This window comes from Colossoma macropomum, unplaced genomic scaffold (assembly GCF_904425465.1).
Source record: "Colossoma macropomum unplaced genomic scaffold, Colossoma_macropomum, whole genome shotgun sequence".
Lineage (NCBI taxonomy): Eukaryota > Metazoa > Chordata > Actinopteri > Characiformes > Serrasalmidae > Colossoma > Colossoma macropomum.
In genome coordinates this window covers 42,199,748-42,271,836 of record NW_023494785.1, presented here as the reverse complement: position 1 = coordinate 42,271,836, position 72,089 = coordinate 42,199,748, and the positions used below count along the sequence as shown (strand labels likewise).

Genomic DNA, 72,089 nt, shown 5'->3' with positions numbered 1-72,089 from the left:
GCCTGAGAGAACGTTGTGATATCTTGCATAGTGCATCTGTCTGGGCACGATTAGTTCTGGTTCCAAGAACCTTCCACTGGTATATTATTAAACCGCTTGTACTGGCAGGGATTATGTCTACAGTCCAGGCTGGTGGAGGTGGTGTAATGGGGTGGGAAGTGTTTTCTTGGCACACTTTTGGCCCATGAATCATGTGTTCAATCATCACTTGAATGCCACAGCCTATCTGAGTATTCTTGCTGAGCATGTGGATCCTTTCATGGTCACAATTTACTCATCTTCTAATGGCTACTTCCAGCATGATAATGCACCATGTCACAAAAGTTGTCTCAAACAGGTTTCATGAACATGACAATGAGCTCAGTGTTGTTCAGAGGCCTTTCCCAGTCACCGGATCTGAATCCAGCAGCACACCTATGTGATGTGGTAGAATGGGCCAAAACTGAACCACAATGCTGCAAAAAGCAAATCACTTCTTTCCGTAGACTTCTTCAGGCTGCAACTGCAAACATCAGCTTTGGCAGAAAATAATAATGTTGTCAGTTTGGGGTGTCTGAATACTTTCTTTCCTATCAATGGACCTCATTCACCAATATCTTCCGAAGTGTTTTCTTAAAATTGCTCTTGAGAACAGTCCTAAGACAAAGTCCACGTCAGATTCTGTTCTTAAACGGAATTATTTACACCTTTGTGCTCCTGAGTGTGTGTAGATTCTGTTCTTACCTAAGAATAAATAAGAAAACATGGGTGAATGTTGACATTCTTCATAAAAATTGTGTTTTAAATGGGTTTTAAGAAGAAATTTCTTCTTAAGAACGGTAAATGAGGCCCATAAGCATATATTTGTTTATGCATTTAAGAAACACACTTTATTGTTCATATTTATAAGTAGAAAGTCAGAAAACATTGCATGTGTAGATTAGAAGTGGATATGTGCACTAAAATTACATTACATAACCAAATCCAAATGATTTGAAAACTCACTTCCTTACTGTATTCTCTCACGGTGTAAACTCATGGTAAATTGATTAGCGCTGGATAACAGGAAGGAGCGCCAAAAATTAATCATTGCTTGACCCCGTCCCGCTTCATTTCCTGCAGGGAATTTCTCGATGGCGAGAGTGGGAGTCGGAAGTGTTGCGTGCGTGTATGTTTGTACGAGTGTGTGTTAATATTTACTTCTTTATGACAGGACTGCTTGACCCTTCGTAGGCTCTCTGTGATACAGACAGGCGTTCAGGCAAGGCTGGTTGGCTTGACAACCCCTGGACACCCCCCCCCCTTCACCCCTCCTGATGCAGCCCCTTTACAGACGTCAGAGGAGTGAGTGTATGTGTGTGTATGTGGGGAAACGACTCTCTGGGAAAATCAGAAAAGGGGGAGAGAGAGAAAAAGAAAGAGTGACACACTGCAGGGGAGAGTCATTGGGCAATAAAGTGACGTCTCAAACTCTCCTTTTCTCGCAGCGGCAACGTCATGTATGTCAGCTAACTACCCAGTCATGCAGACAAGAGTTAGGGAAAGAGAGAAAGTGAGACCCCCCATATAGTACTGTGCAAAAGTCAGAGACCACCCTTCATTCATTTTTAAGATAACATCATTTGTCCAGTTTTCATTGTGTCCACGTTTCACCTTTATTCCAGCTTCCATTCTTTTCAGGAGACTCACTTTCAGTTCCTCAAAGAATCTGCAGACACACCTCCAAAGTTCAGTCTTAGAAGCTGGTTGATCATTTTCTGAAGTAATCAAACACATTCAGTGGTGCTGAGGTCTGGACTCTGGGGCGGTCAGTCCATTGTTCAGCTTCTTTGTTTGATGTGTCCGTCTCCTTTTCTCAGTGAGGTTCTTCTTGACAGCTACGCATCCTTTCAGACCCACAGCGCTAAGTCGTCTTCTCACAGTGGAAGGATGGCTGTGGATGTTTTCAGGTCTGAAATGAGAGTGGAGCTTGATTTTTCTCGTATCTCTTAAAACATGTATGAAGGAATATTTATATTTTGACTGCTAAAAGACCTTGTAACGCAGATGATCCGGTGACGTTTGGGAGAAAAAATGAACACGTTTGGAACATTTTTGTTTGCCACATGCTGTTCACCTTTCTCAGAGAAAAACTGCTCAGACCCAGAGTTCCTAATATGGCAGGACGCTGACTACAGAATGACGCACCACTTTAGAGGGCTACCGCTGCCAGGTTGGACAAGGTCACAGCTCACCACAATCCACAGTAAACTTAAGTTACTTGAAACTTACCTGAGACAAAATTTCGCTTGTGAGGCAGAATGTAAAGCTGCCTGCAATTCACTTGAGACTTGTCTCAATTTTGTAAAGTACTATATGATCCCATCCAGCGATATCATTTCAACTGACTGATTTCAAGCAGTACTCTGAGCTTTCGAATGGACCACAAACAGAGGACCGTCTCTTGAACAATGTTTTTATCTGGTAACAATTAGCTTAACAAGCTACCTATCCAGCTAACATTAACGTGACATTAAAATAATGACACAAATCATTTAAAAATGCAAATGTTGGATAAATATGACATTTTATTAAGTTTAATCTTGATAACTAGTGGAAACAATTGAATGGGTTGTCTGGGGTTTTGAATATTTTTAATTGCTTTGCATAATTGTCCATTTGCACAGAAATTATATTTCATAGAACTTGCAAATTGCAACTAGACTTATTATCCAGTATTTCCTATGAATTATTTAGTAGCTAGTAAAAATTCTTTAGTAACTACTGTGAGTTATTTGGTGCCTGTTGTGAATGATTTAATATCTACTGTGAATTATTCAGTAACTATGATTAATTATTCAGTAACTACTGTTCAATCTTCAGTAACTGCCACGAATTATTCAGTATCTACTATGAGTTATTTGGTAAGTACTGTGAGTTATTCAGTATCCACTGAGAATTATTCAGTAACTACTGTGAGTTATTCAGTATCCACTCTGAATTATTCTGTAGCTGCTGTGGTATTCAGTATCCACTATGAATTATTCAGTAATTACTGTGTTATTCAGTATCCACGATGAATTATTCAGTAATTACTGTGTTATTCAGTATCCACTATGAATTATTCAGTAATTACTGTGTTATTCAGTATCCACTATGAATTATTCAGTATCTATGGTGAGTTATGCATTATCTACTGTAAAATATTCAGTAACTACTGTGAGGTATTCAGTATTTACTATGAATCATTCAGTGTCTACTGTAAATTATTCACAAACTACTCTGAAAGTAATGTGTTCTTGTGTAAGTTAGTTTTGAGAGTGAGGAACTGAAGTGTGGACCCGCATACTTAGAGTTTTAGAGTTTAAAGAGGTTATGGGGGCTGTAACTGAGCCAAGTGTTTTAGTGCGTACATGCACGCGAAGACACACACACACACACACACACACACACACACACACACATACACACACACACACAAACATACACACTTACACACACACACAATGTTGGTCAGAAGCCGAACAGTGAACAGTATTATGGACTGATGCTTTCTCTGCCTTTCCTGTCGATGAGCCGTTTGCTCCTGATGGCTCATTATTGTTACACACAGTCACTCAATCTGGTTACGAAAATTCTCCTAAACGGTAATAAACGCGTATAAATCACCCATAGTAGCTGCCTTCCGGCCCCCACAGCTTGGCAGACAGCGTTCTCTGATATTGCCTTGACGCACATGCACACACACACACACACATTCATTCTTGCCCTCACTGATACAAGCCAAGTCCTGGATACACTTTCACTGGTACAGTAAGACAGAGTGAGTAAAGGACAGAGGCCAGACTAAGTGACCACAAACTGACCATAGATCCGGGCAGACAGAGAAAAACCTCGCTGCCTAGACGAGAAAGGTTAAAGTGACTGTTCAGCCAAAAATCAAATTTACACTGTGTTTCCCCCACCACTACCGATGTAGTCAATCTAAATCTGTATGGTGGTCTAAGGTTCGCTTTTTGTAGCTTTTTGCACTGGAGCTACGAAAGCTAATGTAGCTAACAAGTAATGGAAGCTTACACTCCACCAGTTAGCATCGTGCAAACTGCATGCATAAATCATTGGACACTTGCCTCACACTTGCGTGTGGAGTTGTTGAGTAATCTCTAATAGACTAGCCTTTGTGGTTTGTGACACTCTATGACACACTGTTATATAGAGCTGACTTTATATTGAATGTCCCAAAGAGGCTGAGAGACAGGTGTGTTATAACAGCATATCTGATAAGGAGACAGATGAGTCTGACTGGATATCTGTTTACTCAGATAACAGCAATGATACAGAGTTCAAGATCTAAATCTTTTAAAATCTTTGTGTAGCAAAGTGTTTTCATAGTCGGTTTAGCTGAACAGATAGCCATGTAAATGCTAAACTTAGTGGTCGAAGTTTAAGTCCATCATGAGTGATAGCTAAACATGAATCTCATTCAGTGTTGAGGACTTGGCGAGTTACTTCAGTGTTTAATTTGTGTGATTTATAGCTCTTCATAACTTAGGAATAGGAAGGAATCGGCTGAACTGTTTAGCTAGCCTGCTGTTTCCATCTCTCAACTCTACAACAGTTAAATGAGTGGACATTCAGCTTCTTTACCTCCAAGGAAATGAACACGTAGAGGGTGATTCAAAAAGATTCATCTGATTTCAAAGCGCCATATTTTTACAACCGTGAGGCGCCTAGGAACCAATCAAAATCCAACTGAAAGAGGGGGGTCATAGAGTTTCTGACTGTCAGTGGAAGATGGCTCCCTTCAGTCTGCAAGGAGATGAGACCCCTGAGCAGAAAGCGTTCTGCGTTCTCCACTTCAATAAGAGTGCATGATTTTCGTGGGCAGTGAAGCTCCAACAGCTCAGAGCGTTCGTCGTTGGTTCCACAACACTGGATGATCTCCGAAATCGCACTTAAAGAGCCGTGAGGGCAGCGACTCCCGACATGCTCAATCCAGTATGGGATGAATTTGACTATGGTGTTGATGTTGTCCGTACAGCTGGAGGAGGTTCATACTGAGACCTTGTAAGATTACATAATAAACTTTATGCTCAGTTAAACCATTTACAGTTTACTGCATTCTGTAATGATTTAGTGAAATAAATCGGATGAATCTTGTTGAAACACGCTGTATTTTGATATTCCTTTGTTTAAATGTTGTTTACAGTTTTAACCACCTTCGACTAACTTTCCTTGCATTAGTCTTTCAAAGACAAGGGGGGACTTGTGAAGTCTTAGTGGGGAGTGTAGCTGTGTTCAGCCTTCAGCTAATGTTATCTGGGTACAACATGGTTTTTATAGCTCAATATCATATCCATAGTTAAGTAATTGCCACTTTTCTGGTTTTATGGGGAAAAATGGTGATAAATAAGCCCCCAATCAGCAATCCACGAGTGTTCTAGACTTCTGACGGGGTCTAAAGGGTTAATAGAAGACGAAGCTTCCAAATACTTAATAAGGAAACGAATACCAATTTACTGAAGGAATCCTCAAGTAATTCGCCAGACCCACTGTTATCTCTAAACATGGACGAAGTGCAAACTAAATTCAGATTGCTGTGTGTCATACAGTATCAGAGATCACATAAGCAAGTCTATTTGAGATTACTTAACTACTCCACACAATTCGAGGTAAGCGTGTGATAGTCTGGTCACGCGGTTTGCAGCATGCTAATGGCTACAAGCTTCCACTGTTTGTGTTACGTGTTCGTGTGTGTGTTTTACTGATTAATATACTGGTATACGATAAACACATTGCCATGTCTAACACTGAGCTTTTTGAGTTGAGTTTAGTTGAGCAAAAGTGCTTTAGTCTGGAGAGAGGTCAGCGGGAGTGGTATTTACTCTAACACTTTCTCCGTCTCTGGACAGCGGGCAGTGCGGAAATGTCTGAATGTCCATAGTGGAGCAATAGGTGGAAGACAGAACGTCAGGGAGCGAGGGAGGAGGGGGGAGAGAAAGAGAGGGGAGGCAACCCACGCAAAAAGGAACTTTTTACAGGCCAGACAAGTCTTTTCCACCCCTCTCTCTCTCTCTCTCTCTCTCTCTCTCTCTCTCTCTCTCTTTCTCTCTCTCTCAGTCTCTGTTAGCTGTTTGTATGTGAGTGTTTGGAAGATGAGGAAAAATAAGGATACTGGGGTTGGCTGTGTTGGTTGAATATTAATTGGCTGTGTTGGTTGAATATTAATTGGCTGTGTTGGTTGAATATTAATATTGCAGATTGATTTAACACCTTAAAGTCATCATAAGGCATATTGTTCTGTGATGACCTCGAAAAACAATGCAGTCTGATGGAGTTATTCCTAAGGCAGGCATAGGGCTCTTTTTCACACGGAGAGTAAGTACTCCTGTGGCATTACAGACACGGCCGTGCTTCGACAGGTAGCACTTATAAAACATGCTCAGCAATGTTCACTCAACACGTTTAGCTAATAGTGCTTAGGGCCACAAAAGCGCTTAGTGGGATTATGCAATTATGTAGACTTCGCTGACTGGTTCTACCTTTACGTCCGTATTGTGCCACCACATTTTGCGTTATTTCAACCCTGAGAACAATCAAAGAAGTTCAGTTTGCTCACACAGTGGCCAAATAAATGAAAGCAGTGCACAATTTTCAGCCCACCATTCAATAAATGTCAAACCATCAATCTAACAACAATTGCTAAATGTTAAATGGTGCTGCTAACCAGGAGAAAGGATTTGGTTAGCATTAGCATAGCTAGCATGTTATCTGCTCTGTTCTCCTTCAGATCTCATTCTATCTCATTCAGCTCCACTGTAGCAAGGAACGGTACAGGAGGTCGTTCGTGCCAACAGCAATCGCAGTGTACAACTCGACACTGTGCCGGGACATTATTGAGCCACTCATATTGCACTGCCACTTTGTTTACTTTGTTTATTTGTCCACTCATATTGCCCTTTGCACTGTCTATCTATCTACCTATCTATCTATCTGTCTATCTATCTATCTATCTATCTATCTATCTGTCTGTCTGTCTGTCTGTCTGTCTGTCTGTCTATCTGTCTGTATGTCTGTCTGTCTATCCATCTATCTATCTGTCTGTCTGTCTGTCTATCTGTCTGTCTGTCTGTCTGTCTGTCTATCTATCTATCTATCTATCTACCTGTCTGTCTATCTATCTATCTATCTATCTATCTATCTATCTACCTGTCTGTCTATCTATCTATCTATCTATCTATCTATTTATCTATCTATCTACCTGTCTGTCTGTCTGTCTGTCTATCTATCTATCTATCTATCTACTTCTATTCACCACAAAAATTCAGACAAACAGAAAATTTAGATGATAATGACTCAAATTTGCAGAAGCAAAGTCGAGCAGCTGGTTGGAAAGCTGAAATTAAACCTGTTCCGTGTTTCCAACTAACTGCTATTCTGCCTTTATAAGTGTGACTTCTACGATAAAAACTCATGTCTGAGAGAGCAAAGCCGAATGACTGTTGTTGGAGTGACAAGAAGCTGAAACTGAACCTGTTCTATAGTGTTTTGAGCAGAAGCCTGCTGGGCTAGGCTAACGATAGCAGAGTTAGCAGGCTAAGAGTTCTACCCACAGCAGTACAGACTCGGTTCAGCCTAACTGATGCTCCAACACCCTTTACAGGATAAAGAATCCACAGCACAAAGTCGTGAGACTAGTGTAGGAGTGACAGTCTGTTAGCCATTGCTGAGCCACTCTTGTGTGTAGTTTTTCTTCAGTATTCCCTGGTTCTGATTTAACAGCACAGCAGATGGAAAAAAAAACGTAACTGGTCTCATGAATCCACACCAGTGAAAAATGGCACAGTGCGGCCCTGAGAACCATTCGGCTCTACAGTGGACGTGGTAAAAAAACCTGTATTTTCCTTACCAGTTTACATATACGTTACTTTTCACTGTATCTACCACATGGGAAACTGTGAAGTGTGAAGTCTCGGCTGTTTTGGCATGTTTCCCTTTTACATGTGATTCTACAGGCTGTTAGGATTTGTCCCGTCCCACTCAGACAAACACCCCCTCATCCAGCCTTCATACTTTCACCGTCACAGCTGCAATTTCACTTGCACAGCCGTCTCTTAAGGACAGGACATTGTGAAACAGCCATGTAATGTATCATCTCGCAAACATCAAACTTGTGGGTTTTTGTATCAGCTCAGCATTTTCATTCTTTGTTGCTGTTAACAGGCTTTCAGTGGTCTAACTGGACTGTATTCTAGATATAGCTAAGCTAACAGGCTCCAGTAGAATTCAGAGACAGGCTCTGAATGTAAATCTTTACTGAAGGTGTCAACATACAAAGTAAAGAGTATTTCATTTGAGTATTTGTTAGGAGCATGAGAGATGTGTTTAAGCTATAGAGCTGCTTTAAAAACTGTAAAATTAACTGTAAAATTGTGTAACAACTGTGTAATGACATGCTTGGCTGGCACATGCTAATGATTTAGTTAGCTTAAAAAGCAGAACAGCTATGATCTCACATATATTTCTCATACAGAAAAATCAGCACCCAGAAAATTACATTTTTTTTCATAAAGAAGACTGAATTAGGGTGTTATTTGTTTTATACTCGTCAAGTCAGGAATGGATGCTTGGACCTACTAGTAGGTCCTGGCATTTAAGGAGTTCAAGTGGTTTTGTGATTTGTGGGGAGGGGGATGAACTCTACTGTGTTGATGATGAAGCTTAGTTGGTTTGTACTTTGAATTTCTAAAGCACAAACCAAAAGAAACCACAAAAAAGCAACAAAAAACACAGTTTGGTATTTTATGTTTTTTCTGTTTTTTCTTTTTGTTTTTTTTTTTACTTTTTAAATTGTTTATGAGTGTAAACAAGAGGAATGTCTTTTCACCAGCTCATTTCTGAAAAAGGTTTAAAGTAGCATTAAATTGAATGTTTACGTCAATTTACCTCAAAATTGACTATTTCTGCCTTGTTGCTTCATGTCCCTGGTCATATTAAGCACGACTGGGGAAAAAAGGTGGGGGAAAAAAATGATATTAATCAATAATGTTTGACCTCCCCCTCCTACCACCCCCACCTATCATCAAAGGAAAATTCTCAGCTAACTCAAAGACCCTCCCTGATACGTGGAAATGCGTCACAGTACAGAAAGAGACTGCGTTATGATTTCCCATTCACACTGAGTGTGTTTATGTGCACTTAATAATCAAATAACTGCAGAAAATCAGATTTTGTCAGTAATTGCTTCAGCGCGTTTACATGCAGTTGGATAATCACATAATGGAAACTGCGGGTCTGCATGAGTCAGGCGGTAATCAGATTTCTGCTTTGCAACCGGCCAATTAAATCACAGAATAGGACATGGTGTAGACATAACGTAAAACTAAAACGTCATTTAAAACATTGAGTCACGTTAGCGGAAAATATGAATATACATCGTCTAGAAGATGAAGAATATTCAAATCCTTGATTTCGTCAAGCGTGTAGTTGGTTTCAGTGTCGCTCCGAAAGTGTTTTGCAGCGTCTCACAGCTGCTGTGTTTCTAGCTTGCTATTTCTAGGACAGCATTCTGTTTGGACATGTTCACAGACTGAGAAAAACGAAAGAAATCAGAGTAAGAGTTTACATGAAAAACCCCATTACTGAGCTCAAATCCAGCTCTCTTTATCAGATTTCTTAATCAGATTTTTAAGCCTTAGTCCGATCTAAGAAATCAGAGTGTGCTGTTCACATGACCACTTGAATAATCTGTAACTGCACAAATCAGATCATGATCGAATTATTAAGTGCATGTAAAACACTACCATATATTTATTAGTTAACGTTAGCTAACTTGCTAATGCTGGTCAGATGCTGGTTTTGTTCTTCTAGCTAATGTTGGTAGCTAGTTAGCTTAGCTGTGGTATCAGTAATAGATAGACAGGCTTTCTATTATTTCTACCACTATTGTCAACTTGGCTATCGATCACGCAAGCCTAGTTAATGTATGGCTGTCTTTCATGGTTGGAAAATCCTCTGATCACATCACAATAACCCATAACTCTGAAGGACAGTGGAGAAGGGAGGTTGGTGGTGGTGCTCCCTGAAAAAGGGGGAAAAGTGAAGGATTTTAGTGGTTTTGTGTTACTTAAAGTGCGACGATCAGTGCTGTAGGAGTCTGACTACGTTGGCAAAGTCTAAAGATGAGTTAAATCTCTCTCTCTCAGTCTCTCGCCGTCGCAGTGTCCTGTTAACATTTTGCAGACTGTATTTCAGTCTCTGAACACGTCAACACTCTTTCTCAGACACACACAGACACTGTACACGAAAAAACGCGAACCGTCTTTCTCCTCTTCTCAGCCGGCCTAAACATTCTTTCCTTGTCTGTCACTGTGCGTGCCGTCTGACTCTCTTTCTCCATCTCTCTCTCTCTCTTTCTCTCTACATCAGTCTCTCTCTGTCTCTCTCTATCAATTTTACTGTTCAGTTCCTTTCAAGATAGCTGTAGTGGCATGATTGTATCAAGTACAACATTGCCAAAGCACTGAAAGAAGATGCTTTACAGTTGAACTGCTGGACATATTTAACGATATCATCTCTCTCTCTCCCTCTCCGGACACGCTCCCTCTCTCCCAGCCTCTATCAATCTCTCCTGCGATCTCTCCTTCCTTCCGTCTGGCGGAGGAAGTGTAGGTGTCGGACGCGGAGGGCTGAACATAAACAGAGGGGCTACTAAACAAAAACAAAAACAACCGGATACAAACAAGATAGAAGTATGTAAACAGGTCTGGTCACTGGGCCAGCAGTGCAGAGACGATGAAGCAGGAAGATTTGATTATTGTCTCTTTCCGATCTCTCTCTCTGTCTCTAAACTCAGTTCAGCTTTATTGGCCTGATCAGATTAAATTACATTGTTGACACAACATTTAAATCTGTTTATCAGACGCCAGTCTACGAACCCCTTAAACCCCCAGGATTTTAATTCAGCAATATCAGTTATTCAGTAGCAGGTACGGATTAGTCAACATCTACTACTGATTATACAGCTATTAAAATTATTTAGCAACTGCTAATTATTCAGTAACTACTATAAATTATTAAGTAGCTACTATAAAGTATTTAATGTCTATTATTAATTACTTGTTACCCACTATGAATTATTCAGTATCTACTATGAATTATTCATTAACCACTATGAATTGTTTGGTAACTACTATGCATTTTTTTGGTAGGTCCTCTGAATTATTTAGTTACCACTATAAATTATTCAGTATCTACTATGAATTATTCATTAACTACTATGAATTATTCAGTAACCACTCTGAATTGTTTGGTAACTACTATGCAGTTTTTCGGCAGGTCCTCTGAATTATTTAGCTCCCACTATGAATTACTCAGTAGCTAAAATTATTCAGTGTCTACTATGAATTATTCAGTGACTATTGTTAATTATTCAGTAACTACTGTGAATTACTCAGTTGCTTCTACGCATTATTCAGTATGTACTCTGAATCACCCAGTAACCACTATTCCTAAACCACTGTGAATTATGTAGCAGCTTCAGTGAATGATTCAGTATGTATTCTAAAATATGCTGTAACTACTATGAATTATTCAGTAACTACTTGGAATTATTTAGTATCTACTATGAATTGTTCAGTAACTACTATGAAACTAAGGGTTTGTAGTTTTGTGAGGAGGTGAAGTGTGGACCCACATACTGGCCATGCATTTAATCCTACATTGCCACTGTCGTACTTTGCTGTGTTGTGTATTTCTTTGCATCATTTGAAATCTCCAGATGCCGTTTAAATCGAGTAAACACTTCATGATGAACGGACCAACAGTACTATAACAGTAGAGTATATCAGTAAATTACCCCAAATTACTTGAAATGTTACAGTAAGGTACATTCGTTTTACTCTTCGCTCATAAAGTGTCAGAGATACAAGGTTCTCATAACAGCGACATATAAACAGCATCATTTTGTCTGTATGTTGAACTATATGTTTATTATTTATGTTGTTTCTCACTTTCTCTCTCTTTCCTCCTCTCACTCTCTGGTTCTCTCACTTTCTCTCTCACTCTCAATTTCTCTCTCTCTCTCTCGAGACTGTAGTCCAGGAACTGTGCTGGGGCCGGGGCCAAGGTTTAAAACAGTAAGAAAAGGAATGAAAAGAGAGAGAGGGAGAGACAGAGAGAGAGAAAGAGAGAGGGGGGGGGCGCACTATTTTTAGCACATTCTTTCTTGTAAAGCGAAGGCTCCCGAGAGACGCTCGTGCATTCCCGCCGATTTTGTCAGGCCTGGCTGCATATGTGTGTGCACGAGAGGTGCTGTGTAAGTGACCCCTCGGTTACCCTTTAGTTACCGGACCCCAAGATAATACACACACACACACACACACACACATACACATATACTGGGCAATGCCCTCCCCTTACTGGACACCTTCTTTCGTCTGCCTGCGTCACAGGCTGTTATTCTTCGGAAGAATCTCACGGCTGAAAAACAGACAAACAGGGAGAGGAGGGGCGACTGAGATAAAGAAAAGGAGGAGAAGGACAAGATAGGGGGGGGGAGAGAAAGGGAGAGTTAGACAGTCAGGGGGAAAACTAAACGAATGAGCGATACAGTCCGAGGGGGCCGGAAAGACAAAAGGCGCTGGAATGCTCGACGTCACAGACATGGCCCTCTGACTGGACTTGTCAGCGTGACCCCAGTGATCTGAGGGACGCTGCCCTTTAGAGCATGACACACTCACACTTTACATGCTGTCATCTAAACAAATGGCCACATTATGCACCAATTCCAAAAATGTACGGTTCCATCCCACAGTAAATCTGCTTTAAGCCCAATCACTGGCCATTTACAGGCTTGTAAAACAGGCCCTGAGAGCCAGTGGACATGAGCTCTTGCGTAACCTCCTGAGATGACGAAGCATGTTGCCACTTCAGCAGCCTCAGAACCCGAATCCCCGTCTTTTTAAGACCTTATGGCTAAAGACACCTTCAGCAGTGGTGGTTCTAGAAGATTTTACCAGGGGGCACGGAGTTTGGGCCAAGTGGCAGTATGAAAGTGCGAGTGCGGGGGTGGGTGCAAGTTTGAGCAGTTGTTCTGCAAGTCAGCGATTGGCAATTCACTCTGCCCTTAAAGGCAAAGTGGTGCAGAAGAGACGTACTCACTATAAGAAAGTGGAGGGGAAGGGGGTGTGCGGGGTCGGGGGGGGGGTGGTTGCAGGGAGAGTTGTTCCGGCTTTCCTCTTAAAGGTCACAAACACCTGCCCCATAGTGAGGTGGTGGGTTGGAAGCCAGTGATGTTGCAGAAATTTTGCATCGGCATCCGGGGTGGCCAGGCAAGATTTTGACCACCTACGCAAATGAACCGCAAAAGATCTTCAGTACAATTCGAAAATAATTTTTGCATTTTGCCATTTTTGTCTTTTTTTATGTTTTTGCATACATTGAAAACACCAGCATTGTGTAGAATTTAAAATGAATGGGCCTGTATAGCTGCTCAAAAATGACTTAGAAAAATGTTATTTCACTTCCATTCCACATCAAACTTCCATTCAAAGTTAAGTTTTTTGCTTCTCCTGTAAAGTTGCTGTTTTGGAGATACGAGATTTTGTCACGACAGCAATGATAAAGTTAGGAACAGTATTAACCCTACTCAGCCAGCGTTGTCTTGCTGGTGATCCATTCTGAGAATCTGAAAACTCATTTAAATCTGCTGCCAGAGGAGTTACAGCATGGGCATGTACAGCATGTGTACAGCCAGAGGGAAACAGAATCAGAGCCGTCTGTGTGCAACTATGTTTCCTATCACTGTGTAAAAGATGCACAAGGTGATTTGCATACAGTGATTTAGCATGCAAGCTCATTCAGAACACAGTTTGAATTGGGTAAGGGTTTATTATATGTATGTTTCTTTGGAGCAAGGATAAAACGCTACTGCTGTGAGGCTTATATTCCTATTCCTGTGTCAGTTTGTTCAAAATGGTTCAGAAAACCCTTCAAATAAATGCAACAGCAGCACTGAGAAATCAATTTATTAACTCAGACGAGCAGATTAAACAGCAGAAATGGAGACATTTTTGCGTCAGCCTTAAATTAAATCAGGGCAACCCAAACTGAGGACATTTGAACCCTCCTCCTAATCCAAAAGAACATATTTTTGTGGTACGTTAAATTTGTTTTAGGATTATTAATTCTAAAATAATTAGTAAGAAAATAAAGTGTAATACTGTATTTTTAAAAACTCAATTTGAAACCTACCTACTTTTAATTTTCTGTAGAAACACTGCACTTTGGACCCCCAAGACAAAGGTTTTGACACTCCCGATTGAAACATTTAGACTTCAATTTTAGTAAAAAAATTTTATGGCTTGGTGTACTGCACAATTCAACAATATTGTTTTATTTCAACATGGAGTGAGATTAAGAGAAAAAACTGCACAGTCAATGTGGGCACTTTTGTATCTCTGTGGCAATGATACGGTCAATAAGGTGACATACTAACTTTACTTACAGTATTACCATTTGGACCTTAGACCTAACCTAGTGAGGTAACGGATATGCTAACGTTGGTACTAGGCTAAAGTTGGCTTCCTATTTGCCAGCTTCTTGTTTGAATTTTCCCGTTCCATCTTAAATGGTGCAGTTACAAAGTTACAGTCTGGCGAATGTGAAGCTGAAGTCAGCTTCCTATTCAAATTTTCCCATTCCACCTTAAATGGTGCAGAGTTCACATTCTGGCGATCATGAACTGAAGTCCTTTCCTGCAACTGGGTGTGGTTCTAGCACCTTCAGGGGACACGCCCCCAGTGCTTCAGAGCAGAGAATACTGCTTATTCTATATTTTGAAACCTAGTTGAATATACTTGGCAATTTTATAACATATTTTTCTGTGTTGTGACAAACTCAGAACACATATTTGCTGGTTTTTTTTACCCACGTCAGTGTCACTGCTAGGTGACGAGCACCTCTGTTGTCAAACTAACCACTGGTGAAGGGCTACTGGATGGCAAACTGTGCCTGAACAGACGCACAGCAACAAGAGAGGGGTTTCTAATGAAGTGGCTGGTGATCAAAATGGTGCGAATGTTAAAAGTAGTTTGAGAGAAATGGCTGAAGCAGTTAGCAACAGCTGAACTCTTGCCTCACCCTGCTCTGGTAAATGTCCCCCCTGCTCCTTGCACATTCATTTTGTCCGTATCACTCAATGGAATGTGTTATATGACCCTCATATGGACAGATGTATTTTTAGCAATCTGTTTACATACCCAATTACCTTCCCACACTAGCAGGGTCAATGTCCATGTACATCGCTGTTCTCAACTCATACACAAACGCCCATGTCTGTCTCTTATTAACATCGCCCACTCAGTCTCTCTCTCTCTCTCTCTCTCTCTCTCTCTCGCTCTCCCTTCCATCCTCTCCTAGGTATGACAGGAATGCAAGGAATGGCACAGTCACGGATAGAGGGAAATTCCCCAAAGGAAAGACGAGAGGAAACCAAGAAACAGACAGACAGTTGGGAATGAAGGTGGAAGGAGGGATGAGGGCACGAGAAAAAGGGCAGACGGAGGGGTCGGCCGGATGGGCGGTAGAGGACGAGAGCGAGGGAGAGAAAGAAAACAGGCCGTCTTTGAAGGAGCTGGATCAATCGGCTTGGCGGCCAGCGAGGCGCCAAGAATGACTCACCGCAAACTGACCGCAGGTCAGCCACCACACCTCTCACTGCACCTTCTGCCCAACGTCTCTCAGAGAACACCCGCTGACCCTAGGCCTGGGCTCAACAATCCCTAATGAGAACAGCTGTGTGGGTCAAAGGCAGGGGTCAGCACCTTCACCAGTGTTTGCTGGACTGTTGCTGCATCCAGTCAGGTTTCATAGGAAATTATTGGCCAGCCATGTTTTGGCTTTGAAATAGGTTGTCCAATTCATTGCTTGTAGTGTGGAGTACTTGAAATCAAGTTGCTATTGAGTTGAGTCCACTGTCTAGGTCCACCTAACCAAACGTTAAATGATACATGCATTGATCTTATCTTTAGCCCCATGTCCAAATGTGTGTGCACTGTAGACCAACTTGTGGCTTGGCGATAAGCTAGATAAGTCAGTTTCTGTAGCCTGGCTAGATACACTATCTTAATAAACTAACTTTAGTGAATGTAGAAATTTCCTCCATCTTCAAATTGCAATTTTGCCCTTGGTCAGAGCCAATAAAAGGACAGGGTGAGAGAGTCAGAAAAAGAGATTCAAGCTGTGGATGGACTACACAACTTTTAAAATTATAGTAGACTGTAGAAAAACTGGGTATTTCACAGTTTCTGACTGATCACTGTAGATTAGGGGAGGAAAAACTGGGCATTACACACCACGGGTGCAGCCACAGGTAGTCCTGGGTCTACCTAGATTAATCACAGGCCTATCCAGTCAAATGGGGGGGTTATTATGCTGCATTTTTAAGATAATAAAATCTGATTTGTTTTCTCTGCAAAGCTCCACCTTATTTTCTCAGCCCTCCAGTCACTGCTTAGGAACCAATGCTATCCGCCATGGCCTCAAGCCTTGAGTTTGGTATCAGCGCCCATCATGTAAGTAACTAGCGATAGAACACAGAGGTCCTTGGTGATTTCTGAAGGTTTTTTTTGAGATGCAATTGTGGAAGCAGTAATGAGGCAACAAAACACGAGGTAACTATGATATAAATGTGAGAGTTTATGAGCGTATTTAACAGATTATGCCTGTAAAATCAAACTGTAAACCCCATAATTCGTTTTTTATTTGGACCACCATGGCAATGGGCCTCATTCACCAATATCTTCATACGTTTTTCCTTAAATGTGTTCTTAAGAAAGGTCCTAAGAAAAGACTAAAGCTTGCTGTTGGTTAGTCACATGAAAGGTTGTTTGGGTTCATGTGAATTCAGCATTCTGGCTGATGTCAGTTGACAGTCTTGCTATTGTTTTGTATCAGGGTGGAATAGTTGGAAAAGGTATAATGATGACTGAACTGCTGTGAGTAATATGCAATACCCTGATGTTTTGACATTTCGGTACATAGCGCGCTTGGAAATTGTATCTACCAAGTTGGCGTACCCAATTTTCCAACCCAAAAATTTATTTCCGCCTACGCCGCTGTCACACATTAAAAGATTAGGGTTCACTACTCAACTTCTAACTTGCTGCTGAACAGAACTGAACACACCAAACTCAAATGAAAAACACACTCACCCATTATGGAAGGTGTCGGGAACAAAAGAAACACTGATGTACAACAGCTTTTTCTTCCTGTGCTCAATTATCACTGGTTTTACAAAAGACCCGTTCAGATGATGTCGATGATCATAAACCACCACATCATACACATCCTGTGGTAAAAAGTAATTTAATATACTTCTTAGAGGCTGTCTCTTTTATACACTTCTCCATTTTCTGTGCAAGCCATCATCTGCATCTCTCAAAATTTGCAGGATAGAAATTTTTGAACCCAAACCCAACTGTAGCCTGACAAAATTCTGTCTGAACTCAACTGTAGCCCAACAAAATGTTGTACTGAACTAAACTATAGCCCAACAAATTTCTGTCTGAACTAGACTGTAGCCGACAAAATTCTGTCTAAATTTGACTGTAGCCAACAAAATTCTGCCTGAACTTGACTAACCTGACAAAACTGTCTGAACCTGACTGTAGCCCAACAAAATTCTGTCTGAACTCAACTGTAGCCTGAAAAAACTGTCTGAACTCAACTGTAGCTGACAAAATTCTGTCTGAACCCGACTGTAGCCCAACAGGTTTTTGTCTGAACTCGACTATAGCCTGACAAAATTCTGTCTGAACTCGACTGTAGCCCACCCAGCAAAACTGTTTGAACCCGACTGTAGCCCACCCAAAAATATTCTGTCTGAACTTGACCGTAGCCTGACAAAATTCTGTCTGAACCCGACTGTAGCCCAACGAAATTCTGTCTGAACTTGACTGTAGCCCACCCAACAAAACTCTTTGAACCCGACTGCAGCCCACCCAACAAAATTCTGTCTGAATTTCACTGTAGCCTGACAAAATTCTGTCTGTATCCGACTGTAGCCCACTCAGTATAATTGTTCGAACCCGACTGTAGCCCATCCAACAAAATTGAACCCAACTGCAGCCCACCCAACAAAATTGTTTGAACCCAACTGTAGCCCATCCAACAAAATTGAACCCAACTGCAGCCCACCCAACAAAATTGTTTGAACCCAACTACAGCCCACCCAACAAATTTGAACCCGACCGTAGCCTGACGAAATTCTGTCTGAACTCGACTGTAACCCACACAAAAAATTGAACCCGACTGCAGCCCACCAAACAAAATCAGACAGACAAAATGCAAATTACAAACTAAAACGTTTAGTTAGCTGAACTACATGTGAATGGGAATCATGACTATAATTGGGGTAGAACCCCTGCTTAGGAGCAACACTGACATATTCAGAGGGGGTTGGAAACAGGAGCAAAGCAGAAATCAGGAGATGGGATTATGAGACTGCCAGAGTAGTTTCTCCCTGTTTCCCCGTGTTACATCACCGTTTACACTGCAACAGGCCGTGAGCATGTCGTCTTTCTCCCACCCTGACAAGGAACACACACGCACAGCCCTGACCTCACACACACAAGGCCCTGATCCCACATTAAGCCCTCATATTTGGGCCTAATGCGACGAGTAGAGAAAAAAAGCTGGAGAAATGAATCTTGGGAGGAGGTGCAGACAGGTCTGACAGTGAAGAACGATCCGGAACGACTCTTACAGCATGAGAGACCCACAGAGAAAGAGATGCAGTCGGCAGCCCGGCAGAAGTGAGGAGTGGGGGCTTCTGGGTAATGACATTGGCCAACAGATAGGAAGGAAAAAACAGCTGTGTCATCTTCCCATCAGGATAAAAGGAAGAATGAAAGGATTGCTTAATGTTTTCTTTCTCCAGCAGTCACTGATGTGGAGAGGGAGCCAACTTCTGGCCCCATATCAAACCCCACCCACCCGATGATTTAGAAACGACACGCTGTAATTTGCTCAAATGAGAACGCGAATGGGTGAATGATGTCAGAGGGTTTTCCGTGCTGTCGCAGAGCTGTTAGCCTTCACACACGTGCACGCACAGACACACACGTACACAAAGAAACCTTTTTTCAATAGTCCTCTATTAGAAGAGATAAAACAGCACCATTAAGTTCACCTGCAGAAGCAGGATTCTAGTTGAGGCAGACTTTGCACTACACAAAAAAACAGGCCACTGCCTGCTCCCAGAAGCCGAGAGCCCATGAAAATACAAATTACATATATGCACTGGGGTTGTCAGACGAATAAAATAATTAATATACTGCATTCTTTTGTATAGTTATCGCAATTAATTGCATTTATTTTATTAGCTTGCATTTGATCCTAAAGAGTGATTTTCTTTTCTATTTAAAAGCACTGCATTTTGTTAAAGTGGACAATCGGAATGTTTTTACTACCTTCAATAATTCAACAACAGAGTTCACATATCTTTCTAATTTTCATCACCAACATCCAGTGAGAGCAACAGTGGCTGCATGTTCCAACTCTAAGTGTGTGCATCATATATATCATATACGTCATATATGCGGTCAGCTGTTCAACTCCTCCGCGACTGTAGCCTCACACTCTCATACCGCAAAGCTACGTCATGTTTTAAGGACTGGAGATTTCCACTCTACTGTGGCTTTTGTTAGTTTGGTGCTCATTAAGCAGCATTATGTGAGAACTGGCATTCTTTTTGGTCCCCTTACAGTTCTAAAGTGTAATTCACTTTTACACCATTGTCATGAATACAAATCATGCTGTGAGCCTCCCTCACGGCCACCGTACATGTGCATTTGTTGAAGAGCTGAAGGATACAGAACCAGCAAAGACAACATTAGAAGTGAGAGAGCCATGTCAACTGACAAGGTAGAGTAATATTACAGGATTTTACACATATATGACTCTGCATAGTCTTATTGTGCCAGAGATGAACTAACATAACAAAAAGAATAACAAAAAGAATTACAGAAAGTTGTAGTTTTGCTGAATAATGCTCGGCATCTGTCTTGCATTCCTTCATCTTTTTAGCTCTCGCCTACGAGTAAAAGCCAGTCTGAGTTTTACTCTTGTCTGGTCTCTTGCTCGATCACTCTCTCTTTTTCTCATCCTTGCTTGCTTCGACATCTTTGTTCTCTTTGCAGCCTCTGCCATGACGTCCATACTGGGAATACCGTGTCAGCTAAGGCTAGCTGAAGAGCCATAGTTATTGGCGTGTGACGTGGTGCTGTAAAGTGTTATGAAGTTCTGGCGAGAGGTTTCGTGCCCACTCCTCCAAAGTTACATAGCGCTATAGCAGGAGTTCCGGGCCCAGAGTGTCATTGACAGAGACGCAATTCAACTCATTATAAGTCAGCGTACCATCAAAATGATTTTGAAGCTGCTATTTTACGGTAAAAATGTTTGTTGCTTTAATTTATCCAATTACTGCAAAATTACTGATACTGCAGGCAACAGTGGTGTGTTTTACTTATAAAAGATACAAGCCTTGATGTACTTCGGTGATAAACAAATTCACGCCATGGCAGTAGCTGAAACTTTTTTTTTTTATCAAGCGAGATATCAATGGAACGTCTTACCAAAAAGCTGCATTTCAATAAGAGGACTGCAGCTGCGAAGTCATGGCAACAGGGCCTGAACAGCTGGGCTTCAGGCTACACTATATATGGTTTGAAGGGTCAAACTAGGAAACTACATTAACAGCATTACAAGTTTACTGTCACTAATTTATCGTGTTAAAACATTATTCATGCATTGATTTAGACACCATTAATATGCACTGATGTTAAATGATCTTTGACCTATACTAATTTATAAAACATACTTTAGCAGTTATTTGCTATTACAAAACAGTTAGTTCCAACCAAATGATCTGATTGGTTGAAAGGTTTTCTAGCCATGTTGTTAATTCAGTTCTTTCACCAAAACTTGTATTCTACTCTCCACCACTTGCTAAGTAATAACAATGGTCTCTTTAGTCTAAGCTGTTGGAACTATTAAAAACGAACGGTGTCAAAGTTAAATATTAATGCATTTTCTTAGTTTGACCCTTTGAGCCCTGATGATGGCCTTTGATGGCTCTTTGGATGAACCAAAGTAAGAAAAACAGCAGTGATGTCAGCAATATCAGTAACAATAGGATAAAGCAGTGTAATGTTACAACAGCTAAGGACGCGAATAACGCAGGTAGCGCACTGCACTGATAAAACCGGATTCTGTGCTAATCCCGAGTGTCATTTAACCAAGATGCTAAAAAAACAGACAGCTTTTTAAACTAATCTTCTTAGTTCCATAACTTCACGACTTTGTGTGTTTACTTTCTGTCACATGATCATGAACATACGCCACCCACACATTTCATTTCATTACAGGGTTTGATAACGATGCATCCACATGGTAAACATTCAAAAGCAAGAACTGACCCAAACATGAACCAACTTAATTTACAATTCCAGTTCTAGTCCTTTTCCCACCTGCCTGAGAGACAGCTGCAATTGGCAAAATAACCAAAAAGGTCAGATGTTTTTTGTTTGTTTGTTTTTTTTGTCCGAGTAAAAAGCGTCTAGTGGGCTAATTATGTACCTTGCTTGCTAGTTAGCTTACTTTATTTTCTGATATGAAACGCTATACTGCACTGTTCTGCACACTCATCAGGTGGAAAATCAAGCAAAACTTTCATTTTTCTCTGCTGATGTAAAATATTAGCAAAAACACTTGTTCTGTTGAGCAGATTTCAGCAAATAAAACAAACGTGATTAGTCATGATTAAACACACAAAATAAGGTGATTAACTGTGATTACTATTTTTAAAATGTATGTATTTTTAAACCATTCATTTGAAAGAATGTTCGGGGCTTCTTTGCTTTACCTTTTCCTCCACTTTGCAAAGCTGTTGTACAAAAGCAATAGAACCTGAGAAGGAGTGTGTTATTGTGAATAACATCACGGCTGTGATTAGGTTGCAGCCCGTAGCCAAAGGCGAGTATTAAGTGATTATAAAGCGAGTATTAAGCGATTATTTTCAATACCGTCAATCCAGTCCTTTCTGGCTGGAGCACAGCTCAGCTGATTTCCCTGCTCTAACACACCTACTAAAGCCAGTAACTAACTGCTGAGTCAAATCAGGTGTATTTGAGCAAAGGTTCTCTCTGGGGCTGTACGTGTCTGACCTCAGAAATGTAACTGGAAGAACTACTTATGTATTAGTGCAATACAGACAATAAAAACAATACAACTAAGTTTTTTTTTATATATTTACATTACATTTTAAAAAGCTGGAGAATTTTATTTCAGCCAAATAAACGAGTGCATACTTTTTTTACAATGGAATTCCATGATTTGCCCGTGATTTTTCCATGACATAAAATATAATTTCAATACTAAATATACACCAATCAGGCATAACGTTATGACCACCTCCTTGTTTCTACGCTCGTTGTCCATTTTATCAGCTCCACTTACTATATAGGTGCACTTTGTAGTTCTACAGTTACAGACTGTAGTCCATCTGTTTCTCTGCATACTTTGTTAGCCCCCTTTTACCCTGTTCTTCTGTGGTCAGGACCCCCACGGACCCTCACAGAGCAGGTACTATTTGGGTGGTGGGTCATTCTCAGCGCTGCAGTAACACTGATGTGGTGGTGGTGTGTTAGTGTGTGTTGTGCTGGTCTGAGTGAATCAGACACAGCAGTGCTGCTGGAGTTTTTAAACACTGTGTCCACTCACTGTCCACTCTACTAGACACTCCTACCTTGTCAGTCCACCTTGTAGATGTAAAGTCAGAGACGATAGCTCATCTGCTGCTGCACAGTTTGTGTTGGTCATCCTCTAGTCCTTCATCAGTGGTCACAGGACGTTGCCCACAGGACACTGTTGGCTGGATATTTTTGGTTGGTGGACTATTCTCAGTCCAGCAGTGACACTGAGGTGTTTAAAAACTCCAGCAGCACTGCTGTGTCTGATCCACTCAGACCAGCACAACACACACTAACACACCACCACCACGTCAGTGTTACTGCAGTGCTGAGAATGACCCACCACCCAAATAGTACCTGCTCTGTGAGGGTCCATGGGGGTCCTGACCACTGAAGAACGGGGTAAAAGGGGGCTAACAAAGTATGCAGAGAAACAGATGGACTACAGTCTGTAACTGTAGAACTACAAAGTGCACCTTTATAGTAAGTGGAGCTGATAAAATGGACAATGAGCGTAGAAACAAGGAGGTGGTCATGATGCCTGATCAGTGTAGTGCTGGGTGATATATCATCTATGCCAGTATACCGTGATGCTGACATACCATTTTCTGTTTTAGTGATATTTTAGCGATATATTTGAAAAGGACCATTACATTTTTGCACTTTGCTCATGGTCGGCAATCCGTGATGGTTTACATTTAACTTGTTTGCTTAAAATCCATCCACAAAAAAGGAAACTTAGGATTCATGAGTTCATTAACTTTATTAATGTTAAACTTTAAATTCACCTGAGCATGATACTGTGATCCGTTTGAAAAAAATCATGATATTGAATTTTATCAGTAACCACCCAACACTAATTGACAGCTGTTCAGAGAGAAGAAACCCTACGTTATCTAAATATTACTTTAATATCACACGTCCTGAATGCTACACGACGAACTGCATGGGGGAAAAGTCCAGGAAATTCCATGATTTTTCCAGCACTTATTATTTTCCATGACTTTTCCGGGCCTGGAAAACCAAATTTTCTATATTCCATGACTTTTTCCAGGATTTTCATGAGTGTATAAACCCTGTTTCAGTTACAATCAATTCTAGGATTCCAAAATTGATGCATTTGAATCACCACATTCAGATGCATTTTTACACTCCTACAAATCATTAAACTGTGCTGGAAGAGTTCAGTTAGGGAATCTGAGAGAGGATTTACCGTTCATGGTATTGTAACAAATTCAAGTTTCAGAAAACAAAGAGAACTTTGTGAGTAACGCACTGAGACAGAAGTAAGCAAGGAGCGCAAGAGCGACAGTTCAGCGACTCCTCGAGCGTCCAGCAGGCTGAAGGGTTTAAGTGGCTATTAGTGGATTGTGGAGGCGTAATAAGGGTTGATGGAGTAGACGCAGAGCTGCAGCCACAGCCAGGACCAGAAATCCTCACCATACTAAAGGAGGAGAGAGAAACAGAGAGAGAGAGAGAGGAGAGAGAGAGAGAGAGAGGGCGCAAGCGCTCCCCTTTCTGACACTAATATGGAAAAAACCTTGTTTGGAGTGAATACGAGTGCAAATATTATTCTTCCTGGGTATTACCACTGCGAGCACCTCAGCACGGCCAGCCAAAGCGGCCCGGGACAAAAAGCCCAAAGACTTTCTCAGCACCTTCAAAAGGAGCCTACATAAAATAAACAGGGCCATCAGATTACAGGCGCTAACACGGCTCACTGTTGGGCCCGGCGAGTGTGGGGTCCGCTCAGTCAACACGATGACGCAGGACGGAACAAAAGTGCGACAGAAAAAGCAAAGCCTGTCGGAACACAGCCCCAGCCCACAGCACCACTGACCCTACTGACCAGACCTTGAGAGGAGAGACGAGGAGAGGACAGGAGAAGTGAAGAGTATATAGGAAGAAGAAACAAGAGAGAAGAGAGAGGAGAGAAGAAGAGTTCAGAGAAGGGAAAAGGAGAAGAGAAAAAACGAGGAGAAGACACCGCAACACCTTACCAGACATGAGTTCAAAGAATGGAAGAAACAAGAAGAGAAGAGGACAGGAAAGGAGAGGAGAGATGAAGAGAATAGACAAGAGTTTGACGAGGAGAAGAGGGAAGACCACAGCATGCAAGACAAGAGTTCAGACAGCATAAGAAACAAGAGAGAAGAGGAGAGGAATAGAGAAGAGAGAAGACAAAAAAGAGGAGAAAAGAAGAGAAGAGAGGAGACATAAAGCGGGTAGAGAGCAGAGGATGGGTGTTGTCAGAAAATAAACTTCGTACTGGAGGGGTCTGCATTAAAAAGAGGGAGGTACGGGGGGAAAGGTGGAGGGGGAAATAGAGAGTAAGGGTTAGGGTGGAGTGAGAGAGAGAAGATGAGAGATGGAGGGAGTGGAGGAAAAGGTAGAGGGAGAGAGCGGGAGGTAAAAGGATAGAGACAGGCCAGACAGAGAGACTGAGGCTGAGTGAGTGGAGAAAGTAATGATATTTGGAGGTTGAGCTCTGTGTATGTGTTGAGGTTTTGGAGGGTAACCCCAGTCACCTCTCTAACACTGGGCAGCCTCTCTCTGACAGTATGACATCACAGGGCCCTTTTATATGGCGGCCCGTTGATGACGTAATCGACCTGGCAGCGGGAGAAAGTGAATGTGTCTCTGGAGAGAGCCTGGGTGTTTCACTCGCCCTGAGTCTAACCCCAAACACACACACACACACGCACACACAGGTTTGTTTTTAAACCTTGTCAGGACGGAGGGCCATGCATATATGTCCCATACATACTACAGTCGCATGCAAAAGTGGCCAAATGACATATAAAATACACAAACACAGCATCTGCAGAGACGTTTCAGTGCACGGTCTCTACGTACATGTATCGGAAAAATATAAAACGTGCCATAACTTTTGCACAGGCCACATTTTATGTGTTTATTTTATATTATGTTTTATGGCTATTTTTCCCCCAATATGTTAAATTCAGCAAATAAACAGTAACTGTGCATTAAATCTGCAGAGGTGTGTTCTCTGTAGAGGATATATTTTCCTTTTTTTCATTTGACCAGAGGTGCCCACACTTTTGTGTATGACTGTATATATTTGTAATACATCTATATAATAATAGGTCTCATTTGTGTGTAGCCATACTTATATGTAATAATACACCCTATGTCCTAAATGGTAACACAGGAGATGGAAACAGCAGAAAAGTAGTTTATATATATATATATATATATATATATATATAATAAAATGTCCCATATAGATTTTATTTCTAATGTAAGTTCATGTAGGAAGTAATTTTTGACCCTTTCTACTGGTCCATTTATCATAATATTTTAACAACATATAAAGGGCAGCTGGATTTATTGAATTACATTAAAAAGTATAAACTGTAACTACAAGTCTTTGTTGCAACAGCCATATTGTTGTGAGTATCAAGAATAGCAACTTAGCTAATGTTCTTTACTTTTTTATGTACGTTAATGTAAAGAAATTTTATTTCAAGAAATTTGGGGAATTTATGTTGGTCCATTCATCATAAAATGTTCACACAAAGTGAAGGGAAGCGGCTGTGCTCAAAATATCAATAAAAAAGAAAAGAACACCTCACTACTGGACTAAGAATTGGCAATCATAAATATCTGGCCAACAGCGTCCTGTGGGCAGTGCCCTGTGACCCCTGATGAAGAAGAGGACAAAACAAGGTAGGAGTGTCTAATAGAGTGGACAGTGAGTGGACACAGTGTTTAAAAACTCCAGCAGCACTGTCTGATCCACTTGCACCAGCGCAACACACATTAACACACCACCACCATGTCAGTGTTACTGCAGTGGTGAGAATGACCCACCACCCAAATAGTACCTGCTCTGTGGAGGTCCATGGGGGTCTTGACCACTGAAGAACAAGGTAACAAAGTATGCAGAGAAACAGATGGACTACAGTCCGCATATATACTACAGTCTGTATATATACTACAGTCTGTATGTATACAACCCCATTTCCAAAAAAGTTGGGACACTGTGCAAAATGTAAATAAAAACAAAATGCATTGAAAATAGTACAAAGACAACAAGAAATTTTATTGCTTTTAGAAAAATATATGCCTATTTTGAATTTGATGCCAACAGCATGTTCCAAAAAAGTTGGGACGGGGGCAACAAAAGGTTGCTAAAGTTGTGTAATGCTAAAAAAAAACACCTGGTGGTTAATCGGCAACAGGTTAGTAAAATGACTGAGTATAAAAAGAGCATCTCAGAGAGGCGGAGTCTTTCAGAAGTAAAGATGAGGAGGGGTTCACCATTCTGTGAAAGACTGCACCATCAAATAGTGCAACAATTCAAGAAAAACGTTTCTCAACATAAAATCACAAAGAACTTGGGGACAAGGACAAAAAACAGTATGGCTGTGATCTTTGGGCCCTCAGGCGGCACTGCATTAAAAACAGACATTATTCTGTAGTGAAATCACTGCATGGACTCAGAAACACTTCTGAAAACCACTGTCTGTGAAGACAGTTCATCACTGCATCCGCAAATGCAAGTTAAAACTGAAAGAAGAAATCATGTTTAAACAGGATCCAGAAACACAGCTGCCTTCTCTGGGCCCGAGCTCATTTAAAATGGACTGAGGCAAAGTGGAAAAGTGTCCTGTAGTCTGACAAATTAAGATTTGAAATTCTTTTTGGAAAAAACAATTTCACAGTTTCAACATTTGATATGTTGTCCTTGTAATATTTTCCTTTCAAAATGTGGTTTACTTGATTTGCATATCATTGCATTCAATTTTTATTTCGCTTTTTGGAAATGTGTGTATGTGTGTGTGTATATATATATATATATATATATATATATATATATGTATATATATATATATATACACGCACACACACAAAATGCTTACACACAAAAATACTTTGACATATAAAGCATTTCAACAAGCGTAATCCTAAACCTAACCCTAATCTTAACCTCGGGAGGCAAAAAGAAATAGTTTTACTCTTACAGTTTAAAAAATGAAACATGGAGCTTTTGGTAAACGCACTTTACAGAGTCAGGACCTGTTGCTGAAGGTTAGCCCTGTTTTTCTCTGGTTAAGTACCAGGTCAAAACATTTTTGTCCTGAAATGTACGAAAACACACAAACACACACACACACTTTTGCGCACATGCCCAGAGCAGTGAAGGAAAGTATGGGCGGCTAGACTGAACTGACCGCAGTGGGCGCAGTCACAGCCAACGCTTGCGCGCACATATGCACACACACACACACTAGTAAAGATTTCCAATCAAAACATTTGTGATCTAGTGATATGTTTTGATGTACTGTGTTTTATGGAGACTTGATTCAGTTTACCAAGAATGTGCATTCATAGAAACTCTCCCCACTATAAAAATGATTAGTGCTAATGTATCCATGAGTGTCAGTTTACTGCACTGCGGCCTAATTGATGTAGCAATTAACACTGTAGCTAAAAACAACCCACACATCATCTTGTGATGAATTGTACTTAATATGACCAGGGCCATGAACTAATAAGGTAAAAAAAAGGTAATTTCAGGTTCATTTTAAAGTGGTACGGTACAATATTGTGATCTGTCTTGTGTATCTTGAAAAAATATTATATTCTTCTTGAATCGCTTACCGTTACTTAAACATCATCTATAAAATTGCACACAGGCATCATTACTGGCTATTTTCTGTGTTCTAGACAAACTGTGTGACAATCTAACCTAACTTTGCTGCCCACAGGAGAAATCTGCCATTATACTTGCAGAAAGCACACGGTCACTAACTATCTCTTACTTATCACTAAAAATCTCCCCATGTCCAACATGCATCTGAACTTCTGCACTGCAAACATGACATCAGTAAAACCAGCATAAATGTAGACAATATATCTGATATTTCTTACTACGAGGCTGCTGTAAGAACAGTATACGATTTTTTAACCTATTTCAAGGCCTTTTTATTTTAAGTCATTTTTGAAGTTACTGATGATGGTTGTTTTAAGAAAAAATGCTTAAGGGAAGTAAATTAACAACTGAACTACAAGTTACTTTCCTAGTAGATACTGAATAATCTAAGTGCCTTAGAATGGGGAGGGTAAGTAAAGCCAGCATGAGAAAAGAAACAGATAATACAGAAGATAAAAACAATGAAAAAATGAGGGCAAAAATGTAATAAAGAACCAAAAAATAAATAGTTCTAAAAATAGTAGTTTTACGTAATTCATAGAAGAATAATTTACATTAGTTTCTGAGTAATTCATAGTAGTTACTGAACAATTCACAGTAGTTAATGAATAATTCATAGTAGATACTGAATAATTCAGAGTAAATACTGAATAAATCAAAGCAGTTACTGAATAATTTATATTAGTTATTGAATACTTTGCTGTAGATACAGAATAATTCATAGTAGTTACTGAATAATTGATATTAGTTATTGAATACTTTGATCTACTTTGTTGTAGATACTGAATAATTTATAGTAGACACTGAATAATTCATAGCAGATGATGAATAATTCATAGTAGATACTGAATATTTTATTGTAGTTACTGAACAAGTTTAATAACTAGGTTCAAGGTGTTTAGATGCTTTCACTTGCCAAGGTATAATTTCTTACAGTATGACGCCATTAGCACAGTTTATAATAGCTTTATGTCACTGTTACATCACCCTCATGACACAGCAACTTTGCCTGAAGTGTGTCTTTGGTGCTAGCAATCTCTCGAGGGCTCTAGTTTTTAGGCTGGAAAGTCCCAGTAATGCTTAATCAGTGTTTCAGAACAGAGAGAGTTGAGCATTTCAGACGCCCTCGGAATGAAAGCAGATTACTGCAATTAACAGTGTAGCTTTTAAGCACAGACACATTGTGGGCACATGGAATAGGGGGATGTGGGCATACCCCCGCTGTGGCTCAATCTTTTTTTTTCATTTAACTTGAGCCAAAAAAACTTCACTAGCCTATCACTGTATAAATTCCATAACTGTTATGCACATTTGTTCTTGTATGAATTGATTATCCTTCCCAATCTGTTGCATGAAAACAGAGACACTTACAGGCCAACTGGGTCTGGCTCTATCACAGTAAACACAACGATTATAAACTCCTACTTTCAGGATTGTAAATTCAACTGCCAAAAAAGAAATAACAATGAAAAAATGTATAAAAGAACAACATAAAATATAATGTGTTATGCGTGGTCTTTTTGTTTTGTTTATGTTTTTACATATATTATATATTTATCACTATCGTTTGTGGTTGACACAATTAGGCACTGGTGAAGTTAACTTATATAGTTAACTTCACCTATAGTTTGCATGAATTGCATTTCATGATGCCACAAAAACACGCTGCTTTAGTTTTTAATGACAGAAGAGCACGATCCTCCCTGATCAGCTAGCTAAAGTTAGCCCTAAACAGCTATTCCTAATCAGAGGGACAAGAGGGATCTTTAAGATCAGCTAGCTAATATTAGCCCTAAAACGGCTATTCCTACTGAGAGAGAGAGAGAGAGAGAGAGAGAGAGAGAGAGAGAGAGAGCAGAGTGATCCTCCAGAACAGCTAGTTAACATTAGTCCTACAACAGATTCGCCCACCGACTGGATCCTCCACATTTCCTATCAAAAGTTTGCCCAACAACCGCTATTTCTACAAGACAGACAAGTGTTGCTCCAGATAAGCAAGCTAACCTTAGTGTTGCGACAGCTACTCCTAACGAGAGACAGATGCTGCGCCTGACTAGAGGTTGTAGCTCGGAACTGCCGACCACTGACTAGGAAAAAACAAAGAAAACGCCCCCTCAAATGGGAATTCCTTTTTGGAAAGTCAGCTAGGTGTTCTCTGACATGGCTGTTCACACTGTCAACAGTAATAAAGCACCACTGCTCTTATTTTAAATAAGACTTTAGTAGTATTTATATCCATCAATATACAGACACAGTCTTTGGTTACCTCCTTAAATTGCCAGGGTTCAACAGCAGGCCCAAAGTTTCATTACACACTTCTATAACCTAAGAGTAGCTCAGCCCGTTCGCACTGAAATCCCTGTGGTTACTGGATAATAAGCCTTGAGGGGTTATTAGGGGGTTAAGTCTACAACACTGACCATAAAGTTTGTTGATTTGAGAAAATAAACACATCACAAACATTAATGACTCATATCACTAACAATAGCTGGCTAAACTGTTGCTAACAATACTCGCTTCCATGGTGGTGACCATTTTTTTCCCCCCACTTTGTAGCTCAGCGTCAAAAATGATGCCGTCCCCCTTCCGAGTCAACACGAACGCAGCATGATGCTCCGGATGCAGGTCTCCACCAATCAAAAATATGTTCTGCTGCCCATATGTGTGCAGACAGTCGAATACAGCAACACCATAAAAAGACACATTTGCTCCAAAGTGCAAACAACAAGGCAAAGACTCCGAGCCCCACACACACCCCCCCCACACACACCCCCCATCTCCCCCTTTCTCAGTTTACTGACTCAGCTGTTTTGTAGGAAACCGATGGCCTTTGAAGAGGGGAAGGATCTATCATTACTGGAGAAATGCAGAAAAAGGGAAGGAGAGGGAGAATAAGTGCTCTATTGTCTACTCCCTCACCCCCCGCATACGAACAATAATTGTGTTGTCCTAATTACAGAGAGGTTCTTCAACAGGTGTGGGGAGCTGCACCTGGAGGCGCGTGTGTGTGTGTATGTGCATGTGTATTGCGTGCTCAATGGGTGCAGATAAGTACATACACGTATGCTTGCATTATTCTGTGTATGTGTGTATATGCTTATACATATACTTTGTTGGTAAACGGGTACTGATATGCACATATGTATGGCTTTACTGCACAACACGCATCATGCAGTAGATAGAGTACAAAGCGCTGCTATACTACATAAAATGTGTTGCAATGAGAGTCTCAAGTTCATTTTCAAGCTCTACTAGTGTAAATTTAATAAAAATAAAAATTCCACAACAGTGGCCTTGTGATGGCCTTTTGGGGACAAAGCCCCACCAACAAATCTTGATGTCTCACTAAACGCACTATATTATATATATATAGTTTATACATATAGTGGCTCAGTAAAAAAAAAAACAAAGTGAAAGTAAACTTGTGTACGCAGCTGCTGCTAGGTATAAAAGACCTCATCACTTAACACAGGAGGGTTTGCATGCATGACTTTGTATAGGCTGCATTTTAGGCAAGTGCTGAATAAACTCATTCATGTCCAAGAACTAAACTTAAACGCTACAGAACTTGTTCTGACTGATCTGAAGTAATGGAAATTTGTAGTTATACTTTGGAAGAACATCTAACAGTATTTATGTATATTAATGTATATGTAATTGTCATACTTTTATTTCCAATCAATTTTGGATATTCTGTCATTTTGTTGAAAATAGTAGCCTCATGACTGCAGAAGACTGAATTTAATATGATATATTAAGCGATTTAAACTAAGTTCTTAGCCATAAGGTGTGACTGACGGAATGCTAAAGCGTCCTGATGTGTCCCAATAAGCAACGAAGGGCCACCTAATCGGCTACATCATCACAGCAGAAATAAAAGCAACTTAATAGCTGATTTCTTAGTCTACTCTACCATTTGATTTGATTGCATTAGAAAATCCATGGGGACTAAAACTTTTTAAAAAGCTCATAAATTTCCAAAAACAAGGACTAGTGGCATTTCTTTTGTCTGACAGCAAATGCAGTGAGAGACTGACATAATAAATGTGTGAGATACCCTTTGTCCAGGCACAGAGCAGTCACTGGAGACACATTCGAGAGAAAAGCCAGCTCTATGTCTTGCTGTCACTCAAGATAGATCTAAATTTTAAAACCAAACGTGAACAAGGCCTTTGTGGAGACCAAAGGTACAAGACAATTTTGACATTGTGGGGACATTTTGCTGCTCCCTATGCAAACATCTGTTTTAATATTTTTGAAAATAAAAAAAAAAAAACAAAAAGAAAGGCAAAGGACTATCTTGTGCTTGCTAATGGTTTGCACTCTTTTACTAGATAGCAGAGATAGCAACAAATGGGGTGGCCACCAGCTTAGTGGTAGGAAAGCTGAGCCAGCAACCAGAAGGTTGCTGGTTAAAATCCCAGGACCAAATGGGTGTTCCTGGTTGTGTCTTCAGGAAAGACATGTAACCTTGCTGCTCCTAGACTGGACACAGTCAGGCAGCAAAATGACAAATTTCCCTCACAGGATCAATAAAGTACATAACATAGCATTTAGCTACAGCAGTGATCTGCATGTTTGTGCACCTACCACTTACCATGCCTGTGGAATCTGGTTATAATGACATTAATAAATTACATTTTTATAAAGATTAACACATATTCAGTTAATATTTTGCATCCAAAACTCAAAACTTGAAAATCCTCTATGTACAGTGTCTTTGAGAGTCTTGAGACTGAAGCTTTAGCTTTATGTAGAATCCAGATTCTGAGCCCAGTTAGTTATAGTAACCTGAACTGATAGTTGACAGTGCTAAATCCAAGCAAATGCCATCAGACCAGCCACAAGTGGTAAGTTTTACTTTGCAGTGTTTCGTTTTTCTCAGTATCAGAAAAAAAATTATCTGTTCAATTATCTCTGAAGACATAACTATGCTTACAAATGAGTGACATGAATTTCACGTTGTATGCACACTTCACATGTTAAAAAAGTTAAAAAATACGCTATCACATCTGAAAACTTTTTCACATGTGAAAAAATTTGTGATCACATGTTAAAACATGTTTACATATCAAAAAACATTGTCTCTGTAAGGGAATGATCATGTCTGAAATCATTATGTCTGAAAACGCCAGCCAGATACTCATGCCAAAGCACCACAGTCATTCAAAATGCAACTTTAGATAAAAGTAATCAATTGTAGTTAATGATCAGTTAATAAGGACAAAATCAGTTAATGATGAAAGCTGCAGTATGAATTCAGTCGATATAAAAAAACAGTGCAGTAATACAGGTCAGTGAAAATAACCCACAAAAACAGGAATACAAGCTGCCTGACTCATTACAGACAGACATTACACTGCTTTTGCACGGAAGGGTCAGACAGAGAGGTCGAGGAGGTCGACTATGAAGTTTTTCATCACACCGGGTGCACAGCATCGCTACTGTGTGGCAACCACCCTCAAATACATCCTCCTTTCTTTTCACAGGAGTCAGGAAGAGATCACCAGTCTTTTTCCACAGCGAGTGGACGAGAGGTTCAAAACAGCCGTGGGGGGATCTCTCACAGCGACCGCACGCCATTTGGAGTCAGAAACGGCACAGTCACTTTAATTGATTGAAGCTGGACCACAAAAGCTCATGATTCATGAGCTCAATCTGCAACCGAATTACGTCGGACACAGCCATCGGACTGAAATGATGTCATCGGGTCCCAGCGGCATCCTGCTTACCGGAAAGAGAGCAAAAGCTGAGGCATTGACAGGAAGTCACTGATCTGGCACAGAGCCAGGGAGAAAAACATTCTTATTAACTGCGGATTTGAAAAAATGTGTTTTTTTTAAAATGACGTTAGTGAAAGTACTGAGATTTCTTAAGCCCTTATAATGAAACCCCTTAGAAACTGCTGTCTCATATCCCCATAACTTGTATATGAGTTTCAGAGTTGTTACTGAATAATAAGCCTTAAGATTAGGACCCGAATAATAAACCTGCAGTTCAAGGGGTCACTTACAAAACACACAAGCATATGATGCTGACGTGGCCTAAACACGAGTGGATTCTCCACTGCTGAGTTTACTGAGACAAGGAAAGGGGTTTGTTTTTTGTTTAGACTGGATGAGAAGGCTTGTTTAATCTGCGAGGATAAATAGCGGTGAATTAATGTTAGAACTAACGTTAGAGTCAGCGTCAATGACGGCACGTTCCCTGCATGAGTGACAGCTTTTTCTCACGTTTCGACACTGATGTGCTTCTTGTTTATGCTTTGTGTAGGTCCCCTAAACATCTGAGTATTGGGGGTGAAAAATACATATACTGTACTTTTTCCTTTTAAAAAGGCCGTTTGACCACATTTTTTGTCACACATTAATCTGAAGTACGAGCTCAATTTTTGCTCAAAAATAAAATTCTTTCTCTTCTATTTGAAGAGCTTCAGTCGAAAATGTTGTATATTTGTAACAATTTAGGGTGTAAGAATTTTTTTAAAAGAATAACAAAGTAGCAAAATGTTTTTGTCTATATTCCACTACTGTGTAAACAGTGGCTTCAGTTACACTGTATTCATAAAAATAATTCAGAATCGTACCAAAATGATCAAATCATGGTAAAACTAAATTGTTTTGTCATCAATTTGAATTGTTGTGAATAGATGTCAATCTAGGCCCCACTGTGAGGCTTTAGGGCTGGAGTCCAGCATAGTTCGGTGATTCCCCTGCTGCAACACACCTACTAATTACCTGGTGAGGTTTGAGCAGGGAAATCACCAAATTTTGCTGGATCTCTGCCCTCTATCTTTCTGTCTATCTCCAAAACTCACGTTGTGCACCCCTAGCAACTAGCTAATATTTACAGGTCATATGAAACAGTTTACAGCAGTGTTTCCCAACTACCATCTTGAAGGCTCCACCTGCACTGCCCAGTTTCATGTTGTTCCCTGTACCTGAGTCACATCATTTGCTAATTATCAAGTCCTTCTTGAGCTGAATCAGTATGTTAAATCTGGAAAACATGATGAAAACAAGAAACCAGGCAGTGCAGGTGGAGCCTGCAGGACTAGTGTTGGGAAACATTGGTTTAAACTCCACTCATCTTCTATCTCTGTGAAAGCTAAATAAAGGAAAATGGATTGGCATTTAAACTTCCATTTGCACCTGATTGGTGGAGCACAACAATGAGTGAAACACAACAGTCTTACACTAGTGTGTTAAGCAATAAAACGTGAGCAGGAGTTTGTTATGGAGAATATCATCACAGCTTTGATTTGGTTACAGAAAATCATCACAACCGTTATGTTATTCACCATAACAAACCTCCCTGGATGTTTTATTTTGCTTTTATGCAAACTTTATGCTTCTATGCAAACAAACAAAAAAAAGAGTAAAGCTGAGAAGCTTTATGTTTAAAATGTTCTTTCAAATATATTATTTTAGTATCGTCGGTCAAAAAAGTAGCTTAGAGCTTAGAGTAAAACAACCGTTGTTGTTACCTAGCAACCAGAGGTCATCAGAATGATACATGTATGGCATTATCAGAAATAACAAGGTATAACTAATAGGGGTGTAACACTTCTCCACCTCAATTTTTGAGCCACACTTCGGTTCATACCTCGGTTATGTTTTTTTTTTTGTATTTCTTTTAGGTGGGGGGGTGAATAAGAAAAAACATTTTATTGATTGAATTGTATTAAATCACCAACAAACACTTTTTTTTTTTGCATGGTATACAGAGTGACCTAACTTAAACCCCTTCAAATCCCAGGCTTATTACTTATTAAGGCTTATTATTAATTAAATAGAATGTCATTTTTTTTGATTTACATGTGTATCAGTGTTCATCATGAAAGTAAAAATGGGTTTTGTTACAGGAGTAACATGAGAGCTCAACAGGCTGCACTAGAAGCGGTGGCAGTGGGTTGAGGTTGAGGGGTCTTGGGGTATCTCGGTTCCATCTGTGGATGTTTGTACTGCGGTTTCGGTCTCAGTTTCAGAATTGTTATACACCAAATAACTAATTAGACAGTGTGGTCAGAACTAGAGGTGGGCAAAATAATATTTATTAATATTTGCTATTTTTTTGCATCTGCCAAATGCATAAATGTAAAGCATAATGTTATATAACTACATAGTCATGTTTAACTGGATTGAGGGCAGTGCAGTGTGTGGAACAGAATAATTAATCATTGCTTTCATAGTTTTTAAAGTATTTTATAAATGTGGCGCTAAGACAGGGTAGAGACAAGGCATTCTGTCTATACTGACTTATCCAATCTCAAAAAAAACTAAACATCCTGATGCATACAATGTATCAAAAATATGTCTGAAAATAATGTGATATTACATATTACACAGTCAGAACTGACAGTTAGGCAGCACTGTCACTGTGCAACGAAAAGTGAATAAGGAAACTGAGCAAGAACCGAGGTAAATACTTAGGGTTGAGGAGGGCAATGTTCAAGTGTTTGCCTGGAGCCCCAAAATCCAGAATGGATGTAGGCCTAAGGGTGATCAGGGGGAGTCCAGCAGTGTTTAGTTGTTCCCCTGCTCTTACACAGTATTACACAGTACTGGTATTGTGGATTTGCTCATGGATTTGTTGCCTAAATAGATGTTTACACAAAGCACATTTGAAAATACCTACTGAGCAGCCAAATATGAAGCTTAATGTTCATGTTTCAACATGTGGTTGGGCTGTATTTTAACTGTATGTATAGACCAACATCTGAAGTGGTGCCTTGACAGTCAATGCTAATCGTTTTAACATTAATACTAACAGTAGCCTACTGAAAATAATCACCATGACAGTAATTAACAATCATTCTGGTATGTTTTCGATTTCAGCAGAGGTTATTTATTCAGTCCATAATCTCAAATTTTTATTTTCATGGAGCCTTAGGCTGTTGCCTACTTTTGTCTAGTATAAAGTCGGCCTACATCTGTATACATGTGATACAACAATAAAAAAGCAATGAGAAGCTCAGTGTCTAAAAGGAGATTATCACCTATGTTGTGGCGAGGAAATATGTTGACAATGACTTTTAGTTTCCTGCTATTTATATTCTCACATGAGCCCTTAGAATGCGCAGTTATCAACAGCAATCACAAAATGCTGTAATTTTATCATAATTATTTTGCACTCGAGCGCAGTGAATCAAACAGAGAAATTCTGTGGAAAGTCTGGCTTCTAAACTTTCAGTACATACCAGATCTGTTTGTAAGAACAAACAGAGATGTTTTATTATGATTTGAATTTGATGAAACAATGCAAAGTGTATAGTCTTGTTTTGGGAAAAAAAAACATTCATTTCATTCATTTCAGTGTCAAAAAAAAAATTTTGACACTGAAATGAATGAAAGTCAAAAAATGTAGTTTCTAACTTGTTGATACAGAGTGTAAATGAAAATCAGTATATAACTGGATACGGAATTTAATATATAATTGTGTAATTCCACAGCATAAAAAAACAACAATAACTCTAGACCTGTAAGGGTTAACCACATAACATAAGCCATTTCATGTACTTTTCTTTGAGAGAAAAGAGTAATCTTTGGTAAGACTTGGTGAGTGGCCTTCTGGGGTACCCCATTCATTTGGTGGTCTTTTTGTAATAATATGCTTATTAGGTCTCTGTGTATTGCTATCATGCCCCCCAGTGTTGATTAATAGAATGACAGGAGTAAAACTCAAATGACCACAGAATTTCCACAAGTACATTGGAAAAACAATAGACCAATACAAAATAAATTGGTCTTATACCGTTAATGTTTATTAGCAATATGTGAATATACAACAGGTCAGAAAATTTAATGCAGCTAGACAATGGTCTTCAATGTCATCATCCAAATATATCAATTTTTTACCGGTGAACAACATTTCATGTAGTTCAGTGTGGTAACTGTTGGAATATAATGAGGCAGTTTTCGCTCTAAATTGTTGGAATTTAAATGAAAAGAAATTTTGGTGTGTTTTTCAGAATAACTGTAATGTCTCAACTATGTTTTAATAAAGGTTTGTTAGAAGTTAACTTTTCAAGATGAGATTTAAAACATAATTCAACAAACTTTAAAGAAAGTGTTGTAAGCTTTTAGTGTTATATTCTGGTCATTAGTGTGCAGTAATATTTAGTTTGTACAGATCTGTGAATAAGTGATAAAAGTGATAATATGTCACCACCAAGAAGCGTTTATATTCATAAAACAAAGACAAAAATGGATACACATTCAATTTTTAAAAAACATAAAATAAGAGATCCTATCACTGAAATGTACTCATTGCAACCAGGCAATGACTCCCCTAAGTCAAATATTTATGTAACATTTTCCACATTGTATTTGTCTACACGATATTACGCAGGATAAGGTGCACAATTGTTCGACCTTTGGTTTAAACAATGTGAGGATGTTATCGAAAACCACCCTACACAGCATTTCATTTATGTTCTTTATATTTAAGGACTATAACCTACACCAGTAATACTGTAAGGCAAATTCTCTAAGCTTACTTAGAAAAAAAGTGATATGTATTCAAGCCTTATAGATGTGCTGTATAGGCCAAAGCTAAGGGTGTGTGCAAATGCATACTGCATTCAGGCCATAGTTTTACAGCACCTGGCATGTTCCCTGTTCTACAGCCTAGTTCTCTGATTGGCAGGTAGTTCATCCTGGTCCAGGCCCCACAGGAACGTCCGCAGGCGTGTCACTTCCTTTTGGAGCTCAGGGGTCGGGATTGGCTGAGCAAGGTCCAGACTTGGAGCCTCATTGGGCAGGATCAGAGGTGGATGGTCCAGAAAACTCTCAAAAATGTCTGAGTTAAGAAAAAAGAAAGCAAGAAATATTTATACCAATAGTGTAAATGTGTTTACTGAACCAATGTCTTAGCTAATCGACATTTTAAGTAGAATTATTGAAATATCACTTTAACCTCGTTTTTTTTAATTACACACTTCTATTACCTACAAATAGCTCAGCCAGTTTGCACTGAAGTACTTGTAGACACTGAATAATAAGCCTTAGTATGCAATAAGCCTGGGATTTTAAAGGATTAAGGTGTATGTGCTTCATATGGATAGAAAGTCTAAGTTGGAGTTCTTCAAATCTGGACCATGAATCCACTTTCCAGGCTTGGATTTTGCAGTCAGTGGTAGTTATGACTCTAGGTGACCAATCAGTTACATCAACAGTTCAGTTAACTACTAGTGAATATAAAATTCAGGCATGTAAACCGGATTTAAGGTCCTGATTTGAAGACAAATGGTCTAAGGGGAATGGATTTGATGTATGTGTGTTTGCCCACTGAGCTTAGTTTACTTACCACCTCCAAGTTCAGTGCCTGGGGGTGGAGCCCAGCAGGTCGGTGGAGCTCTGGCTGGTCCCAGCTTATAGTGAGTCAAAAGGTGGTGAAGCTGGGCAGGGCTTAGCAAGGCATGGTCCTCCTGTAGGCTGGCCCAAGATGACTGAAAGAGAGAAAGAATGAGGGCCTGGCTTTGAATATATCCCAAACTTCTGTACAGGCTTTTGACATGAATGGATTAAAAAGCAATGAATGGATAAAATCCGACCTAAAGAAATGCCGGGACCCATTTGGTTAGAAAATCAGTACTTGTACTTATAAGTACAATTAAAAAGGGAATATTTAGTGATATTCTCTTCAAAGTATAGCTAGCAAGCTACAAAGCTGGTAAGTTCCTCAAAGAAAAAATCTGCCAATTCCCCGATTACCAATGATGACATACGAGCCTAGAAAAATACAGAATATTAAAAATAAAGAATATTACATCTAAGAACAAAGACAAGAATGAACATCAGATTGTCTTTCCGATGCTGGAGAACGCTAAGGGGATTTGACCAGTATGAAAAATGAAAACTGTTACACACCAGATGATATGAAATTGCAAAACATGTAGAAATTATTTTTACCAGGCAATGTGTTTTTTTTTGGGAGAATTTCACAGTTGTGCTGCAAACAAAAACAAAATATGGGCAGAACGCCTTCAGATGACACAGACATCCTTTTCTCTTTACGAAAAAAACAAACAGCGAGATTAGGTGGGCTGATTTCCATATAGAAAAAGCGAAAGTCAAGAGCTGAAACATAATGAGCGCCACTACATAGCTCGAATGTCCATCGGGTTTAGTTGCTTTTGCTAGTACTGCACAGAGAATAAACTATGAAATAAAAAAGTGGATGTCAGATAAATTCTGTCAAAATGAATGATCGTACCTTTAAAACGGCTTATATAATTGTTTCAGGAAGAGTATGGGACATTACGGTTCCATTCTGCTTTCCATGTCATGTAATTAGTCACATGAAGTCATCCCAGGTGAGGAGGGAGTGGGTGAGTACCAATACCGTTGCAGAATGGCTCAAGTTCCCCTTGTTAGCTTTTAAGCACCTCTTAGTAATCAGTAACATATACTTTACATGTATATACGTGTACCTTATTTTGATTTTGACCTATTACCTGGATAAGGCGGGTCTTCGGGATGCACAGGAAGTTGACAGTGACTGACAGCTTCTTGAGGAACTCTGAGGCGATGTCTCCAAGGCCTGCCCCCTGTAGCCAGTCTAGGACCAGGTCCAGATTAGTGCGAATCTGTACCGCACGGGACCAGGAAAACAAACCATCTGACATACAAAAAAGAAAAACAAATCAGTCAAACACTTTCAGCAAAAGCATTTCCAAAACTGCACCAGCATCACACCTTTGTGTGCAGCCAAAAACCCCCAATGTAGTTGATCAGCTGTAACAACTTTGATTCTTTCTGGATTCATGAGGATAATGTAGCTAATAAGTAACAGAAGCTTACAGCCAAACATCTGCATTGCACGTCTTCACAGACTTGCCTCAAAACACATAGATTTGTTAGGTAATCTCAAACAGCTAAAAGCAGCAGTGGCAGCCATTTTGAAGTCTACATTTTATCCACACTTTCGTTTTCGTTTTTATAAATAACAGTATGTCACAGAATTTTAGAATTCATATAAGCAAGTCTATTTCAGATTACTTAATAACTCAATGTAGTTTGCACAAACTGCAAAATGCACAGTGCTAATTGGTGGGGTATAAATATCCATTTCAACATTTCTTGTTAGCTACATTAGCCTTGCAGCTTTAGCCCAAAACTAAAGAAGCAAATTTGGAATAAAATTTGAGTCTCTATGTGTCAAGCTGAGCAAAAACACTCCAGCAATACTACCTCTCTCAAGCAGGGTGTTGAGGAGCGAGGTATTGGTGAAGAAAAAGAGGTAGCCAAAGGTTTGGGATGTGAGAGGGGGAGACAGGCAGGCTTCACGGGACAGCTGCAGGGAGCAGCGATAGACTTCTACCAGCCCAGCCACAGTGGGCGGCAAGGCAGAAACATCGCCCTCCTCGTGCCCCTCTTCTCCATCTGCGTTTGCTCCATCCCTCGCTCCGACCTTCTCTTTCTCTTTCTCCTCGCTCGAGAAAGGGTTGGTGTCCAGCAGGGTAGGGAGGAGAGAGTACAAAGTCTGAAAAAGGGACAGAGGGAGGGAATGAAATGGGCTTTTACTTCAATGGGTCCATATTCTACATTTTTCTTGCATTTTATTTTTTTCACCTGAAGTCCACTTACAACATTTGTGTGGTTTATGTACCAAAAACGGTCATAGGTGTTTATTACATGACAATTTTCCAAGTTATCTTATATCCCTTAGAATGAACCAGGTTTTATTTGTTACTGTGACTTTAAGAATGATATACAGTCCAGGTTCAAATGTGGAACAAGCTGTTAAATTCTAAATGAAATCCTCAGGGATGTAGGGGAAAAAATGAACTAAAGCCACTCCTTTTGGATATGTGAATTCTTCGGAAGGCCGCACAAATCCACTTGCTTTTCCGCTTAATAGCTTTTCCACTCCAATAACTCTGCACCAAACTGTCTGCAACCTTACCATGAATGGGTGGGGCTAAACTGTTGTAGGCTGAATGGGGGGTCATATGTAAATGTGACCTTTTTTGCAACTGGACCGTACAGACTGTTACATAATATTGTAATAACATTTGCATAGTACGACAAACATTTATTTAAAAAGCAACCCTTCAATTCCATTCACTAAAATTTCAGGCATATTTTATGTGTTATCGTTTAACTTGCTCTCACCTTCGTCAGGTGATACACGCACTGCTGGAAGGTGTGCATGATGACATCATCAAGTTGTGCCAGTGCCTCAGAACAGGTGTCCATATCAGCGGACAAAACTGGGTCACCAGGGGCTGAAAAAGATCAAATGACGAGGAAATGAAGGCAAAATGACATTGAAATGAGGGCAAAAACACTTCTGCAAGACGCGTACTATATTTTAAAATCACTGATATTCTTGAATGCCCTGCGATGGACTGGCGACCCATCCAGGGTGTATCCTGCCTTCTGCCCAATGACAGCTGGGATAGGCTCCAGCTACCCACCGTGACCCAGAAGGATAAGCGGTTTAGATGATGTATTTATGTATGATATTCTTGAAAGCATGAAACCTGCATGGGCAGCCATATGTGAATGTGTTCAAGGTTGCGATGAATTCAATACAGGCTGATTTTTCAGCCTAACATACATGGATTTTATGGACTGTACTAAACAGTACATTTTGACATTTTAATAATGTACAAACTGTTAATTGTTAACATGTTTATACAGCATCTAAAAAAGGAGACAGTTCACAAAAGGCCATGCTGTGTAGTTTCGTACCTTAGTAAATAGAAAAGTGGGTGATACTTCAGCACACTAAATCTCCAATCTGACCCATACACTAGAAGTTTAAACACAGCTATGCTTTCAAACAGCTGAAAATAATTAGGTGGAAGATAATACAAAGTGCATGCCTGCTTTGACTACCGTGTCGAACAAAAAGGACAGAATGGGAAAATGACATGCGGAGACAATGATTCAGGCACGGAAAGACAAAACAGTTTTATCTCAGCAGATACACAGTAGCGTGTTGCGTAAAGTCACATTGTATTTTTATTTTGAGAAATTACACTTTTTAGACTAACTATGTAGTCTACTGAAAATAGCAACCACTCTATTGTCTATTTTTGATCCTCACCCTCAAATTCCCATTCTTTCTCCATGGCCTCAACTTTAACCTGGAAAAAGTTAAGGAGTTCGGTGGCATTGGACATCCAAAACATGAGAGGTCGGAGGTCAGAGGAGAGTTTCTGCACGCTAGGAGGAGGAAGGTCAGCCTCAGCGTCTGAAGAACTGCACACACACACACACACACACACACACACACACACACACAGACACACACACACACACACACAGACACACACGTATCCAACATTAAAACTCAATAACCTATTCGTAAAACAGTTATGGTTTCTACACTGTGAGTTAATATTCTATCAACATTTTATGATCCACGTATCACTGATGACTGTTTTCTTTATCTATTTATGTGGTAAGAGGAATACTCCAGCACCCTTCAAACTAATCTCTATCTGATACATCTGTAGCATATGGTCAGTATAGTTTCCCTGTAATTAGAGACTAACAGAAAACTTGATAACTCCACTGAATCGAGCGTTTTGTAATCCATTCTGAGAATTTGGGGTTCCCTTCAAACTGTACTGTGCTTTTTTCCACGTAAGCAAGCACACTCAGAGTGCAGTTTGGGCCAGTAACAGTAAGTGTCTACTTGCGCTTCTCGCCGCAACCCGCTGCACCAGATCTCTCTGCTCGCCACACTGGTGAGTGTTTCGTTATGGAAATGAAGGAACAATCTGAAACGCTGTTTGCTGTTGCTTACAACGCGTATACATGCACACAATAATCCGATCATAATCGGATTTCTGTAGTTATCCGATTATTCAAATGGTCATGTAAACAGCATCCTCTGATCTAGAAATCCAATTAAGAAATCCGATAGAGAGCTGGATTTTAGCTCTGTAATCAGATTTCTCAGTGTATGTTAACTCGTACTCCGATTTCTATCGGATTTCTCACTCTGTGCATGTGCGAGAACAGACAGTGGATGTCACGAGACGCAGCAAAACACTTTTGGAGAGGCGCTGAAACCAAACAGTAAATAAAGGATTCAAATATTCAAATAAAAAAAAGTGGCATGAAGTTCGAGTTTTACGTTACGTTTATGCCATGTCTTCTTCTGTGAGTTTATTGGCTGGTTGCAAAGTAGAAATCTGATTACTGCCCGACTCATGTAGAGTTGGAGTTTCCCCACCTGATTACACAACAGCATGTAAACGTGTTGACTGGATTACTGACAAGATCTGATTTTCTGCAGTTATCAAATTATTACGTGCACGTAAACGCACTCAATGAGACTCAAATGTAGACGTATGCTTTTTATGGTTTTATTATTTTTTAGAATGCATCAGTCGTCCACACAAGCTAGAAAGCTCTCTCAATCTCACCAGCAAACTAGCTACCTTAGCAAGTAACCTACGAGCTCTGTATGGTTTAAATGTTGCCTTCCCATTCGAACCATGTAAACTTTATTCTTCCCTCCAGATCCTCACTGTCAACAGTTCTGTATAAAACTAGATGATTTCCTTATTATGAAAAATTGTCATGGATTGAGTGAAAAGAAAGAGAACCACTGTTTCTCTACTCTCAGAGAAAGTTATGTTTATCGTTTGTGATGAAGGCCTGTCTACCATTGCCCGAAACTTTTGCCGCATGGCAAACCATTGTGCACTGCGCGATACGGCAGAGCTCCCGGCGAAAATGAATAGGATGCAGTGAGTAGAAGTTGCAAGTGGACATGCACATAAAAACTTGATGTTAATTTGTTTAATCAGAGCAATGATAAAACACTATTGATGTTACATATCTCTGTTCACGTTTTCTTGTTCAAAAAGGTTGTTTGTGAGACAAATTAAATCAAAATCTATGAATTTTCAGCTTACTTAGATCTTGCTCTTTACATGTCAAATAAATGCAACAACAGCACTGAGAAATAATGTGATTAACTCAGAAGGGGAGATTAAACAGCAGAAATAGCCATGTTTTGGCATCAGCCTCAAAGGGTTAACTCAGAAACATGCCATCAGACATTCGCTAAAATTCCGTTGGTAAACACTTACAGAAAACACACTTGTTTTGGTAATCCTTCAGTGAAAGATGTTTATAATGTTTTTGTTCAGAGATAGAACTAGTTTTCCAGAAAGAATGTGTGGTTATTCATGACCAGCACAGTGGTATCCTGCCTGATTATCATGGTTACCAGAAAACTTTAGAAAAGCAAAAGTAAACAGAACTGCGTTTTTTGTTTATTGTTTGAAAGCTGGATTAAACTTCATAAGTACAGCTCTGGTAAGACATTCTCTGAGTCCATCTCATTGAAACACCTGCACTGTTAACAAGCATAACAGTTGTAGTTATCGGCACAGATTTCAAACATTTATAAATGCAACGCATCTGCCCAATGACTTCTGTTATCAGTGAGTTTTAAGTCAGGGGGTTTTCTTTTCTTTTTTAAGTACAGGAAACCTCACTGAAATTACTGTCAATGGTAGTCAACTCTATCTTTACAGATGTAGCAGACAGAGATTAGGATGAAAAATATTTTGGTATTGCTGAGTGTCCTTGGGCCCCCTGTATCTTCTGATCAGCACACAGAGTATGTTTCTTATGTAAGCCTCCAGAATGAATATATGATAAACAAGGCAGTGCATGAAGCAGTTTATATATGTTATGTGTTAAATAATCATGTGTAGCACCGAAAAGCTTCAATGTCTTACGTTTGTGTGGGATGTTTGTCTCCAAACTCCTTAATGTTGTCCTGAAACATGAATAATGGAATAGGGGAAAGAGAGAGAGAGAGAGAGAGAGAGAGAGAGAGAGAGGAGAGAGAGAGAGAGAGAGAAGAGATTAGAGCAGCCTCGGATGAATGCTTGGGCGGGTGTGTTTGGCTGATGTGTCCGGACAATGACAGCACATTTTCCAAACGGGTGGAAATGACATCAGTCAACCTCTGTTTACAAACTTCGGCGAAATACCAGTGAAAGCCCATGTGTGTGCAGCTGTGGCTCCTCAAACCACAGCCTGCCCTGGCCCCAGCTCTTCACTAGCACTCAAACACGGCCGCCTCAGGACCCTTTTATGCAGAATATCTGTATCAGTCATATCATGAGTACTTCTATAACCACTCTAAGTGTGGCTATGACTGAACAGTTGTGCAACAGAGAAAGTGATGATCAGTGACCGTGGTATGGGGTGGGACGGTATGAAAACACATCTTGAAATTATCATTATTATTGGTATTATCGAAATACCTTTAAAATATCCTGATAATGTTTAAAAAGCAATAATACACCCTAAACTCATTTAATTAGATATTACACTGATAGACTTTTTATTGTGCCATATATGTTTCTGTATAACTCATAAAAATCTACAATTTGAAAGAAACATGATATTATCAGCAGCACTACTGCTGTTTACTGATTAGACTGTAACTGTTCACTTCCACCAGCACCTTTTAACAAGGACATGGTGTCACTGATGAGAAGCTCCAGTCTAACAAGCAGCAAAAGTAACTTGACTGCTACGAGTGCCCCTCAGGTTAAGTCTTCAGCTTGCTAAACATGAGTGAGTGTGTAAATGAGTGAGTTACAAGCTGGGTCCATGAGGTGCTTTGATTGGAAGTTTAAAATATGATTATAACAAAGTTTTACAGTTCAATGTATCATTAAAATCAATAACTATCATATTCCAAGTTTGAATGGCTATAATGTTATTACTATACATTTCTATTTTCCTAAAGAAAATTATAAAAATGTTTTCATGATTTCTTTAAAAGGACAGTAGATACGCACCCACACAATCGCCTTTATCTGATTGGCTGCCTTTAACAGCAGTTGAGGTGTCAGTGCTGGGTCCAGATGTTTGGAGGCGTAGTCAATCATGAGTGACAGCAGATAGGCTGGGGCTAATGGTCCTCCTCCTGAATCTGGAGTTGAATTCTTTGACATAATTTCCTAAAACAAAAATAGAAAGTTAATTACAGAGAAACTGGTCTTCGAGAGAAAAAAATCTTGCTGGGTTAATCTGTGACTGTTGCAGTAATGCATTTATAGATGTATTCACTGCAACAACGTATTTAGCCATACCACATATTTACCAATGTGAAGTCTATGTCTTCTTGTATCTATATTTATCTCTAGAAGGGACTGCATCTTTAACAGTTTATTGTGGTTTTATGTGTCGCCTTAGGAAAGACTCTAAGTAGGGCCAAAGAGAACTAAAAATGTATCCATGAATTTGTTCATTTTGCTAAATGCTATCTGATGGATATTAGCTCTCTATATCCCTAGCCACAATTTGGCCTTGTGTATGGTTGATCTCAAGTATGTGTGGCTGCTTTAATGTATCCAATTCTACCTATATTGCTTTACTCTGCAGGTTAAATGACTCTTTGCACATTTTACCACCAGTGTGAACGAATCCTCTTTAATGTAATTAGAATTTACTACTTTGATGTCATTCAGGTACATGGGCCTTCTGTGATAGTAATGAGGGGAAACTTTTTACCTGAATATCTCAAAACAATAGCTTGCTTAGCAATAGGCAGACACAAAGCAGCCTTTGAAAAAATGAAGCACCCCAAAAGAGACTGTAGTGTGTCTCACGATTTTTTCACTCAGCGTGAACTTCCTTAACAGTGACACTGCTGACCCTAACCCTGAAGGAATAACGGGTTGTACCTGTAGCAGGGCATCTGTCTGTTTGGCCTGGAATTTCAGCACTGCCTCAGTGGACCCTAGATACTGCCTCAGAGCTTCCTGTCTGTCCGTGATATTTCCAGACCCAAAAGAAGTAGTGCTGTCAGACTGCCAAGGCGGGGCCAACGCTATGGGTGGGGCAGGAGTCACTCGGGGGTCACGGTACAGGAAGAGGAAGTGATTGCCAAGCCCAATCAAGTCCCCAGGTTTAAGCACGGCTTCTCTGTACAGTACAGCTCCATTGTGAGTGACAGCTCCTCCCCTGAATGGACGCACCAGTGCTACAGAAACAACAGCAGTTTAATACAGACAAAATATTTCCATGAAATGTGATTAATGTGATTATAATTGTTAATGATAACTGAAATGATTAATTGAACATTCATGTAATTTATTATACTGTGTTGTTTGCTATTTTATAAAAGCAAAAATGCTTTTTGTTCCTTACTGCTTTAAAAGCTATGAGCCGAAAGTTAACAGCATTGTGCTTTGTTGGTTGGAGACAGTAAAAATATGTACATTTGTAACAGTACATTCGTGTTTCAAGGTGTCCTTCAATTTTATCCTACATGTTTGTGTTCGGGTGTTCCTAAGTTTCATAACCAGTTTATGTAGCATTATAAGGTCAGAACTTCAAAATAAAATCCCTAACTTTCACTGTGAGAAGATAATGAAAAAATTAACATTAAATTTGATGTGGCCAGAGTGCAGGATAAACACTCTGTGTCTTGTTTTTGTTTTACATTTCTTATATGAATAATATATCTTCACTGTTTATGTTTTGTACATCATTTGAGCACAGTAATTCTCCTATACAATGTGAGAAAATAAAATTAGTCTTCACGTTAACATACATTATAAGTAATGAATGTTTTTGCCTTGACCTGTAAACTATTTTGGTGCCCCATCCGCTGTACACATTGTTGAAATGAATCATTTTCAATCATTTATATACCTGCAACAACAGATTATTTTTGTAAACACTAAATCTATTGACTGTTAACAGGTTATCATTGAACCATTATGACTTCTGCCTTTTGCTCTCACTTTGCCCCAACAAGTGATATCGACTTTTACAATGTAGTGAATCAACAGATGACATATCACTTCCTATCCTTTGCAATTTGTTGGATTATATGAACGTTACAGAGTAGGGATAAAAATCTGTGGTCCTGAAGAGCCAGTATCCAGCACAGTTTGGTGATTTTCCTGCTCTCAACACAGCAATTAAACCTGTTTATTACTGAGTTGAACCAGGTGTGTTTGAGTAGGAAAATCACCAACCTATGCTGGACTATGTCCCTCTGTTATAGAGCATTAAAGAGTGTTTTTGTTGTTAAATAAACAACATGTCCCACTGTTTACTTGTACTGATTATAGGGTTTTTTTCAAATGAACAGGCAATACTTTACTGCATGGTTTGACAAATGTTATCTGATTGGACTGTTTTTCTTTTTTTTCTTTCTTTTTTATGTGTGTCTGTTTGTTTTGGCTGTTACTTTCATTACTCTGAAAAGACTTTTCCTATGCATTCCTACTGCCCTGAGGTCTGTCTGATCTCGTAAAATATCAGCAATAAAAATAAACAGTGACAAAAAAAATAATCACTGTCAACTAATCAACTTTGCTGACTAACTGTTGCAGTCCTAGTCACTTACATAGATTTTGAGCTAACACAATGTTTTACATGTCCCACATGAAGCCTGTGATACCTTGGCCACGGGGTTGGTCAGGAACAGCAGAGTCCCTCCGGACCAGAAGGTGTCGTGTAAGGAGGTCTGGAGCTGAGAGGAAAGTGTCCACTCTGAGAGGCCTCTTCCCCTTCCTTTCTCTCTCCCTGTCCTTCTCCCTCTCGCGGAATGTTGGCTTCCTCCCGAAAACATGCGTGTGGCTCGCCATGATGTACAAAACAAAGTCCTGGACAAATAACAAAGAAAATCAGAAAATCATAAATCCTTAGACCCTTGCACACTCTCCTCGGAGCAGAATTAGATTTCCCAGAGAGGTGCAGTAATTACTGTGATTAGCAATGAGATACGTGATTTTAATTCAGTATGATTTTGGAGTGTTTGTAGCCTTTACAGTCTAAAGGCCATTACACACTATACACCATGCGAAAAAAGACACTAAAATGCAAATGACTTTTCCGCATCCAAACTATACTCTACACACTTTTTCTGAAAGTTCACTGAATTGTGCGCGCCACAAAAAAAAACCAGGCAGAATATCTATGAGAAGGTTGCTTGCTTCTCATGATACAGGCATACTGTGACATTATGCAGGATGCTTTCCACTGTGGAAAAGTTCCTTCACTTCATTTTAGGAGCTAAAACTTCACGACCTCTTGGATCTCCGTGATTCTGTTTCAGCTGCTTTTTTAGATGCAGCTCCACATGAGATAAAAGTGCAAAACAAACAGGCAGAATGTCTTTAAGCGCAAAAAAGTTTTCTATTGTTCCTCACAGAAAGAGCAAGTGGTGACACTGGGCTACTGTACATTTTGGAAAAGTGAAAGTAGCATAAAGAGCTTAATCAAGCAGAAAAGTTAAGCACTTCCACATAGGATAAGATGTTTATAGCCCAGTTTGAGCCCCATTTGTTCTGCTTTTGGAAATTCTGATCATATTAGCCCTTGAGAAAAAGTCTTATTTGCTGGAATATAGCTGCTCCATCACCTTTGTTCTCGTCATGCCAATGCCAGAGATGACCATGCTTGGTCAGAGGGTTCATGTCGCCAGGGATTGATTACAAAAAATCAGACAGAAGACTAAACAGAATAAAATAATGTTGCATTTTCACCGACTGAAAAATCATGTTTGTTGTGCAAGATATCATCAGTTATACACATGCTCAAATTATTTTCTGTTGTCCATGTAAATCGCACAAATAAAATGCACTCGGTGTGTAAAGGCCTTAGACATCATTACTGTGGAGTGACTTCCAACTCTAACATTACAAAAATGACTGCTCATTAGCAGTCATATTCCATCAAATACTGTAAAACAAAGTGCACTGTGGGTATTCCACTAGAGTTCATCGTTCATAAACTATCTACTGTGGTGTGTTGTGGGATTGTATGTGTGCGCTGGATATTCTTTACTGTGCTGTTGGACACCGCTACAAAATTACATTACACCACCTTCACTGGGAAAACTAACACAGCTCCAATAGAGTTAGAGAGAGAGAGGTTGGAAAGAAAAAAGGTTGTTGTCATTTTCAGCTCAGTTGCTATGAAAATGTATAATCTGCCATCTTAAGTTGTTCAGAAATGCAGAGCTGATAAGGGATGAAGTGTGTTACAGTTTTCAACAATGTGCTCTTGTGTGAGGTCATTGTGTGGCAGGGCCAGATGTAGACATAGCGAGTGTGTGGATGCATTGTGCAGCCCGCGTGGCCATTGTATGTCCATGTATAGCTGTTTGTGCTGCATTCTGAATGCCATATCCACTCAAAGGTATGAAAGAGGAGATGGTATGTTGAGATTAGAGGGATGCAGGTATGATATCATGGGGCAGTCAGTGTGATAGGGTCGTGCTGCATGTCTAGCCTTGCTTTGGTCATAGCCCTGCAGCAACAGGAAGTATGGACGGTCCGTGGGCGGGAGGATCAGGCTCTGCGACATCACTTCCAGGTCACAGGTGTCCCTCTCTTCATTCACTGCTCGCGAGTGTCGATCCGCCTCACCTAGGACCCTCGAACCAGTGACCTTTGGAAAAGATCACAAGGTGATGATTATGAGAGTGCAAAACATCAGCCTTTTCAATTTTATTCACAATGAACAGACAAGTTTGCCAGTAGAAGAAACTCATCATTCATCAGTTTAATTCAAAATTATTTACGAAAATACACTGAATACATAAATATGACTGCAGAAAGTAACTACATAGTAGTGGAATATAGACAATAAAAAATTACCACGCTTTTTATGGGATTTTTCATAAATTTTTCCTTATTTTGGCCATAAAATGAATGCATACATTTTTTCAATATTATTACAATCAATTATAATTAATTCTAACATTCCAAAATGTATGCAGTTAAATTGCCACCTTCACACTGATCTATCAATGCATTTTTATGCCAACCTATATTTGCCAGTGATTCAGTGAACCTACTAGTTTCTATATTTCATAAACATCTGTAGTATATTGCTGATCAAACTTTGGAACCACTGTTTCCAATAATATAAAACCAATTTGTTGTTTGCAGATGAAGTATAAAATGATTCTAATATGCTAATTTGTCACAGGTTTAATTAGAAGAAAAAAAACAAGAAACTTATTACATGTCCAGAATGCTCAATGGAGCTGTACATGATTCTAAAATGTCGAAGAAAGCTATAAGCATGAAGTTCAAATTGACGTCCAGAATGACTGTAAATAGACATTTATAGTATATTTTCATTCCTTGTTCACAAAACACTGAAATACTAAAACCTTAAAAGTACATTTTGCTGTCTTGTTTATTATACTGAAATCTACATTTTATAAGTTATTATATGTAAAGTAACAAAAAATATTAATACAGGAAGTGATTCCAAACTTCTGAATGGCAGTGTACAAATACCAAGTATCTGCTTCTTTATCTGTTTGCTTCTTGTTTTCTTCATCCTTCTCTTTCTCTCGCTTCTGAATCTCACCTCTCCTGACTCTGTGGCTATCATGCTCACAATGTTCTTCCTGTCCGGTGGTCCACCGTTGGTTGGTGTGTTTCCCCCATGCCTGGCGTCGTTGGCAGCCTGGTTACCTTGGCGACGCCTCAGGCTCAGGTTCATATCACTGATGCTCCGCCGGAGCTCTGTGTTTCTCCCCCGGTGACCCCGCTCCTCTTCAGGACCACTGCCTGAGGCCATCCTGTTGCGTCTCCAGCGCACTGCAACAGCAAGCGCAAGCAAACACTCACATCTTTCTGTCATTCTCAATGATCTCTGTTCTTTTTTATTCAGACTTCTTGGCCTTTAAATATATTGGTTGAGTTTTTTGTCCTTTAAAACTATACAAGTATAGGGAACTATATGTAGTCCAATTGTGCACTAAAACTGATGCTTTAAGGTGCATACTCACAGTACTCAAAAGTCATATTATGTATCAATTTGTATCATTTTGTACTAAGAGGAGATGATGAAGTAATGTTGCTATGACAGTGTACAGTTGTGTGCGGCAAATTTAAACAAAAATGCTGTCAATAATTAATTAGTTTATTTTTGGTTTACGTTGTCATTTTTATCATAATACCTTTTTGTTACACATTCATGAAATGCTCCCTTAGGAATGCTACTTCATTTACTAACCTTAATGTTAGTCAGTTAAATTAATTCAAGCTATGCAACGTTAGGCTACTGACTATGTTTTTTTAATTCTCTGGCCATAAGCAACTCTTCCCTTTCTACTTCGCATTGTACTGTGACACAATACTGTCCACTATACTCAAAAAGGTGACTTTTGAACATTTGCCTCTAAACTTTCAACGAAAGAGATTTTGGAAGGCAGCGATGAGTCTGCAAAGTTTTTAAGACACAATCTGCAACCTGTTTAACTACACCAACAACCAATATTCAAGGAGAATGTAACAAAGAATCTTACAACAAGCCACACCATATTACATCATTAGAATGTCATTCATCAAAATGTATTACAATTATTTTAAGATGCCATCAGTCAATTTACATTACTATTAAATCAACATATCAAAACATCAGGATAATATATAGATAGCTAACAAAGATAGTTCTGCTGAAAATTATGTTGTATTTGAAACTGAAATATTGCGCAGTGTGCAATTCTGATAATGCCCTGTTGGTATAGAAACTGAAGAAACAAATGGAAACTGACAGTAAGACTTGCATTACCTTATTTCAACAAACAGTTGAGTGCAAAATAATGTGGAAAATATCCTATTAAATTCTACTGCTCTCTGCTTGAAAATGGAAGGAATGCAAAGGCCCATCAGCTGCCCCTGCTGGTGTACTAGACTTCAGTTGGATTAGCTAACCTACTACATCTATGTTTATTATAAAGCCAATTCAGTAAAGCAATTAATTAGTCACTTTAAATCCATTTCAGGTGAACAAAAATTTGGATGGTTGAATACGTTGACTTCTATAGACATCATCTAATTGCAATTATTGTGCAAAAAAACACTGTTTGACAAACGTAAAAGATGATACACAATCAGATGTGCTTTTGACCAAGAAACTACAGACAACAAGAGAATAAAGGGTAGGTGCTTGATTCCTAAACACTTTACTCTACCTTGGTAGTTTTCTCCATCCCTCTCTCTCTCCTTCTCTTTTTCTCTCTCCTCCCTCTCATATTCATCACGGCGCTGGATCTCAAAGCGCCGTTCAAAGCCATCCTTGGGCCTCCACATGTCCACCAACAGCAGGGGGCATTCCCAGGGAGCCACGCCCCTCCGGCACTCTGTCTGCCACTGGACACCTCCATCTGCCTGCTGAATGGGCTTTCCAATGACATCACACAACAGGAAGTCCTCCGGGGAATGTTTCTGGAGAGCTAAGCAGGTGCACAGGAAATTGGGACATTCAGAGGAGAGTGACATCACCAAGGTTACATAGCTTATGTCATTTTCAAATTTAGAAGACCAAATAAGACACCCTTGTAGCTGACTGCACAGTAAAATTATAGGGCCAAACGCTGGCAATGTTTTTGTACACAGGAACACATAAAACAATGCTGTACATCACCTAACCCAGAGGTCCTTTACCATCATGCCCTTTAGTACAACTGCCCGCCACAGTTAAGTATCCTTCCTCACTGTGACATGCCTAATTCAAGTGATCACTATTTTGGCAAGGCTTTCATACTTTGAACAACTGCACTACAGCACAAAAATCAAGATGGGATTTGAGAAACATACCCTGTGATCCAGTTCAGGCACTCTGTACATATTCTTACACAACATGCACTGTACTGTATTTAGTGTATGGATTTTTGTCATACAGTATCATAAACTGAAAACTAATGTTTTACACTAAAATGAAATTACATATTATGGTATGGTTTCCCCACAATGAATTATCTAGCCTCCCTACAACAAATCTCCAGTTTTAAAATTAAAATTATTCACCTAAATTTTTCATTCCTAACCTGTGTGAGCATTCTGGTGCAATGATTGGACAATTTCAAAATTTCAAACTGTAGTTTCCTCTGATGACATCATATCATACTTCATTTTTCAGCAATTCTAGTGTTCTAGGGTACACTACTCACTCTAAAAACAAGACAGCACCCTACAGAAGCAGTCGATATGAGGCACAGGTATCGATTATATTGGAGAAACATATACTTAGAACATCCATAAGTGTCTGCTCACCTATGTCATCACTCTCATTCTCCCTCTCCCTCTCAGTGTAACGGGTGATGACCTGTTGGATAAGTTGTCGGGCAGTAGAGTGGATGTTGGCCAGTAAGCTACGGTAGTTAGCTCCACTTGAGAGGGCATCGCCGTAGATTTTAACCAGCCCTGGGGCGGAGGATGACGCAGGGGGCAGGAAGTGATGTGATGAAGGGGCGGCCGAATGTGCCCACAATTCCCTTTCTCGCTCTCCAATCGCGCGGTCACGATCACTATTGGACCGCCCTCTCAAGAAAAGGTGAGATAGACGTTTGGCCCGAGACTGTTGCTGATTGGCTGGTCGGGGGCGAAGGAAGGTAGGAGCGGGAGAGGGGGAGGGCGGGGCTAGAGAGGGGTTGGAAAAAGAGAGAGAGGAGGGAGGGGCTGTGGGTGGGGCTTCATGCACAGAGGCTGCATCTGAGCTAGTGGTAGATCTAAGAAAGTGAATACAGAAAAAAATGAGTACTTCAGCATCTTTAGAGTACAGCTGATTATAACGGACAATAATTTCAATACATCTGCCTGTACATAGAAAAGAACAGAAAACCCACTGACTTAAAACACACAACAGAAGCCACTGGGCTGAATTCCAACAGTAAATTGTTACTGTAACAGTATAATTCAGCTAAATATTACCATTATAGTGGTATGGGGGGGGGTGAATGTAATCAGTACTGCGTTTTTACTGCATCACTCCATTGGTAGAAGGTTGGATAAAGTTTCATTAGAACAGCTCTGGTAAGACATTCTCTCAGTCTGGCTCATCCTAACAGCTGTACTGTCAGAGTGTGGTTTTGCATTTGCCTTATACAGTCAGTTATTTCAAACACAGCATTTAGCAACTGCCATTTTAAGTCAACAGGTTTGCTGTTCTTTACAAAGTACAGGTAAAACAGGTAAAATTTTTTAACTGTGGTAACTGACTCGACGTTACAAATGCAGCTGACAGAGATTATGTTGAAAAGGGCTGGCTTATTCCTCTAAGCCTCAGAAGTCAGGGTTATTCTTAATTTCAATCCATACAACATTTGCATCTGAAAGTAGGGGACACCTTATATTATGACACGAATTTAATGAAAAGTTGCTGTTTTTGAAACAAGACTTGTTGTGCAGAAATAAATAATCTTTATATTTTTAACATTTCTTAACTTTGAAACAAATGAAAAAAGAAGAGCAGACCCAGTTCAGAGCAGGAATGTAAATACAATTCTTTGTATAATATACTGCCCTGCGATGGACTGGCGACCTGTCCAGGGTGTATCCTGCCTTCCGCTCAATGACAGCTGGGATAGGCTCCAGCACCCCGCCACGACCCAGAAGGATAAGCGGTTTAGATGGTGTGTGTGTGTGTGTGTGTGTGTGTGTGTGTGTGTGTGTGTGTTGCATGATTGATGATTTGCAAGAAACAGGTCCACAATAACAGTCCTGTTACAAACAGTTAAGCATTTGATACAATCCCATATACAAAAACACAATCACATGCCAAGCTTGAGTTCTCCTGGTCAAATTATTTTTGAAAAAAATCATATTTTGTTTATTTACTAGGTGTCCAGGGTGTATTCTGCCTTCCACCCAATGACTGCTGGGATAGGCTCCAGCTCCCCTCCCGACCCAGAAGGAAGCTGCTTAGAAGATGTGTGTGTGTGTTTATTTACTGATGTTAATGAATTTACTTCAGTGAAAGTAAGTACATATCCTCCACTGAGAACACATTTTAATGCACAGACACCGTTTATTTGCTGAATTTAAGATATTGTGGAAAAAATAAAACATAAACGGTGGTCTGTGAAAAAGTTATGGCACATTTTATATTTTAGGCTCATTATTTTCCAATGTTAAACTACTTAAAACAAGCAAATGTATAGGAATTGTGCTCTACAACTTGCTGAAAAATGGCATATTTAAGCTTCTTCCCTTTAGACGATGTGTTATTTTCTTTTAGTGTATATATATATCTTATTTTCAGTTAGTGTATATATATATATATGTACACACAAACACACACACACACACACACACACACATACATATGAGAAACAGTCAACTGGAGACAAAGATAGAACCAGCTAGTTGTCTTACCCTTATGCTGCCTTCAAGTTGTGTTACAAATATCGTGCTTATGAGACGAGCGCACATAAACGCCACCACAATTAATAATCCAAAACGTTTTTGTAAGATCACTAAGTTTTCAAGTTGGGGGTAAGTCACAAGAAAAGCTCTTTACTTTACTGAAGTAATGCAACATAAACGGACTCCCTTTAATGACAGAAAACAAAAGTTTACTAAAAAGATTATTTCCAGAGCATCTGTCTTGTTTCCTACCAAAACCACTTAAACACACATCAAGTGGTCCTTATGAATTTGTTCCAAATTTAGAAGCAATCACTACAGTGGAAAACTTGAAATGCATCGCACCTATGACATTAATTTTCCATAGTGTCATGCAGAATACATGCCAAAATGAAAAACAAAACCTCTAGTACATTGTTTTCATGTCGCTTGACCTTTTTACTGAAAAACAATGCATGAGCATGAACTCTGAATCTATGTCAGAACTGTATACAATCCGCCTTCAAATGTAACAAAGGCACGGCTATTGCTTACCACCATGCAGTACTTCAAACAACATTGAATCAATGTAATGGATCACTTACTTTTCATTTTGGAACGTTTTCCGCATGTTGCTGTTTAAATGCTATCTTGTGTGTGCACTGCATTTCACTGTTTTGGTTGCATTTCAATAAAGAAAATACGTTTGAAGTACAAAAAAAGGTCAAGCAATATGAAAACATTGTTATAGTGGTTTTGCTTTCCATTTTGGCACATATTCTGCATGTCACCTGTGGAAAAGTACCGTCATGTGTGCACTGCATTTCACTGTTTTCACTTTTGACTGCATTTCAAAGAGTAAAATCCATTTAAAATACTGTATGGTGGAAGCAATATAGCTGTACACTAGCTATTGTGTTCAATTCTGACATTAATTCAGTATTTTATTTTTAAAACGCAAATCCTTCTGCATTGTTGTTCAGTAAAGGTCAAGGGACATAAAATCAATGCTTGTTTTATTTTCTGCATGCCACTACCCTGCTGAAAAAAACAGAGAGAAACCATTAATCGTTTCTGTTGATTCCCGATGGTTTTGTAATGTGTTTTGTCTTTTTTAATGGGTTGATATCACAATTTATACAACAGTTAGTTCCTGCCACGCAAGCTGATTGGTTGAGAAGCATTCTAACCGTGTTGTTATTTCGCCATAACATCACAGGTTTTTCACAATCACTGTATCACTCCGCTGAGACGCTGTTGCTAAGCAACGACTTTGACAGCTGTAGGAGACGCTCAAACCATTTGAACGTTTTTACTTCTTACTTTGCCACAAACAGAAAATGGACACTTTTAAGATCACATTTGACCGACAGCCGATTTGGTCAGACTCTGAAGATGAGACGACACTAAATTCCCAAACTGTCATCACCACTGAGCAGCTTTTCAGTCGGCAGCTGTGACAGAAGAACCTAAACAACCTGGAATCAGCCAGAAATGAACCCAACACCATTCGCCAAACGTGTAGTCTGATCTTCAGAGTCTGACCAATCGGACTGAGCCACAAAACTGCCGCAATAAAAAAACAAAAAAGCTTGGTCAATGGTGATGACAGTTTGGGAATTTAGTGTAAGGAGCTGGAGAACGAATTGCTGGCTGTGCAGCGAGTGGGCGGAGTTAAGCTGCTTGTTAAGGAACTATAATTTGGTGAAGGAACTGCGAACATTAAAACATATTAAATGCCGCGTTCACGGCCCACTTTATTAATTTATTACTTTATTAATTTAACTGTTGTATAAAAGCAATAGAACAGCGACCAAATCACAGCCGTGATGTTATCAACTATCACTCACTGCAGAACCACAAGTCCAAAGGGGTGGAGCCGGACCTGATCCAACGCCGCCCACGTCTTCTTTTCATTGATCTAAAATCATCATATTTCTACTGGTCTTTAAATTAGTATGTGTCGCTTACGTTTTCCGCCTACGACTCATTTCATTGGTCTACCCTGTCGCGTTTTTACCTGTGGGAAACCCGCAGGTGTTGCTGGTGTTTTTGTTTATTTTCTCGATGTTGCTCCATCCTGAATGCCACAACACATCCTTTATAACCGCTCATGATTCACCACGTTCACACTCATTTGTCAAAACTCGAAAAGCTTTTTTCACATCCGGTACAAAGTCCGTTCTGTAGGCCTACATCTCAAGTGTACTTATGGGTGACGAGTTCTAGCTGAAAACGCTGAACGTTTTTGAACACTAGAATGCACTTATGACAAGTCAAAATAACATAATAATAATAATAATAATAATAATAATAATAGTTTTATCAACTAAATCCTTGAATTTCATAAGAGAGAGAAAATGTGTGTTAGCTAACCTACGTAACCTACTTACTTTCACATTCGCACTTGATTACGTTTTACTTGAATCTGACGGGCAAGTATAGCGGGACGGGGTGGAGTCTGGTTTAGTTCAGACCAATTAAAACACGACGTAGGAGGAGTTGGATCAGATCCAGCCGAACCCCCTGGACTTTTGGTTCTGCAGCGACGACAATCTCGATGTTGTTTCGCGATAACACACTGTTCTATTGCTTAAGTAAAGACTTCTAATGGTTTAACTGGTGACCAAAGGCTGATTCTAAATGCATTTGATGGTTTTAATCCTAATGGTTTCCAGCTAATGATAATCTTTTGCAGCAGGGCACAGATTGCTTTTCAATCTAGTTATGAATTCCTCTCCACATTTTATGACAGAAAAATGATTTAAAACATTATTTCCAGCGCATCTGTCTTGTTTCCAACCAAAACCACTTGGACATATTGGTCGTGTTTAGGACCTCCGAAGTCGGAGCTAAGCAGAAACTCCCAAGTTTTAACTGGGGGCCTCAGTGTAGTAATTTGTGGCCCCATCATAGTAAATTGTGGCCTCAATATAATAACTTGTGGCCTCAATATAGTAAATTGTGGCCTCAAAATAGTACAATTGTGGCCTCATGGCCTCAATATAGTAAGTAGCCACGTTTACATGCAGCCTGATAATCCGTTAATAATCCGACTAATAGCTCGCTACTTGTAGTGAGCATGTAAACGAAGATTTTCCATCAGATTGTTGAATAGAGTGCATATAAACACCTCAGTCTAAATCTGTAATCGGATTGTATTCAATCGGATTGGCAAAAATCGTTGCATGTAAACATAGCCAGTGATGGCCTCAATATAGTAATTTGTAGCTTCAATTTATTAATTTGTGGCCTCAATATAGCAATTTGTGGCCTCAATATAGTACTTTGTGGCCTCGTGGCCTCAATATTGTCAAAATAGTAATTTGTGGCCTCAGTATAGTAAATTTTAGTCCTCAATATAGTAATTTGGGGTCTCAATATAGTAAATTATGGCCTCAATACAGTAATTTGTAGCTTCAGTTTATTCATTTGTGGCCTTAATGTAGTATTTTGTGGCCTCCCGGCCTCAATATTGTCAATATAGTCAATATAGTCCTCAATATAGTAATTTGGGGTCTCAATATAGTAAATGACGGCCTCAATATAGTAATTAGTAGCTTCAATTTATGTAAAATAGTACTTTGTGGCCTCATGGCCTCAATATAGTAAATGATGGCCTCAATATAAGGCTGACACTGGACAGACGATAACGCTAACACGCCTTAGTTTATGTTAACTAGCTGTTACTGAATTAAGGTGAATTAAACGCTAAATGTTACCTTACCGCTCGAATAATTACGATTATTTCATGCTATTTTCACCACTATGGCAAGTAACGAAATGAAACAAATAACAGCTTACCGTGTTTTCACCTAACTTAGCCACCTCAGTGTAAAACTCTGCCTCGCCTCGCTGACCACATCCATAACAAACTGAGGTTATCGGACGAAGTCACGACAAATTTTTCAGCCTTGTGTGATGTGATCTCATTACGTTATCAGTCTGTTAACATATTTCAGAACATTAATTGTGAGACTGACAACTAGAACAACTAACTTTACACGGGTTTCCCAGTGTAAATTGCCCGCTGGCTCAGGTTGTCCGTTTTTTCCGTTAAAATTTGAATTTGAACTGAGCGTGATAGCGCGCGCGGGCTGCAGCTTAGTGCAGGAGGTACTGACGAACTGCATTAAAGGGGAATTCCGCCAGTTTTTCAAAATGTCTGCATTTTCTAGTCGCTGCGATTTAAGCAGTGGTCATTTGGAGTGGTTTGATGTGAAATGGTTCATTGTAGAAAAATGTACCTACTCAGATTTCTTTACAGTGGTGATGATAGGAACCGGAGGGCTCCATTATTTACTATGCAAATCGACTAATGAGCCTGCATGGGACTTTTTCATGGGAGTTTTTAAGTTTTCTTTGGGGATTTTTTTGCCTCACAAGGCCCTGTATGTAGATGTGTGCTATGGAGCCCTTAAGGTGACATGGTTTTTTAATTTTTTAATTAGGCACGGCCACAAAGTACTATGTTGAGGCCTCAAATTAATAAACTGAAGCTACTAATTACTATATTGAGGCCATAATTTACTATATTGAGACCCCAAACTACTATATCGAGGACGAAAATTTACTATACTGAGGCCACGAATTACTATATTGACAATATTGAGGCCACAAGGCCACAAAGTACTACATTGAGGCCACAAATTAATAAACTGAAGCTACAAATTACTGTACTGAGGCCATAATTTACTATATTGAGACCCCAAATTACTATATTGAGGACTAAAATTTACTATACTGAGGCCACAAATTACTATATTGACAATATTGAGGCCACGAGGCCACAAAGTACTACATTGAGGCCACAGATTGCTATATTGAGGCCACAAATTAATAAACTGAAGTTACAAATTACTATATTGAGGCCATGAGGCCACAAAGTACTATTTTGAGGCCACAATTTACTATATTGAGGCCACAAGTTATTACATTGAGGCCACAATTTACTATGATGGGGCCACAAATTACTACATTGAGGCCCCCAGTTATGTGAAACTTAACTTGTGGCTCCAATTTAGTAATTTGTGGCCTCAATATGGTAATTAGTGGTCACACCTTATTAAAATATAGTCACCATGTCACCTTAGGGGCTCCGTACATTAATAACCACTTCATGCAATCACTTTCTGTGAGATTTCTGTGAGATTGAGAGTGCTTTAAGAACCATTTAAGGGGAATTCCACTGATTTTTTCAAAATCTCTGTATGGTTAAATCATTAAGATGTAAACAAAGTAATTCAGAGTGGTGTCAGTGGCGACGATAGGAACCAGATGTTCGAAAAATTAACGCCTCTAAAAGTTCCCTCACAGGAAGTTATTCTATAAGAGCTTGTTTTGCAAAAAATTTTGAGAAGGTTTTGGGCTAAAATGTATTTTTAAAACACATAGCGTAGAGGTCAGCTACATGCAGGAGGTGGTCAAGTAAAATAGTACCAAAAAAAAAAACATTTTCTCAGATTTACCATCATCAACATTATATATAAAAACTCAGAAGACTCGTGTAGGTTCACTGGTGGTTCTGTATAGTAAATAAAATATCTATATTTGTGTTGTAGACATAGTGACCCCTGGTTCCTATCACCACCACTGTAAAGAAATCTGAGACTGAGTGACATAAAAATACATTGAAAAATAACTTTGTTTACATTTCAATCTTTGAATTATGTAGAAAATTCTGTAGAATTCCCCTTAAAACATTTTGGACGTCTGGTTCCTACCACCACTGCGGTGAACAGTTATGACTTAATACGTTTCTCTACATCAGACCACTCTGACAGCCTTTGTTTACATCTGAACCATTTAACAATTCAGAGAATTTGAAAAAACTAGCACACTTAAAGGTGCAGTGTGTAAGATTTAGTGGCATCTAGTGGCCGTCGGATTTTCTGCTGTCGCCTGTCCCGATTTCGTTTTGCTTCTTCATGTTTTTACTCCTTCATGTTTTCGCTTCTTTGACAATAAGGAATCACCCTCCCTCGCTTTTTCTTGTGCTAAATAATAAGTATGATCCTCCTTTTGTCAGAATTTGGGTTCTCAAACTTCTCACAACACAAAATGGTTACCAGCACCGGCAGCGGCCTTGATTCCTCTTCTATGTCTTTCAACCAGTGCTTCAGTGCCCAAATTCGGACTGCCACTTCAACTTAAAAAACAAAAGGCACTGTCTAGAGTTCTGGGCTACTGTAGAAACATGTCAGCGCAACATGGTGGCCTCTGTTGGAAGAGGTCCTGCTCCCTATGTAGACATGAAGGGCTCATTCTAAGCAAATGAAAACTCAACGATTCATAGTTACAGGTGATTATACACTAATGAAAACATGGTTTTATATACTAGATTCAATTTCTGATAATAGATCCCCCTAAATCTTACACACTGCACCTTTAACCACATGAATCCACTATGGTAAAGCTCTACTAACTGAAGAACTACACTTTGAAGAAGTGGTGTGGACATGTCCCCGACAACCCCGGTGCAAATGACACCTCAAGTACATAATTATATTTGAACAGTATAACAAAACAACAGTTTTGAGGGCTAAAATAAACTACATCTGCACTTACTCAGTAGACTAAACCTGTTTTAGTTCATCCCTGTTTCTCCACTCCAGACCTTGATTGTTGGTTTGGCCTTTTCAGCTGTGTAACAGTTTTTTCCTAATTGCTTGAACCCTAAAATTAACTTGACACAAATAAGACTCAAACCTGAAGCTCAGCTTCTAAAACCCTTTTCAACTTTTAGCTTTCAACGCTATTACTTCATTAATTATTACTTACAGACATGCTTTTTATAGAACGTCTCCAATGATCCAGTAGAATTATCTGTTTATCTGTTCTGTGTATCATTTGGAATATAGTGCATGTTTTGGAAATACTGCCGGATTGTGACAGCAATTTGATGTGGGTGGACTGGTAAACATCTCTGAGGTTTGTGTTAAGTAATGTTAATGGTGTAATGGTGCCTAAACCCCCTGTTGAGTCTAAGAAGCAATGGTGCTAGTGTGAGGAAACAGATGCAGTCCAGTCTGGCACATGACGTTTAATCACACTACATAAAGAAATAGTCACACTGTAGGCCAAAAGCAAGACTGACTAATATATATATATATATATCAAATTACAATGGATAAAGGGTTTGACTAAACATCAGCTGTGGACAACAAACCGATTGTTACTTAATTCAGCTCCTGCTGATTCTCCAGCAAAGTTTTACTGAAGCTGTTATTAGACTCACCTGATTTAACCATTCAGAATCAGAACTCAATCAGGTTTGTGGAAAGTTTGTAAAGACTAAAAAAATGTTGAATGTAAAGAGTTTTCAACAAGTGTGAAGATTTTTCCATATAATCCTTTTTGCGCCATGCTGTGTTCAGGTGGTCACCAGAAGAAAAAAGATTGTTCTTCAAGGGTTTTTAGTAAAGGCAATGGCTCTATTTAGAACCAAAAATGTATATATCTGTATATATCTTTTTATGCTTAAGTGGGTCTTTGCAGGATGAAATCGTTCTTCAGATTGGTGGAGAATGTGTTGTATATGGTCCTATACATCACCAAAAAGGGTTCTTCTGTTCATATAAGCTTGACATTGTAACAGTAGAAGCACCTTTTTGATGCTACATAGAACCATTTACAACACATTCTCCGTAAATCTGAAGAACCATTTCACCATGCAAAAAAAAACATTTAAGTATGAAATAATCCTATATAGAACTCATGACTCTAAATAGAACCACGGACTTCAGTAAAGAACCCTTAAAGAGACATCTTTTTTTAAGTGTGAATATACCTGATTGTTAAAGCTGCACTATGTAATTTCCATGGATTTGGAGAATGTGTAATTGTGGGTTTTGAGGATGTGCGTGAATTATCTACTGTCATCAGTGTAATGTTGGCTTTTGCATTTGAGGCCTTAACATAATAATTATTCATTATTAATTTTTATTCTTGATTGATTTTGATTATTATTGATTGTGTAATTTTTAAATGTAGCACTACTAGTTCATTTTTCTCTGTCCCAACTGATCAGATGTCTGAAAATCTTTGCTATATTAAAAATTGCATAGATTACAATTACAGGTGAAATGTCGCATTATATGTCACATCTAGTAAGGTCTTGTATCCTCTGTAATCCTGAGTTTCTGAGTTGTAGATATGACTTTGTTGGCTGTTTAAGTGTAATTCAAGAGTGGGAAGATTTGTATTTCCCAGTTTCCGACACCAATTGAATGCAGAATAAGGCTGATACCAAGGGAATGAAATATTCTGGAATAACATCTTTGGTTGAAATAGATTTCAGTAAATATGTTGTATTGTGTTGGTAAATTGACATACATACATCATCTAAACCGCTTATCCTTCTGGGTCACGGTGGGGTGCTGGAGCCTATCCCAGCTGTCATTGGGCCGAAGGCAGGATACACCCCTGGACAGGTCACCAGCCCATCGCAGGGCAGACAGACAGACAGACATACACACTCACACCTAGGGGCAATTCAGCACGTCCAATCGGCCTGACTGCATGTTTTTGGACTGTGGGAGGAAACCGGAGTACCCGGAGGAAACCCACGCAGACACGGGGAGAACAGGCAAACTCCACACAGAAACGATCCCGGTCGCCCGGCCGGGAATCGAACCCAGGCCATTCTTGCTGTGAGGCGACAGCGCTACCCACTGCGCCACCGTGCCGCCCGGTAAATTGACTTAGTAGTAAAATATTTCTGAAACATCACTACTTGCTTCCACACTTGTGGCCTGTAGTGTATGTTGTACAGGCAGGAGGCATTGACCTATCCATGTTCTGCCCGCAATGTGTTCTTGAAAATGTTGTGAGGTTATAAAACTTTATATAACATTTGCACAAATTGCACTACATAATACTGAGCTTTTAGTTTAAAACACTATTGATGAGCTGGACTATGCTGTAGCAAATTGAAACTAGGCATGTTTGAAACAACTGTGAATGAAACGATTAGCCACTATGCTAATGTAACTCACTCAAAATGTTGGTATTTTAACAAGAAGTTGTGTGCTACAGTTTCTCATTGGGTTCTGTACAGCTTGCCAACCTAGCAGCTGTAGCTATGTAACTCATTTGTATACATAGGTCAAATTACTATAATAAGGTGGTTTATTTCAGTGAAATTGAACAACTAGAACACTGACTTGACTGATGCCGCACTTGGCCAGCGTGCGCCCAGCTTGGCAAAGTGTTTCCGTGGAGAATTTATCCACAGGCCCACGGGGAAATGGAGCTTCCTGAAACGAGGACTCCCAGACTCCTCCATCTGGGGGGAAGAGATAGAGAGATATGACAGACAAGTGAGGGATTAATGAAGGTGGATATGGAGCAGAAATAGCAAGAATGTTCTTATAAACGAGGAGGGAGAGGAATAAATGAAAAAAGCATGAAAAAGAGGTAAAAAGCAAGAAGGACACAACAATAAAACTGAAGTTCTTCTAGCTAATACCATGAGTCACCTTTTGAGACTTTAACACAATTAGGAACTTATACTCTCTCTTTGCTTTTGTCATTAATCTTTTACCCCTATTGTCCTTCCTCAAATCAGCTTACAGAGTTATTGGCAGCGTATGACATCAGTTGATAGACGACGGGAAATCCTGAAATATCCTTTCGAGTAATCAGGACATGCAAGGTCGAGCGTTTTTCCTGCTTTGTTCAGTTGTGAGCAAAGCCTTTGAGAATGTTAGTGTAGAGCTACCGGGGAATGCCACAGTGCTAGGCAGTGAATAATTATGGCTTCATGAAAATGATTTATTTTATATTCATGTGTGCAAGTTTAACGCAAAGCAGACGGCTTGGCTCCATCGTTCCTGAGCTGAGGAATGTCCTTGGAAGTCAAGAAAGAGTCAGGTGACTTAAGGAATGAGGATCTAAACAAGGGGTGCTCAATCGTGGTCATGGAGATCTACCACCCTGGAAAGTTCAGATCCAACGTACCTGGCTGCAATATTCAGATGTCCCTCAAGGCATTAGATTAGGGTTGGAGCTAAACTGTGCAGAATGACAGATCTCCAGGACCAGGATTGGGCACACCTGCTCTAAACCAATCTAGAGCTAGCAACTTGGAACTTGTAATCTAACTTTAGCAACTAACTAACCTAGGAGTAGCAAGTAACCTAGAGCTGGTAACTAACCTAAGGCTAGCAATCAAACTGGAGCTTGAAACCAACCTGGAACTAGCAATCAAACCGGAATATAAGCTTGAATATAACCTGGGGTAGGAATCAATCTAGAACTGGGAACTAACCTGGAGCTAGGGGTGCCCAAACCAGGTCCTGGAGATCTAGCACACAGTAGAGTTCAGGTTCAACACATTTTGATCTAATATTTGGATACTTCTGAAGGCCTTCATTACCTGGATCAAGTGTGTTTGACTTGGGTCAGAGCTAAATTGGAGCTAAATTTGGACACCCCTGACCTACAGCTAGTAACTAACCTAGGACTAGCAACCTAGAGCAAGGAAATAATGATGGCTAATAATCAATCTAGAGCTGAAAACTTAGGGCTAGCCATCAACCTAGTGCTAGAAACTAACCTAGGGCTAGTAACCTAGAGCAAAGAGCTCACCTTGTATTCAAAATCAACCTAGAGCTAGAGACTAGCCTGGGGCTAGTAATTGACTTAGAGCTCATAACTAACCTGGGACTAGTCCCACGTGGCCAAAGATGATCTTGTAATGAGAACATCTGGGGATACCATGAGAAATTTTTGGCTAAATGTGGGTGGGAACGTAGACTTACTATGGTGGGAGCGAAGAGTGTGAAAATTCGAAAACCAATGCAGTGCAAAGGTGGAGCGCAAAAAAATGTGGCAGTGGTATGCTCATCAGCAGTGTCTGATTGTTTGTGTTATCAGTTGTGATTCAGGCATTAAAAGAGCATAGACTGGTGGGTTTTAGAAGGGCATACTCTCGGTTCCACTGCAATCCAGCATAAAAAGTTTAATGGTTTGTCCCCAGACTTGTGGACCTGGCATTAGCAACCTAGAGCAACGTACTAACCTAGGGTTAGCAACGAACCTAGAGCTAGTAACTAACCTAGGACTAGCAACCATCCTAGAACCAGGAACTAACCTAGAGCTTGTGACTAACCTAGGACTAGCAATCATCCTAGAACTAGGAACTAACCTAGGACTAGCAACCATTCTAGAACTAGAGACTAGCCTAGGGCTAGCAACAAACCTAGAGCTAGTAACTAACCTAGAACTGGCAACCATTCTAGAACTAGAAACTAACCTAGGACTAGCAACAGACCTAGAGCTAGTAACCTAGAACTAATGTTGTGCCACCTGAGACTAACTTGGGATTAGCAACCTAGAGCAACAAACTAACCTAGGGCTGGCAACGAACGTAGAGCTAGTAACTAACCTAGATCTAGCAACCATCCTAGAACTAGGAACTAACCTAGAATTAGCAACCATCTTAGAACTAGGAACTAACCTAGAACTAGCAACTAACCTAGAACTAGCAACCATCCTAGAACTAGGAACTAACCTAGAACTAGCAACTAACCTAGAACTAGCATCCATCCTAGAACTAGGAACTAACCTAGAACTAGCATCCATCCTAGAACTAGGAACTAACCTAGAACTAGCAACTAACCTAGAACTAGCAACCATCCTAGATCTAGGAACTAACCTAGAACTAGGAACTAACCTACACTCTTAACAAAGACTGTTATTCAAGGGTTTTTTAGTAAAGACGGTGATTTGTGATTCTATGAACACTCAAAGAACCATTTGCATGCTTAAATAGTTTTTTTGCATGGTAAAATGTTCTTCAGTTTCGATAGAGAATGTGTTGCATATGGTTCTATGTAGAACCTTTTTTTCTTCTGTTGTTACAAGATTGACATTGTACACCAAAACAGAACCCTTTTTGGTGCTATTTAGAACCATTTCCAAAGAGCTTCTCTATAGAACCCATGTACAGCACATTCCCCATCAATCTAAAGAACCATTTCACCATGTAAAAAATGCAAAGGCTCATTCTTTGAGTGTTCATTGTTCCACATAGAACAATTGTCTTGAAGACCCTTGAAGAACCATCTCTTTAGAGTGTAGGGCTAGAAACTAACCTGCCTAATCAGAATAAATCTTGGCTGGTGTTCATGTTTTTAGGATTTAGGAATTTGGCTAAATCTGGCACATTTAATAATAAAATAATGTGGCTATTTATTGTGTATTGTGCCCGTTAAATAAACAAATATAGTAAAGTAAAGCTCAGGAGCACTGTTACAATGTCTATTCTATATTTCCAGTGTTTTCTAACATTTTAATAACAGGATGTGCAATTGTCCACACTGGTTTTGGCCCTGACCACCTGCATCCTCACTCGCTGAAGGGGGAAAACACGTGAGTGAACTCACGTAAACTGCAGGCCTAAGAAATGGGTTAGTCTCATTTCTCAAGCCCTTTAACTATCAGTTCTAATTATCAGCCATATCCTTAATCCCTTAAACCCCACTTCAGTTTTTCACCCTACAAAACTGTGTAATGTATATATTATTAGCTTCATACCAGTTCTAATGTGTAGTAGTACCTGAATCATAAGTCTTAAGATTAATGGGATTAATAAGTCTACACTCTTAAAAAAAGATGGTTCTTCAAGGGTTGTTTAGTAAAGAAAATGGTTCTATACTGAACCATGAACACTGGAAGAACCCTTTGCATGATCAAAGCGTTCTTTGTATCATAAAAGGGTTCTTCAGATTGATGGACAATGTGCATGAACGTGCTATAGATGGTTCCATATAGTACATTTTTGAAAAGGGTTCTATATAGCACCCAAAAGGGTTCTTCTATTGTTACAAGCATGACACCATAACAATAGTAGAACCCTTTCGGTGCTTTATAGAATGAATGGTTCTATATAGAACCATCTACAGCACATTTTCCGTCAATCTGAGAACGCTTTTACGATGTAAAGAAACCTTTTGTTATACAAAGGGTTTTTGAGTGTTCATGGTTCTGTATAGAACCATTTTCTTTACTAAAGAACGCTTGAAGAACTGTTTTTTTAAGAGTGTAGGATTTAAGGGGTTAACACAGCTCACACTTCAGATAAAGGCCTAATCTGATCTTAGTATTTTTCATAGATCAAATGAGCAGTTCAGTGTGGAAAACATATAAAGACACGAACAATAGTGTAAAGTCTTTCTGTTGTTCAGGATAGAGTAATTGATTCCTCTCACCAGCAAATCAGTGTGACTCACCCACTGCGACACGGTTGTACCTGATAAAGTCTCCTTAAAGGGCGCTGTGTTCTGATGAAAATCGTGCTATAATAATAACAAATATGCTCAAACTGAACTTTTGTTTTACATTTCCTTATTCCAGAGAAATGACGTCTGAAAAGTCCATGTTTTTTTGGTGCGGCCTCAAGCTGCTGGATCCCGCTGTTCTTTTTCCTGCCTTAATGGAAGCTTTGGTTCCCTCAACAAGCCTTTATCATTTTTAATCCGTCTCCTTTCGTCCTTCCCTGCGCCTCCAATAAGCTTTTGCTTTCTCGGACTCCCTCTTTTTCTTTCTTTCTCTCCTGATCCGTGTCTATAGATAGAGAAGCAGGCCCATTGTTCTTAGTGACAGAATTTCCTTCCCCTTGCTGGACAACACCTATATCCTGAGAGAGAGAGGGAGAGCGAGAGACATGGGGATGCAGAGTGCTCGTACAACGTCAGGCCATGAACTAGGCTGTACATTTAGATGTATAGAAAAAGACTAAGACTTGAAGCTAGCGTGTAGACAGGTGCAAGGCTTCAGTAATACACTAATAATGAATTAGGCTACATCCTGTTCAGAAATACCCTGAATTTAGCAAGAATCTCCAGCCGTTTAACGTGGAATGTGATGGTTAAGCCAAAAATCAGATTTACACATCAGCCATCAGCCAAAACGTGTCTGATGTTTGAAGTTTGCTTTAGTTTTTCACTGGAGCTACGAGGCTAATGTAGCTAAAAGGTAATGGACGCTCAATATCTCAGCAGTTAGCGTCATGCTAAGTATGTGAAATGATCACATACCTGCCTGAAACTGAGGGGAGTAGATCAGCAATCTCTGTTAGACTTGCTCACGTGGTTTCCCATAGGAAAAATATTCTTTGTGTCAGAGAAATAAAGCAGGTCTCAATATTATATTAATGAAGGATCGCTGATTCCTGAATTGTTCCTCCTAAACCCCCCTTAGGAGAAAAGAGGAGACTAACCTCAGCATTTCACTGTGAGAAGTTCTGGTGATGAAGGAGAAAAGCATGAGTTCTCCTTCTGCACTGACAGATGGCGATGAGATCTCACACTTTTCTTATGGAGATATTACTCAGCTGAGACTGGGGTGAGACGAGTCAGACACTAAAGAGTTAAGCCACATGTGTGACAATATTTTGTTCAAAATGAGAAAATTTGAGTTTTATTCCTCAGGAGAAAATGGCTAGGGTCTCACTCTGATTTCAAACTGGACTTAACTGTGTCTAGGAGAAGTACCTGAGATCAAGAGGAGATCTCATTTACAATATTTTTTCCTCTGGTTTCTGACACTGTATGCCACACTGTCATTGATAAAAAAATGGGAAAAAGTGCATTAA

General features: G+C 39.6%; 1 protein-coding gene across 4 annotated transcripts; it reads right to left on the bottom strand.

Moving 5' to 3' along the window:
• Positions 1–38,130: 38,130 nt before the first annotated feature.
• On the bottom strand, positions 38,131–71,071 carry rasip1 (Ras interacting protein 1). Of its 4 annotated transcripts, none has more exons than XM_036595437.1 (16): positions 70,705–71,071; positions 66,655–66,776; positions 55,421–55,875; positions 54,340–54,600; positions 52,728–52,960; positions 51,636–51,794; positions 49,801–50,005; positions 48,071–48,369; positions 47,183–47,344; positions 46,106–46,146; positions 43,447–43,601; positions 42,507–42,619; positions 41,583–41,874; positions 40,847–41,010; positions 39,697–39,838; positions 39,011–39,189 (listed from the first exon to the last, which is right to left on the bottom strand). In XM_036595437.1, the coding sequence occupies exons 2-16, from the start codon at positions 66,774–66,776 to the stop codon at positions 39,011–39,013; spliced, it is 2,982 nt and encodes a 993-aa protein (XP_036451330.1). In that variant the 5' UTR covers positions 70,705–71,071. The 4 variants fall into 4 exon arrangements, with proteins under 4 accessions (XP_036451321.1, XP_036451330.1, XP_036451338.1 ...); XM_036595445.1 differs by having other exon boundaries at positions 52,758–52,960; positions 70,726–71,071; XM_036595420.1 differs by having other exon boundaries at positions 70,726–71,070.
• Between the last annotated feature and the right edge of the window lie 1,018 nt (positions 71,072–72,089).

Excerpts from the sequence above, each read along its gene's own strand:
- rasip1 (XM_036595437.1), bottom strand. The coding sequence starts at position 66,776 with ATGGAGGAGTCTGGGAGTCCTCGTTTCAGGAAGCTCCATTTCCCCGTG. Across the intron at positions 54,601-55,420 it reads GAATGAGAGTGATGACATAG|CTCTCCAGAAACATTCCCCG; the intron begins GTGAGCAGACAC and ends GCACCTGCTTAG. Across the intron at positions 43,602-46,105 it reads GACAAACATCCCACACAAAC|TTCTTCAGACGCTGAGGCTG; the intron begins GTAAGACATTGA and ends GTGTGTGTGCAG.